This window comes from Salmo salar, chromosome 14 (assembly GCF_965601325.2).
Source record: "Salmo salar chromosome 14, fSalSal1, whole genome shotgun sequence".
Taxonomy (NCBI): domain Eukaryota; kingdom Metazoa; phylum Chordata; class Actinopteri; order Salmoniformes; family Salmonidae; genus Salmo; species Salmo salar.
In genome coordinates, this window is record NC_138304.1 from 85,820,690 (window position 1) to 85,892,778 (window position 72,089).

Here is a 72,089-nt window from a genome sequence, read left to right on the forward strand (position 1 = left end):
CAAAAGTATCTATATCCACAGTAAAACAAGTCCTATATTGACATTACCTGAAAGCCTGCTCTCAAGGAAGAAGCCACTGCTCCAAAACCTCCATAAAAAAGCCAGAATACGGTTTGCAACTGCACATGGGGACAAAGATTGTACTTTTTGGAGAAATGTCCTCTAGTCTGATGAAACAAATATATCACTTTTTGGCCATAATGACCATCGTTATGTTTGGAGTAAAAAGGGGGAGGCTTGCAAGCCGAAGAACACCATACCAACCGTGAAGCACGGGGGTGGCAGCATCATGTTGTGGGGGTGCTTTGCTACAGGAGGGACTGGTGCACTTCCCCAAATAGATGGCATCACGAGTATGGAAAATTATGTGGATATATTGAAGCAACATCTCAAGACATCAGTCAGGAAGTTAAAGCTTGGTCGCAAATGGGTCTTCCAAATTGACAATGACCCCAAGCATACTTCCAAAGTTGTGTCAAAATGGCTTAAGGACAACAAAGTCAAGGTATTGGAGTGGCCATCACAAAGCTCTGACCTCAATCCTATAGAAAATGTGTGGGCAGAACTGAAAAAGCGTGTGCGAGCAAGGAGGCCTACAAACCTGACTCAGTTACACCAGCTCTGTCAGGAGGAATGGGCCAAAATTCACCCAACTTATTGTGGGAAGCATTTGACCCAAGTTAAACAATGTAATGGCAATGATACCAAATACTAATTGAGTATATGTAAACTTCTGACCCACTGGGAATGTGACGAAAGAAATAAAAGCTGAAACAAATCATTCTCTCTACTATTATTCTGACATTTCACATTCTTAAAATAAAGTGGTGATCCTAACTGACCTAAGACAGGGAATTTTTACTAGGATTAAATGTCAGGAATTGTGAAAAACTGAGTTTAAATGTATTTGGCTAAGGTGTATGTAAATTTCCGACTTTAACTGTAGGTTATGGGAGTGGTGCGGAAGGCTACAACACTGGGCTCCCGGGGCACCTTGCAGCATACGCTCTTAGATGATATTTTTTTTTGTTGCTATCTTGAGTTTAAAAGGGTTCTTCAGCTTTTCCCTTAGGAGAACCCTTTAATAAACCTTTTTGGTTCCAGGTAGAACCCTTTTGGTTCCAGGTAGAACCCTTTTGGGTTCCATGTAGAACCCTTTACACAGAGGGTTCTACCTGGAACAAAAAGGGTTCTCCTATGGGGACAGCTGAAGAACCCTTTTGGAACCCTTTTTTCTAAGAGTGTATGCCTCCAAGATGCCCCCTGTTACATCACACTGTTATACTGAGAATACTGTATATGTTAAGCCACTGGAGAGATGGAGGAACAATAGCTACAGGAGTTGTAAGTAGAGCAATGCCAATATACATATGCATGAATGAGGCTCCCTCATACGGTGGACTGGCTTGTTATGCAACCATATTGATAAGGTGCTTTCTTCATCATATACTGTAGGTCAGGGTTCACAAACTGGCACCCGTGGAATTAATTTGGCCTGTGGGTGGTTTTATTTGGCCCATCAAATATTCTGACCATGAAAGAAAAACTTATATTTTTTCATGGTCGGACATAAGACACCAGGAAATCCGCTCCAAGTTATTTTAATTTTGGAAATTTGTTCCCAGGTATTCCTGCACATAATAAAGACACGTGGTTGTATACAAATGTAAGCAAGGTTTGAAATGTTTGGCCTTCTTGCTGTCAATTTGCAGTCTACAAATTATTTTGAATTTTTTTCTGGACCCCCGACCATCCGATTGAGAAAAAATTGGCCCACGGCTGAATCTAGTTGATGATCCCTGCTGTAATTCCAGCTCTGCAGGCTCTGGAATTCGAGTATGAAGAGTACACCAGAAGAGAAGCCAGAAATAGATACACACCAACAACTCAGTGGGCACACCACGTCATTTCAACGTGGAAAATTGGGTAATATTTGGTTGAGAAATTGATCAATGAGATTATAACCTGTATTCACCCACACAAAAAGACAGGCAAAACTTAGTGGAATTTCCAAAGTGTTATCACTATGCTTTCAACCATCTAAAAGCACAACCAAATTCCAATGGAAAAACAAATGTCAGATTTTTGGTTTAGTTGTCACCCAAATGTCTATCCCTGTGCTCTCAACCATTTAAAAGCACAGCAAAGTTCAAATGGTCATGGATGTGTTACTCATTTTATTAAGGTTGAATGTTACATTAGTTTGTAAAATAGCCTTAGCTTTGGCCTATCTACTGAATTACAAAAGTAATATTGAATTGTGTTTGTTTGACAACGCAACCAAATATCAACATTTCAAGGAGATGTATCTACTGTCTTGTGTCTTTCCTGTCCCGTGTAGATTAGTTGGTAGAGCATGGCACTTGCATTGCCAGGGTTGTGAATTTGATTCCCATGCTGGACCAGCATGAAAAAGATATGCATTCACTACTGTAAGTTGTTCTGGATAAGACCGTCTGCTAAATGACTCAAATGTACTGCTTCGGTAGTTCCATCTAAACCTCTGGCTTAATCCGCCCGACAAGTTTATAGGCTATTTATTGTATTATCAACGCAACCAAATATCAACATTTAAAGGAGATTTATTTTCTACTTGGATAGTTCCATCTGTGCCACTGATGTCGTCTGGCTTTAATTCCAGTTTGTCTACAAATTAATAATTTAATGTCTCCATCTCAACTAAAAATCAAAGTTAAAGAATAGGACTAAATCAAGTCAAACTATGAATGCACTTTAAATATCATTTTAATTTCATTTAGTACTATTCTTTAACCTTGGTTTTTGGTTGAGATGGAGACGTCAATCCAACATATCAATGATTTTTTTTGTAGACAAAAGGTAATTAAAGCCAGTGGCACAGATGGAACTATTCAAGCAGAATACAAATGTCTTTCAAATGTTGATATTTGGTTGCATTGACAACCAAACACAATTCAATATCACTAAAGCCTAGGCCAATTGCATTACCAGACAGATTACCAGGACATGGTCAGCGCATGCTCGCAGTACAACTGGCAAGTGTCTTCATTGACATTTTCAACCTGTCCCTGACTGAGTCTGTAATACCAACATGTTTCAAGCAGATCACCATAGTCCCTGTGCCCAAGAACACTAAGTTAACCTGCCTAAATGACTACTGACCCATAGCACTCACGTCTGTAGCCATGAAGTGCTTTGAAAGGCTGGTCATGGCTGACATCAACACCATTATTCCAGAAACCATAGATCCACTCCAATTTGCATACCGCCCCAACAGATTCACAAATTATGCAATCTCTATTGCACTCCACACTGCCCTATCACACCTGGACAATAAGAACACCTATGTGAGAATGCTATTCAGTGACTACAGCTCAGCGTTCAACACCATAGTGCCCTCAAAGATCATCACTAAGCTAAGGACCCTGGGACTAAACACCTCTCTCTGCGACTGGATCCTATAGTTCCTGATGGGCCACCCCCAGGTGGTAAGGGCAGGTAACAGCGCATTTGCCACGCTGATCCTCAACACGGGGGCCCCTCAGGGGTGCGTGCTCAGTCCCCTCCTGTACTCCTTGTTCACTCATGACTGCAAGGCCAGGCACGACTCCAACACCATCATTAAGTTTGCAGACGACACAACAGTGGTAGGCCTGATCACCGACAATGACGAGACAGCCTATAGGGAGGAGGTCAGTGACCTGGCCGTGTGGTGCCAGGATAACAACCTCTCCCTCAATGTGATCAAGACAAAGGAGATGATTGTGGACTACAGGAAAAGGAGGACCGAGCACTCCCCCATTCTCATCATCGGGGCTGTAGTGGAGCAGGTTGAGAGCTTCAAGTTTCTTGGTGTCCACATCACCAACAAACTACAGTATCATGGTCAAAACACACCAAGACAGTTGTGAAGAGGGCACGACAAAGCCTATTCCCCCTCAGGAGACTGAAAAGATTTGGCATCGGTCCTCACATCCTCAAAAAGTTCTACAGCTGCACCATCGGGAGCATCCTGACTGGTTAAATCACTGCCTGGTATGGCAACTGCTTGGCCTCCGACTGCAAGGCACTACAGAGGGTAGTGTGTACGGCCCAGTACATCACAAGGGCCAAGCTTCCTGCCATCCAGGACCTCTATACCAGGTAGTATAAGAGGAAGGCCCTAGAAACTGTCAAAGACTCCCTAGCCATGGACAGTTCTCTCTGCTACCACACGGTAAGGAGCTCCAAGTCTAGGTCCAAAAGGCTTCTTAACAGCTTCTACCCCCAAGCCATAAGACTCCTGAATAGCTTCCCAGACTTTTTGCGATGTCAAATCCCTCCTTTACGCTGCTGCTACTCTGTTTATTATCTATGCATAGTCACTTTAACTCTACCTACATGTACATATTACCTCAATTATCTCGACTAACCTGTGCCCCAGCACATTGACTCTGTACCGGTTCCCCTGTATATAACCTCGCTACTGTTATTTTTATGCTGCTCTTTAATGATTTGTCATTTACATTTTTTACAGTTATTTTTCCTTAAACTGCATTGTTGGTTAAGATCTTGTAAGTAAGCATTTCACTTTAAGGTGAAATGCTGTTGTATTTGGCACACGTGACAAATACAATTTGATTTGATTTGATTGTATTGTCGATATTTTTTTTTGAATTCTGGGTTAAATTGAAACAATAGCTGTCGGTGACTTTGCAAATGCTATGTAGGCCTAAATAGCATCATTGATGATATGTGAGGATAATGTATGGTCACATTTAATTTGCTCTGTTAAACCTTTGGAATGATTTCAATAGCAACAGTGAATCTATTTAGCTTTTAAGTGGAGACCTCTCAACAATAAGTATCACGATAGCACATTGGTAATAGTCAGTGACAAATACACTACATGACCAAAAGGATGTGGACACCTGCTCGTCGAACATCTCATTCCAAAATCATGGACATTAATATGGAGATGGTCCCCCCTTTGCTGCTATAACAGTCTCCACTCTCCTGGGAAGACTTTCCACTAGATTTTGGAACTTTGCTGCGGGGACTTGCTTCGATTCAGCCACAAGAGCATTATTGAGGTCGGGCACTGATGTTGGGCGATTAGGCCTGGCTCGCAGTCAGCATTTCATGCCAAATGTGTTCCATCGGGTTGAGGTCAGGGCTCTGTGCAGGCCAATCAAGTTCTTCCACACCGATCACAACAACCCATTTCTGTATGGACCTCACTTTGTGCAAGGGGGCACTGTCATGCTGAAACTGGAAAGGGCCTTTCCCAAACTGTTGCCACAAAGTTGGAAGCACAGAATAATCTAGAATGTCATTACATGCTATAGGATTTCCCTACACCGGAACTAAGGGGGCTAGCCCGAAACATGAAAAACAGCCCCAGACCATTATTCCTCCTCCGCCCAACTTTACAGTTGGCACTATGCATTCAGGCAGGTAGCGTTCTCCTGGCATCCGCCAAATCCAGATTTGTCTATCGGACTGCCAGATGGTAAGGCGTGATTCATCACTCCAGAGGACGTGTTTCCACTGCTCTAGAGTCCAATGGTGGCGAGCTTTACACCACTCCAGCTGACGCTTGGCATTGCGCATGGTGATCTTAGGCTTGTGTATGGCTGCTCAGCCATGGAAACCCATTTCATGAAGCTCCCGGCAAACATTGTTGTGCTGACGTTGCTTCCATAGGCAGTTTGGAATTCGGTAGCGAGTGTTGTGAACGAGGACAGATGATTTTTATGCGCTACGTGCTTCAGCACTCGGCGATCCCGTTCTGTGAGCTTGCGTGGCCCACCAGTTCGTGGCTGAGCCGTTGTTGCTCTTAGACGTTTCCACTTCACAAGAACAGCACTTACAGTTGACCGGGGCAGCTCTAGCAGGGCAGAAAGTTGACATACGGACTATTCTCCAGTATGAGATGCTGCCCAGCCTAAAAGTTCTTCTTTTTATGTACAAGGTTTGTCTATGTTCAAATTTGGTTATGATGACATAATCCTGTGGTTGAAATTTCACCCTCAAAACAACAGTTGATTACTTTTTTCAAATCCGGTGTATTTTCCATGTAGATTCCACGCCATAATACGTTGACAAAGTACACTGAAACAATGTTGATGCAAAAAGTGTGTGCCCAGTGGGAAGGCCATCAACATAAATATAATTTAACTTTCTCAAGGGTTGTTTCCCAGACATGGATTAAGCCTAGTCCTGGACTAAAAAATACTTTCAATAGAGATTCTACATTTAGAATGCTTTTTAGTCCAGGACTACCTACTAAACTGAATCTGTGTCCTGGAAACCGGCCTTAAGAGTGTAAACTGAATAGACCCTATTGGTTAAAATGGAGGCAGCACAGCCATATAGCTCTGTGAGTCCATTCATGTAAGCCCCCCTCCATGAGTTATTAGATGGCTGCTGGCGATTGTGGGCATTTGAGGCTGAGATGAGACATGGATTCATCATGACTTCCTCTGTGGTGATGACTGACTGAATGATGGAAGAGTGTTGTGTTGTGTCACTCACTTCCTGCTGTTGTTGTTATGAGGACCGACCTGCTGTCACACTATTCTGTTGTGTTGTGATGAGGACAGACAGACAGACAGACAGAAAATAAAAGCCAGAGAGAAAGTGATGACAGGCAGCTCATATTTCCCAAAGAAGGTTATATAATAATCACACATTACAACAACAATCTAATAAAACAGTTCTCAAGTCATGAAGGCCTGCTTATGGGTTATTATGCTGTAGAAACAGGAAAAAAAAAGTCTCCCTATTATCTAGGTTGTTATGCTAAAAATGTGTTTTGAGAAACTGAATTGATGTATGAATTAGGGAAGTATGTCAGTCCAGATGAAAGTTGGTCTACACTTTACATTTGAGCAGACGGTCTTATCCAGAGCAACATACAGTAGTGAGTGCATACATTGTTGTACTTCCAAAGTGGTCCCCTGTAGGAATCAAATCCACAACCAATACATTGCAAGCAACATGCTCTGCCAACTGATCCACATGGGACCATCCAAAGCAAATAAATAATATAACAAATATAACAAAAAAAGGCACCAGTTCCTTATTTGATTCAACGCCTCTATGTTTGGCAGGATTCTGCCTAAGATTTTCAACCATTTATGACCTGCCTCAAACATCCATTATTGACAATTCCCCTACTCTGTTTCCCTTTTTGTGTCATCAATAAGTCTGTGTGAAAGAGATCACACAGCGCAGAACACAATCATGCCCCTGCAGTTAGTTCATCATCCACAAATACACTGTAGACTACATGACCAGCCACTTTCTAGCATCAACTTACAGTACGGATGCAGGAAAACAACATCAAAGCATCACAAGCATAGGGAAAAGTCTCCTATTGGCATAGACCAATCTTTGTTGTTTTATGCCCCTAGTCTAGTTGATCACAGTGAGCTTGCTGATTGGCCGTGCAGCTGTATAGGAGGTTGTGTTCTAAATGGCACCCTATTCCCTGTACAGTATAATGCACTACATTTAAGTAGTGCATTATACAGGGAATAGGGTGTCATTTGGGACCTAGCTGGGGAGATCTCCTCATTCACTACCCCCTCCCCTCCTTCCTCCACCCTGGAGGAACAGCTGCAGGGATGCCTGACCTCCCCAGAACAGCTGACCGAGACTGGCTACTAGCAGCTATGAAAGAGGCCCTGTTGGACCCAGCTCGGTGGCCAACACCACTACACAGATTGGAGGGAGAAAACAGCGGCTACATCCGAAATGGCACCCTATTCCCTAAATAGTGCACTACTTTTGACCAGGGCCCAATAGGGCGATTCTATGTGAGTGTGGACTTAAAATATTTTTGATATCTCAGATTGTTCTGGCAATTCTCATATAGAAACTTCAACGGGAGGATGAATGTTTGACATTCTTTTTACATTTGTATCACTTTTTAGAAAATCAAATCAATTGTTATGTCACATGCGCCGAATCCAACAGGTGTAGACTAACAATGCAGTTTTAAGAAAATCCCCTCAAAAAGTAAGAAATAAAAGTAACAAATAATTAAAGAGCAGCTGTAAAATAACAATGGCGAGGCTATATACAAGGGGTACCGGTACAGAGTCAATGTGGGGGGGCACCGGTTAGTCAAAGTAATTCAGGTAAAATGCACATGTAGGTAGAGTTAATAAAGTGACTATGTAAAGATAATAAACAGAAAGTAGCAGCAGCGTAGAAGAGGGGGTGGGCAATGCAAATAGTCTGGGTAGCGATTTGATTATGTCACGACTTCCGCCGAAGTTGGTCCCTCTCCTTGTTCGGGCAGCGTTCGGCGGTCGACGTCACCGACCTTCTAGCCATCGCCGATCCACTTTTCTTTTTCCATTGGTTTTGTCTTGTCTTGTCATCCATCACACCTGGTTCCAATTCCGTCAATTACATAATTGTTTGTTGTAGTGCTTGTGCACGGTATGCTGGTATTTACTGGGTTTTGTTTGACCCATTTATTGTATTGTTCTGTTAATGGTGGTTTATGGTTATTATACACAACCGTTGTCAATCAGTTTCCGCTGTCCTGCACCTGACTTATCTTCCGCCAGTAGCATCGCATTACAGATGAGCTGTTCGGGAGTCTTATGGCTTCAGGGTAGAAGCTGTTTAGAAGCCTCTTGGACCTAGACTTGGAGCTCCGGTACCGCTTGCCATGCGGTAGCAGAGAGAACAGTCTATGACTAGGGTGGCTGGAGTCATTGACAATTTTTAGGGCTTCCTCTGATACTGTCTGGTATGGAGGTCCTGGATGGCAGGAAGCTTTGCCCCAGTGATGTACTGGGCCGTACGCACTACCCTCTGTAGTGCCTTGCAGTCGGAGGCCAAGCAGTTGCCATACCAGGCAGTGAAGCAACCAGTCAGGATGCTCTCGATGGTGCAGCTGTAGAACCTGGATCTGAGGACCCATGCCGAATCTTTTCAGTCTCCTGAGGGGAAATAGGTTTTGTCGTACCCTCTTCACGACTGTCCTTAGAGTGCTTGTACCATGTTAGTTTGTTGTTGATGTGAACGCCAAGGAAATTGAAGCTCACAACCTGCTCCGCTATAGCCCCATCGATGAGAATGGGGGCATGCTCAGTCCTCCTTTTCCTGTAGTCCACAATAAACTCCTTTGTCTTGATCACATTGAGGGAGAGGTTGTTGTCCTTGTATCACACGGCCAGGTCTCTGACCTCCTCCCTACAGGCTGTCTCGTCATTGTCGGAAATCAGGCCTACCACTATTGTGTCATCTGCTAACTTAACGATGGTGTTGGAGTCGTGCCTGGAGGTGCTGTCATGAGTGCGACAGGGAGTACAGGAGGGGACTGGGCACGCACCCCTGAGGGGCCTCCGTGTTGAAGATCAGTGTGGCAGATATGTTGTTACCTGCCCTTACCACCTGGGTGTGGCCCATCAGGAAGTCCAGGATCCAGTTGCAGAGGGAGGTGTTTAGTCTCAGGGTCTTTAGCTTATTGATGAGCTTTGAGGGCACTATGGTGTTGAACGCTGAGCTGTAGTCAATGAATAGCATTCTCACATAGGTGTTCCTTTTGTCCAGGTGTGAAAGGGCAGTGTGGAGTGCAATATAATTACATCATCTGTGGATCTGTTTGGGCGGTATGCAAATTGGAGTGTGTCTAGGGTTTCTTGTATAATGGTGTTGATGTGAGCCATGACCAGCCTTTCAAAGCACAGTGCTACGGGTCAGTAGTCATTTAGGCAGGTTACCTTAGTGTTCTTGGACACAGGGACTATGGTGGTTTGCTCGAAACATGTTGGTATTACAGACTGGGAGAGGTTGAATATGTCAGTAAGGACACTTGCCAATTGGTCAGCGCATGCTCAGAGAACACGTCCTGGTAGTCCGTCTGGCCCTTGGGCCTTGTGAATGTTGACCTGTTTAAAGGTCTTACATCGGCTGCGGAGAGCGTGATCCGGAACAGCTGATGCTCTCATGCATGTTTCAGTGTTACTTGCCTCGAAGCGAGCATAGAGCATATTTAGCTCGTCTGGTAGGCTCGTGTCACTGGGCAGCTCTCAGACTAGGGCAAAGGTACACCTTCCAACAGGACAACAACCCTAAGCCCACAGCCAAGACAATGCCCGGACTTGAACCCGATCAAACATCTCTGGAGAGACCTGAAAATAGCTGTGCAGCAATGCTCCCCATCCAACCTGACAGAGCTTGAGAGGATCTGCAGAGAACAACGGGAGAAACTCTTCAAATACAGGTGTGCCAAGCTGGTAGCGCCATACCCAAGAAAACTTAAGGGTGTAATCACTGCCAAAGTACTGAGTAAAGGGTCAGAATGCTTATGAAATGTCATATTTATTTATTATAATTTTGAAAACCTGTTTTTGCTTTGTCATTTAATCCATTTTAGAATAAGGCTGTAACGTAACCAAAATATGGAAAAAGTCAAAGGGTCTGTTTATGATCAGTTACAAGATGACATGGTGTCCTACTCTGGGTGGAATGAGCCTATGTTTGTTTGTTGTGAACGAAAGTCGCTTTGGCATACACACCTAGATGACTTCCTTGAATACGCTCCAAATTACGATCTGTTTCTCTGAATTACCTTGTGAAAGCCTAACACTGTACAGTTTTATTTTATAACTTAGCTAGTCATGTTGGCAATAGAACAAGCTTTCAAATCATATCCACCGGACCCAGATTGCGATTTATGGAATGTTTTTAGGGATTGTGTCAAAAACTACAGTAATTGTGTGATGGCTGGGATTCAGTGATGTGTTGCAACCAAAACAACTACAATTGTGCTTGCTCTAGTTCCTCACCAGCACAGCTAGGAGAGCTCAAAAAACACCTTATAGTTGAAGACTCTTATTTGTGTCATAAAAGTGCATTGAAATGGCCACACACTTTGTAAAGCTGTATGGCCACTTGGAGACACCAGTTAGTCCTCTCACTCAAACCCTTGTCATTTTGTTTTTTTATTTCATGTTGCACCTACCCCACATTTTTTCAGGAATAGTCTTATCACGTTTCTGAATGTATTCAGAGTATTTTCAGATTCCGTTATCAACAAATGCGACAAAAAGTGCACATAAAATCAACAGTGTAATGTTTGGTTTCAGTCCTGTCAGGTGAACTGTTGTGCAATCACCTTTGGTCTAATCATTTTCCCATTATCTCCAAACTGTTCTCTTTCAATTGCTACCATGGTTATGCATATGCTTTTCATATTTCTTATGTAAGAAACATTTAAATGTAGCCCTATCCATATCGGCCAATTCCCATTAGTGTAATGGGTTAACCAACCACAGCCCTCCTTTGGGATTGTACATTCAGCAAATCACTAGCAGAGGAAGTTCCCTTTGAACCCATTTTTCCATTCACTGTGTTGGTGGTGCTCATAGAATTGATCATAACTTCTAAATTAGTAGAGAGCCCACTCATGGAATGTGATGTACTTGTGGAGTATATTGTTCCAAACACATAAATAAGCCAAATCAGAAAGGGTTGTTTTGAGATATGAATTATAATATTTGTAATCTTGAATAAATTAATGTGAAAAATTGTATTTCAGAATCTAGAAATAATCCATTTAGAGCACTGTAAGGATTATAATAACACCAGGATGTTGTCTGGACCATGTGCTGTTCACGGATCATAGAGTCTTACAGGAGACATGTAAAGGTCTCTGTTGGGGCTAGGGGGCAGTATTTTCACAGCCAGATGAAAAACGTACCCAATTTAAACAGGTTACTACTCCGGCCCAGAAAATAGAAAACACTCTGAAGTTTCTAAAACTGTTTGAATGGTGTCTCTAAGTATAACAGAACTCATATGGCAGGCAAAAACCTGAGAAAAAATACAAGCAGGAAATGAAAATCTTGTGGCTGTACTATTTTCAAGTCATTGCCAATAAAACACAGTGACAAAAGATTCATTTTTCACTGTCAACAATCTTTATAAAGTTGTTTGAAGCGTCTATGATGAACAGAGACCGGATGAGAAGTTGATGTCCCTGGGATGTCGTCACTTCATTATTGCGCGCTCATGCGCATTCATGTGAGGTGAGACCTTTTTCAAGACACAGGAGAGGTCCGGTTGAAATTTTAGATGTTTCACGTTAAAAATGGCCCAAAAGATTTATGCTAAACAACGTTTGAACGAACGTAAATAGATTTTTTTTTAAACTTTTAGTCGTGACTTTTCCCTCCCGCGCCCTACATTTTGAGTAGCCTACCAAACGCGCTAACAACATGGAGTTATTTGGACATAAATTATGAACTTCATCGAAAAAAACTACATTTGTTGTGGACCTGGGATTCCTGGAAGTGCCTTCTGATGAAGATTATTAAAGGTAAGGGAATATTTCTAATGTTATTTATGATTTTAGATGATTCCAACATGGCAGCTATCTGTATTGCGTAGTGTATTTTTCTGACCAGAGTATTCAGATTATTGCAAAGTGTGCTTTCCCAGTAAAGTTATTTTGAAATCTGTCAATGCGGTTGCATTCAGGAGATGTTAATCTATAATTCTTTGAATAACAGTTTAATACTTTAACCACGTTTTATAATGAGTATTTTTTGTAAATTCACTGGCAGTTTTGGGGGAGACACATTTTCTCAAATACGCGCGCCGATGTAAAATGCTGTTTTTGGATATAAATATGAACTTGATATAACAAAAAATGCATGTATTGTCTAACATAATGTCCTAGGAGTGTCATCTGATGAAGATTGTCAAAGGTTAGTGCATAAATTTAGCTGGTTTTCTGCTTTTGGTGACGCCTGTCCTTAATGAAAATGGATGTGTGTACTTTTTTGGCTATGTACTCTCCTAACATAATCTAACTTTATGCTTTCGCCGTAAAGCCTCTTTGAAAATCGGACAATGTGGTTCGATTAAGGAGATGTTTATCTTTTAAATGGTGTAAAATAGTTGATTGTTTGAGAAATTGAAGTTTAGATTTTTGATGTTTTGAATTTCCCGCCATGCTAGCAATCCCGTCAGTGGGATTCTATCCCCAAGAGTTGTTCACTTTCATCAAGATTTTCCAAACAATTGCTTGGGATAAAAATGTAAAGAGCATGTCAATCATCCTTCCTGCCAATGACGTTTCGTTGTGAAAATTGCCAGAACAACCTGAGATACCAAAAAGATTTTTGTAATCTTGAATAAATGAATGTGAAAAATTGTATTTCAGAATCTAGATATAGTTCAGTTAGAGGACCATAAGCATTATAATAACACCAGGACGTTGTCTGGACCATTTGCTGTTCACAGATCATAGAGTCTTACAGGAGACATGTATAGGTCTAACAGGTGCCTTCTGTCCACACTCACATGGAATCTCTTCATAGGGGTCTGGTCTAAAGTAGTAAACTATGTAGGGAATAGGGTGCCATTTGAGATACAACAGGGCCATGGGATACAGACAGGCCCATGACTTGCCCTGAGATCTGTGATGGCTTCTCCTGTAGCATATCCCTATCTCAAACCTCGTACCCCTATCTCAAAATCGTCAATCAGGTGTGCTCGTTCAGGACTACAACAAAATTGTGAAATGTCTGGGGGTCTATGAGGAGAGGTTTGAGAAGCACTACTCTAGGCCTACACCTGGGGTTATAGTCTTAGCACTTGGCACAGATAGCGTCCACAGAATTCAGACATTTTGTCTTTCGTAAGCCTAATGAGTGTAATTTGATCAATATTAGGAGTTGAGAAATAAAGTTGACATCATTAGAAATATATTTTCTACTGTACGTATGCCATTTAAAAAGTGTTTATTCTGTTGCAAACAATATTCATAAAAACATTTATATAAAACATATTTGTATTTAAGTTGCTCCATTTTCAAGGTGTCCTGGTTTCATTGTGTAATAGTATTTCTTCATTGCCGTCTGTCTATGACATTCTGCTGTAAGAGAGAAGGTTGGCACAGTATAAGACAGAACATGTGTTTTATCCTCCAGAGCTACTCCACTCAGTGCTGTTTGCACTTTGCTAGCTACCTTTATATAAAAACAGGACAGTGTCCCCGGCAGCAGTGTCTCATCACATGCTTTCATCCTGTTCCAGCCATGTTCTGGCTCTGTCTTGTCTATTAGTCACATTCCCACTTTGTAATAAGTACTGTAGGGCTACAGTATGTCCCAATTTTCTCTCCTTCCTCCCAAAGTGTGCACTTGTTCAATTCCCTTCAATTATTTGAAAGGAAATGACTGGTATGAGAAATATGGTGGAAACACCCTATATCCCATGCAGTCACCAATCCAATGCTTTTAGATTTGTGAGAATTAGTGAACGAATGTAGAAGAAAAGAGATATCATTGGGAAGCACCCTGCGAATATACTGTAATAGAACCATTTCTCATCCAGACCAGCAGGTGGTTACTGGTCCTGTGTGGCTAGCTACTGTACATACGTTACTGTAGGCTACTAAGGTGAAGTTTCCCCTAGGTACCGATCTAAGATCACCTTCCCTTTTCCCAATCCTAACCTTAACCATTAGTTGAAAAATGCTAAACTGACCCACAATTAGGGTCTAGGGGCAACTTCACCATACTCCACATACAGAACCAGTCAAAAGTTTGGACACACCTACTCATTCAAGGGTTTCTTTAATTTTTACTATTTTCTACATTGTAGAATAATAGTGAAGACATCAAAACTATGAAATAACACATATGGAATCATGTAGTAACCAAAAAGTTGTTAAACAAATTAAAATATAATTCATATTTGAGATTCTTCAAATTAGCCTTGACGACAGCTTTGCACACTCTTGGCCTTCTCTAAACCAGCTTTCTGAGGTAGTCACATGGAATGCATTTCAATTAACAGGTGTGCCTTGTTAAAAGTTTATTTGTGGAATTTCTTTCCTTCTTAATGCATTTGAGCCAATCAGTTATGTTGTGACAAGGTAGGGTTGGTATACAGAAGATAGCCCTATACGGTAAAAGACCAAGTCCATTTTATGGCAAGAACAACTCAAATAAGCAAAGAGAAATGACAGTCCATCATTACTTTAAGAAATAAAGGTTAGTCAATCCGGAAAATTTCAAGAACTTTGAAAGTTTCTTCAAGTGCAGTCGTAAAAACCATCAAGTGCTATGATGCAACTTGTTCTCATGAGGACCGCCACAGGAAAGGAAGACCCAGAGTTACCTCTGCTGTAAAAGATGAGTTCATTAGAGTTAACTGCTCCTCAGATTGCAGCCCAAATAAATGCTTCACAGAATTCAAGTAACAGACACCACAACATCAACTGTTCAAGGAGACTGTAAATCAGGCCTTCACGGTCAAATCGCTGCAAAGACACCACTACTAAAGGACACCAATAAGAAGAAGGGTCTTGCTTGGGCCAAGAAACACAAGCAATGGACATTAGACTGGTGGAAATCTGTCCTTTGGTCTGATGAGTCCAAATAGGAGATTTTTAGTTCCAACCGCCATGTCTTTCTGAGACGCAAACAACAATGAAAAACAGCAAACAACAATGCAAGAAAAAAAACTAAGGACATCAAGGACAACTAAAATCATAACAGCAATGCCAACTGTATATGTTTGAGTGCATGTCTGGCACTATTACATATGTGTGTGTCCATGTCTGTGTGTATTTGAATGAGAGTGTGTGTATATGCATGTGTACAAACACCTGCACAGCATCAGCCTCAGGCAAATTGGCATTAGCTGTAAAAACTGCCCCTCAGTGTCATTCAAACTTACTTTTTATTATGTTTTATTTTGACTTTTATCATCATTCTATCTCCCACACAGCAACTCCACTCCCACTCGTCTCCAATTCCACATCCCAACCCTCAGCCCATCCCACCCGTCTCTGCTAGCCACCCTCTTCGGAATTCTACGCAACATATATCTTTCAACTATGCTGTGATGTTTAACGTACAAGTTCAAATCTATCTAATCGAATGGAATCCACAGATTGCGAGTTGAAGATAAATACTTTTACTATCGCCCCATAGCACTCACTCCTGTCATCATGAAGTGCTTTGAGAGACTAGTCAAGGATCATATCCCCTCCACCTTACCTGACACCCTAGACCCACTCCAATTTGCTTACCGCCCCAATAGGTCCACAGACGACGCAATCACACTGCCCTAACCCATCTGGACAAGAGGAATACCTATGTAAGAATGCTGTTCATCGATTACAGCTCAGTATTTAACACCATAGTACCCTCCAAACTCGTCATTAAGCTCGAGACCCTGGGCATCAACCCCACCCTGTGCAACTGGGTTCTGGACTTTCTGACAGGCCGCCCCCAGGTGGTGAGGGTAGGAAACAACATCTCCACCCCGCTGATCCTCAACACTGGGGCCACACAAGGGTGCGTTCTCAGCCCTCTCCTCTACTCCCTGTTCACCCATGATTGCGTGGCCATGCACGCCTCCAACTCAATCATCAAGTTTGCAGACGACACTACAGTAGTGGGCTTGATTACCAACAACGACGAGACGGCCTACAGGGAGGAGGTGAGGGCCCTTGGAGTGTGGTGTCAGGAAAATAATCTCACACTCAACGTCAACAAAACAAAAGGAGATGATTGTGGACTTCAGGAAACAGCAGAGGGAGCACCCCCCTAACCACATCAACGGGACTGTAGTGGAGAAGGTGGAAAGTTTTAAGTTCCTTGGCGTACACATCACGGACAAACTGAAAGGGTCCACCCACACAGACAGCGTGGTGAAGAAGGCGCAACAGCGCCTCTTCAAACTCAGGTGGCTGAAGAAATAAGGCTTGTCACCGAAAACACTCACAAACTTTTACAGATGCACAATCGAGAGCATCCTGTCGGGCTGTATCACCGCCTGGTACGGCAACTGCTCCGCCCACAACTGTAAGGCTCTTCAGAGGGTAATGAGGTCTGCACAACGCATCACCGGGGGCAAACTACCTACCCTCCAGGACACCTACACCATCCGATGTCACAGGAAGGCCAAAAAGATCAAGGACAAAAACCACTCGAGCCACTGCCTGTTCACCCCACTATCATCCACAAGGCGAGGTAAATACAGGTGCATCAAAGCTGGGACCGAGAGACTGAAAAACAGCTTCTATCTCAAGGCCATCAGACTCTTAAACAGCCATCACTAACATTGAGTGGCTGCTGCCAACATACTGACTCAATCTCTAGCCACTTTAATAATTAAAAATTTAATGTAATAAATGTATTACTAGTCCCTTTAAACAATGCCACTTTATATAATGTTTACATACCCTACACTACTCATCGTATATACTGTACTCTATACCATCTACTGCATCTTGCCTATGCCACACGGCCATCGCTCATCCATATATTTATATGTACATATTCTTATTCATTCCTTTACACTTGTGTGTATAAGGTAGTTGTTGTGAAATTGTTAGATATTACTGCACGGTCAGAACTAGAAGCACAAGCATTTCGCTACACTTGCATTAACATCTGCTGACCATGTGTATGTGACCAATAACATTTTATTTGATAAGAGTATTAGTAATTGACTGACCTGGTCTCTCCAGATCAATGCTATGCATTTTCATCCATTCCTGAACCTGAGACCAGAAACAGGCTACCTGAGGGCAATACCAAAATAAAATGGTCTATTGATTCTGTATCCTCACAACAAAATCTGCAGAGCTTCGATGATATTATGCCCCAAATATTCAACAGGTTGGTGGCAAGAATTCTATATAATAATTTTAGCTGAAAAGTACGAAGTCTTGAATCTTGCGTCATTTTATATATCAACTCATACACCCTGTACCATGGAATCGGTACATCAAAAATCTCTTCCCAACTATTTTAAAATCTGTATGGCACAGTTGTCAACATCCTGGTCCTCAAACGAAACCCTTATCAAACATATTTCCCATAAATACAGGTATTTTATCAATCAGCACATTTGAGTTCAGCCAGAATATTTGTTCTATCTTCTCAGGGGGATGAAATTGAAATTGTAGCCAGCTCTGCAATGCTTGTTTGAAAAAGAGAGATACAGTACTTTGAACAGAGTATCATTTTCAATTAATCGAAAATGAGACATGCAATCTCCTCAAAAGCAAAAAGGCAATTTTTAAACAATGGATTAGCTTATTTTAGTAATCTACTTGAGAACCATGTAGGGTTCAAGTAAATATTTGGAATAAGTGAAGCTTTTAGAGAGAGGTTTAGTGCCTTTATATTTAATAATCTCAACCCACCGAATTCATCCCAGATAAAGCAAAATATTTTTTGCTCATATGATTCCTAAAACGACTAAATCAGGAGTAGGCAGCGCTATAAGTAAAGTGAGTAAACTGAGATATGACAAAGGAGTTAATCAGGGCAATTTTTCCATAAATTAGACAGGTATTTACCTTTTCATGGTTGCATGATCTTGTCTATTTTACAAGTCCTCTCTCGAAATTCATTGTGCTTATTTATATGTTTTGTAATATGAAACCAAGTATGTCTACTTCACCATCAGCCCATTTTATAGATTACCCTGCAGTTTATGTAAAAGTTGTATTTTTTAAAGAGCCAATAAGTAATATTACACATTTATAATAATTAGGATTTAGTCCAGAGAGTACAGAAAAGTTCTCGATCTTCAATAAGACATTGCAGGGATCTAGCATGGGGACTTAATATACTTTTCAAAAAAATAAAGGGAACACTTAAACAACACAATGTAACCCCAAGTCAATCACACTTCTGTGAAATCAAACTGTCCACGTAGGAAGCAACACTGATTGACAATACATTTCACATGCTGTTGTGCAAATGGAATAGACAACAGGTGGAAAATATAGGCAATAAGCAAGACACCCCCAATAAAGGAGTGGTTCTGCAGGTGGAGACCACAGACCACTTCTCAGTTCCTATGCTTCCTGGCTGATGTTTTGGTCACTTTTGAATGCTGGCGGTGCTTTCACTCTAGTGGTAGCATGAGACGGAGGCTACAACCCACACAAGTGGCTCAGGTAGTGCAGCTCATCCAGGATGGCACATCAATGCGAGCTGTGGCAAGAAGGTTTGCTGTGTCTGTCAGCGTAGTGTCCATTGCATGAGGCGCTACCAGGAGACAGGCCAGTACATCAGGAGATGTGGAGGAGGCCGTAGCAGGGCAACAACCCAGCAGCAGGACCGCTACCTCCGCCTTTGTGCAAGGAGGAGCAGAAGGAGCACTGCCAGAGCCCTGCAAAATGACCTCCAGCAGGCCACAAATGTGCATGTGTCTGCTCAAACGGTCAGAAACAGACTCCATGAGGGTGGTATGAGGGCCCAACGTCCACAGGAGGGGGTTGTGCTTACAGCCCAACACCGTGCAGAACGTTTGGCATTTGCCAGAGAACACCAACATTGGCAATTCGCCACTGGCGCCCTGTGCTCTTCACAGATGAAAGCAGGTTCAGACTGAGCACGTGACAGAGTCTGGAGACACCGTGGAGAACGTTCTGCTGCCTGCAACATCCTCCAGCATGACCGGTTTGGCGGTGGGTCAGTCATGGGGTGGGGTGGCATTTCTTTGGGGGGCCGCACAGCCCTCCATGTGCTCGCCAGAGGTAGCCTGACTGCCATTAGCTACCGAGATGAGATCCTCAGACCCCTTGTGAGACCATATGCTGGTGCGGTTGGCCATGGGTTCCTCCTAATGCAAGACAATGCTAGACATCATGTGGCTGGAGTGTGTCAGCAGTTCCTGCAAGAGGAAGGCATTGATGCTATGGACTGGCCCGCCCGTTCCCCAGACCTGAATCCAATTGAGCACATCTGGGACATCATGTCTTGCTCCATCCACCAACGCCACGTTGCACCACAGACTGTCCAGGAGTTTGCGAATGCTTTAGTCCAGGTCTAGGAGGAGATCCCTCAGGAGACCATCCACCACCTCATCAGGAGCATGCCCAGGCATTGTAGGGAGGTCATACAGGCACGTGGAGGCCACACACACTACTGAGCCTCATTTTGACTTGTTTTAAGGACATTACATCAAAGTTGGATCAGCCTGTAGTGCGGTTTTCCACTTTAATTTTGAGTGTGACTCCAAATCCAGACCTCCATGGGTTGATAAATTGGATTTCCATTGATTATTTTTGTGTGATTTTGTTGTCAGCACATTCAACTATGTAAAGAAAAAATAATTTAATAAGATTATTTCTTTCATTCAGATCTAGGATGTGTTGTTTAAGTGTTCATTTTTTTGAGCAGTGTATAAAACTTGAGTCGTTGACATACATGACACGTTTTTAAGCCTTGGATTTCTAATCCTCCAATGTTGTTATTGATTTTAACAGCTAGCATTTCGATGGCCATAACGAATAGATATGTCACAGCGGACACCCGTGTTTAACTCCTCGACAGTTCAAAACTCTGAGAAGTAGCCCTTATTTACTATTTTACACCTGGGGTTGCAATACATTATTTTTACCCATTTTATAAGAGAATCACCAAAATTGAAAAAAATTCAGGCATTTATAAATAAAATTCATTCTTACTTTATCAAATGCCTTTTCAAAATCCGCTATAAATACCAGGTCTGGCTTCTTAGATGTTTCATGATGTTCTAGTATTTCTAGTAGTTGTCGTATATTATCTCCAATGTATCACCCATGTAAATCAAATGTATTTATATAGCCCTTCTTACATCAGCTGATATATCAAAGTGCTGTACAGAAACCCAGTCTAAAACTCCAAACAGCAAGCAATGCAGGTGTAGAAGCACGGTGGCTAGGAAAAACTCCCTAGAAAGGCCAAAACCTAGGAAGAAACCTAGAGAGGAACCAGGCTAGTGTAGGGAGGCTAGCACTGGAGTAATATGATCACATATTTTGGTTCTAGTCAGGATTCTAGCAGCCGTATTTAGCACTAACTGAAGTTTATTTAGTGCTTTATCCGGGTAGCCGGAAAGTAGAGCATTGCAGTAGTCTAACCTAGAAGTAACAAAAGTATGGATTCATTTTTCTGCATAATTTTTGGACAGAAAATGTCAGATTTTTGCAATGTTACATAAATGGAAAAAAGCTGTCCTTGAAACAGGCTTGATATGTTCGTCAAAAGAGAGATCAGGGTCCAGAGTAACGCCGAGGTCCTTCACAGTTTTATTTGAGACGGCTGTACAACCATCAAGATTAATTGTCAGATTCAACAGAAGATCTCTTTGTTTCTTGGGACCTAGAACAAGCATTTCTGTTTTGTCCGAGTTTAAAAGTAGAAAGTTTGCAGCCATCCACTTCTTTATGTCTGAAACACAGGCTTCCAGCGAGGGCAATTTTGGGGCTTCACCATGTTTCATCAAAATGTACAGCTGTGTGTTATCCGCATAGCAGTGAAAGTTAAAATTGTTTTTTCGAATGACATCCCCAAGAGATAAAATATATAGTGAAAACGATAGTGGTCCTAAAACTGAACCTTGAGGAATACCGAAATTTACAGTTGATTTGTCAGAGGACAAACCATTCACAGAGACAAACTGATATCTTTCCGAAAGATAAGATCTAAACCAGGCCAGAACTTGTCCGTGTAGACCAATTTGGGTTTCCAATCTCTCCAAAAGAATGTGGTGATCGATGGTATCAAAAGTAGCACTAAGGTCTAGGAGCACGAGAACAGATGCAGAGCCTCGGTCTGACGCCATTAAAAGGTCATCTACCACCTTCACAAGTGCAGTCTCAGTACTATGATGGGGTATAAAACCAGACTGAAGCATTTCGTATACCTTGTTTGTCTTCAGGAAGGCAGTGAGTTACTGTGCAACAGCTTTTGAATTTTTTTATTGTTGAGAGGAATGGGAGATTCGATATAGGCCGATAGTGTTTGATATTTTCTGGCTCAAGGTTTGGTTTTTTCAAGAGAGGCTTTATTACTGCCACTTTTAGTGAGTTTGGTACTCATCCGGTGGATAGAGAGCCGTTTATTATGTTCAACATAGGAGGGCCAAGCACAGGAAGCAGCTCTTTCAGTAGTTTAGTTGGAATAGGGTCCAGTATGCAGCTTGAAGGTTTAGAGGCCATGATTATTTTCATCATTGTGTCAAGCGATATAATACTAAAACACTTTAGTGTCTCCCTTGATCCTAGGTCCTGGCAGAGTTGTGCAGACTCAGGACAACTGAGCTTTGGAGGAATACGCAGATTTAAAGAGTAAGTAATTTGCTTTCTAATGATCATGATCTTTTCCTCAAAGAAGTTCATGAATTTATTACTGCTGAAGTGAAAGCCATCCTCTCTTGGGGAATGCTGCTTTTTAGTTAGCTTTGCGACAGTATCAAAAAGACATTTCGGATTTTTCTTATTTTCCTCAATTAAGTTGGAAAAAAATAAAAATAAAAATAGGATGATCGAGCAGCAGTGAGGGCTCTTCGATACTGCACGGTACTGTCTTTCCAAGCTAGTTGGAAGACTTCCAGTTTGGTGTGGCGCCATTTCCGTTCCAATTTTCTGGAAGCTTGCTTCAGGGCTCTGGTATTTTCTGTATACCAGGGAGCTAGTTTCTTATGACAAATGTTTTTAGTTTTTAAGGGTGCAACTGCATCTAGGGTATTGCGCAAGGTTAAATTGAGTTCATCAGTTAGGTGGTTAACTGATTTTTGTCCTCTGACTTCCTTGGGTAGGCAGAGGGAGTCTGGAAGGGCATCAAGGAATCTTTGGGTTGTCTGAGATTTTATAGCACAACTTTTGATGCTCCTTGGTTGGGGTCTGAGCAGATTATTTGTTGCGATTGCAAACGTAATAAAATGGTGGTCCAATAGTCCAGGATTATGAGGAAAAACATTCAGATCCACAATATTTAGTCCATGGGACAAAACTAGGTCCAGAGTATGACTGTGGCAGTGAGTAGGTCTGGAGACATGTTGGACAAAACCCACTGAGTCGATGATGGCTCCGAAAGCCTTTAGGAGTGGGTCTGTGGACTTTTCCATGTGAATATTAAAGTCACCAAAAATTTGAATATTATCTGCTATGATTACAAGGTCCGATAGGAATTCAGGGAACTCAGTGAGGAACGCTGTGTATGGCCCAGGAGGCCTGTAAACAGTAGCTATAAAAAGTGATTGAGTAGGCTGCATAGATTTCATGACTAGAAGCTCAAAAGACAAAAACGTCTGGGTTTTTTTGTAAATTGAAATTTGCTATCGTAAATGTTAGCAACACCTCCGCCTTTGCTGGATGCGCGGGGTATATGGTCACTAGAGTAACCAGGTGGTGAGGCCTCATTTAACACATTAAATTCATCATGCTTAAGCCATGTTGTTGTCAGGCCAATCACATCAAGATTATGATCAGTGATGAGTTCATTAACTATAACTGCCTTGGAAGTGAGGGGTCTAACATTAAGTTGCCCTATTTTGAGATGTGAGGTATCACGATCCCTTTCAATAATGGCAGGAATGGAGGTCTTTATTCTAGTGAGATTGCTAAGGCAAACACCGCCATGTTTAGTGTTGCCCAACCTAGGTCGAGGCACTGACACGGTCTCAATGGGGATAGCTGAGCCGACTACACTGACTGTACTAGTGGCAGACTCCACTAAGCTGTCAGGCTGGCTAACAGCCTGCTGCCTGGCCTGCACCCCATTTCATTGTCGAGCTAGGGGAGTTAGAGCCCTGTCTCTGTTCGTAGATAAAATGAGAGCACCCCTCCAGCTAGGATGGAGTTCGTCACTCCTCAACAGGCCAGGCTTGGTCCTGTTTGTGGGTGAGTCCCAGAAAGAGGGCCAATTATTTACAAATTCTATCTTTTGTGAGACTGTTGTAGAGCTCATCACTCCCCCTAACTGGGAGGGGGCCAGAGACAATTACTCGATGCCGACATCTTTCTAGCTTATTTACACGCTGAAGCTATGTTGCGCTTGGTGACCTTTGACTGTTTCATCCTTACATTGTTGGTGCCAACGTGGATAACAATATCCCTATACTCTCTACACTCGGCAGTTTTAGCTTTATCCAGCACCATCTTCAGATTAGCCTTAACGTCGGTAGCCCTGCTCCCTGGTAAACAGTGTATGATCGTTGGATGATTCGTTTCAAGTCTAATACTGCGGGTAATGGAGGTAATGGACTTGATCAGGATGAACAATAACCGGTAAAACATTTTTAATTCTGAGTGCTATGCATTTCGCTAGTATTTTTGCATCACAACATTGAAGTGTAAGGGCCTCCAGTTTTTTAGACTGGATCTTTATATTTGCCATCTGTGTCTTGTTTTAATAATATTAGGAAGATCTGATTTTCTCTGAGTACCTGAAAGACTACCATTTCTATAGGAGAAGTAAAAAAAAAAAAATCTTACAATGGAGCTTTTTGTATATCAAAAAAGGCTTGATATACCTTTACCGGTATGCCATCCAGCCCTGGGGTTTTTCCAGACCGAAAAGATTTAATAGCCTCAAAAAGTTATTCCTCAGTAATTTGGCCTTCGCACTGATCTTTTTGTACATTTGTTAGTTTTCCATTTTTTTATATTATTTGGAAAGAATTCCTTACCGTAATCTCATTCAGTGGGAGAGGATGAGATGGAAAAGAGAATCTGCCTAAAATATTTAGCTTCCTCTTTTAAAATATAATTCGGAGAATCATAGATGACTCCGTCTCCAGTAACGAGTTTCTGCAAATTCTTTTTGTTAGCGTTCCTGTATTGGAGACTCAGGAATACGTTTGTGCATTTTTCTCCATATTCTAATCAAATCAAATTTTATTAGTCACATGCGCCGAATACAACCTTACAGTGAAATGCTTACTTACGAGCCCCTAACCGACAATGCAGTTTAAAAAAATACGGATAAGTATAAGAGAATAAAGTAACAAGTAATTAAAGAGGAGCAGTAAAAAATAACAATATATACAGGGGGGTGCCGATACAGAGTAAATGTGCGGGGGCACCGGTTCGTTGAGGTAGTATGTACATGTAGGTAGAGTTAATTAAAGTGACTATGCATAGATGACAACAGAGAGTGGCAGCAGTGTGGAGAGGGGAGGGGGGGGCAATGTAAATAATCTGGGTAGCCATTTGACTAGATGTTCGGGAGTCTTATGGCTTGGGGGTAGAAGCTGTTAAGAAGCCTCTTGGACCTAGACTTGGCGCTCCGGTACCACTTGCCGTGTGGAAGCAGAGAGAACAGTCTATGACTAGGGTGGCTGTAGTCTGACAATTTTCAGGGCCTTCCTCCGACACCGTCTGGTATAGAGGTCCTTGATGGCAGGAAGCTTGGCCCCAGTGATGTACTGGGCCGTTCGCACTACCCTCTGTAGTGCCTTGCGGTCGGAAGCCGAGCAGTTGCCATACCAGGCAGTGATTCAACCAGTCAGGATGCTCTCGATGGTGCAGCTATAGAACCTTTTGAGGATCTGAGGACCCATGCCAAATCTTTTCAGTCTCCTGAGGGGGAATAGGTTTTGTCGTGCCCTCTTCACAACTGTCACAGTGTGCTTGGACCATGTTAGTTTGTTGGTGATGTGGACACCAAGGAACTTCTAGCTCTCAACCTGCTCCACTGCAGCACCGTCTATGAGAATGGGGGCATGCTCGGTCCTCTTTTTCCTGTAGTACACAAACATCTCTTTTGTCTTGATCACGTTGAAGGAGAGGTTGTTGTCCTTGTACCAAATGGCCAGGTCTCTGACCTCCTCCCTACAGGCTGTCTCGTTGGAATTGGTGATCTGTTGTTTCATCTGCAAATTGAATGATGGTGTTGGAGTCGTGCCTGGCCATGCAGTCATGAGTGAACAGGGAGTACAGGAGGGGGCTGAGCACACACCCCTGAGGTGCCCCTGTGTTGAGGATCAGCGTGGCGGATGTGTTGTTGCCTACTCTTACCACCTGGGGGCGGCCGGTCAGGAAGTCCAGGATCCAGTTGCAGAGGGAGGTGTTTAGTCCCAGGGTCCTTAGCTTATTGATGAGCTTTGAGGGCACTATGGTGTCAAACGCTGAGCTGTAGTCAATGAATAGCATTCTCACATAGGTGTTCTTATTGTCCAGGTGGGAAAGGGCAGTGTGGAGTGCAATAGAGACTGCATCATCTGTGGATCAGTTGGGGCGGTATGCAAATAGAAGTGGTTCTAGGGTTTCTGGCATGATGGTGTTGATGTGAGCCATGACCAGCCTTTCAAAGCACTTCATGGCTACAGACGTGTGTGCTACGGGTCGGTAGTCATTTAGGCAGGTTACCTTAGTGTTCTTGGGCACAGGCACTACGGTGGTCTGCTTAAAACATGTTGGCACTACAGACTCAGACATGGAGAGGTTGAAAATGTCAGTGAAGACACCTGCTAGTTGGTCAGTGCATGCTCTCAGTACACGTCCTGGTAATCCGTCTGGCCCTGCAGCCTTGTGAACGTTGACCTGTCTAAAGGTCTTACATCGGCTGCGGAGAGCTTGCTCACACAGTCTTTCGGTTCAGCTGGTGCTCTCATGCATGTTTCAGTGTTATTTGCCTCGAAGCAAGCATACTAGTAGTTTAGCTCGTCCGGTAGGCTCGTGTCACTGGGAAGCACTCAGCTGTGCTTCCCTTTGTAGTCTTATGGTTTGCAGGCCTTGCCACATCCGACGAGCGTCAGAGCCGGTGTAGTAAGACTCGATCTTAGTCCTGTATTGACGCTTTGCCTTTTTGGTAGTTCATTGGAGGGCAGAGCTGGATTTCCTATAAGCTTCCGGGTTAGAGTCCCACTCCATGAAAGCGGCAACTCTAGCCTTTAGCTCAGTGCGGATGCTGCATGCAATCCATGGTTTTTGGTTGGGGTATGTAAGTACGGTGACTGTGGGGACGATGTCATTGATGCACTTATTGATGAAGCCAATGACAGATGTGATGTACTCCTCAATGCCATTGGAGGAATCCCGGAACATATTCCAGTCTGTGCTAGTAAAACAGTCCTGTAGCTTAGCATCTGCTTCACCTGACCACTTTTTTAATTGATCTAGTCACTGGTGCTTCCTGTTTTAAATTTTGTTCGTAAACTGGAATTAGGAGGATAGAATTATTGTCAGATTTACCAAATGGAGGGCGAGGGAGAGCTTTATATGATTCTCTGTGTGTGGAGTATAGTTGGTTCAGAGTTCCTTTCCCTCTGGTTGCACATTTGACATGTTGATAGAAATGAAGGTAAAACTGATTTAAGTTTCCCTGCATTAAAGTCACCGGCTACTAGGTGCGTCGCCTCTGGGCTTTTTCTTGTTTGCTTAGGGCAGAATACAGCTCATTCAATGCTATCTTGGTTCCAGCCTCTGACTGTGGGGGTATGTAAACAGCTACAAAGAATATAGATGAGAACTCTCTCGGTAGTGGTCTGCAGCTTATCATGAGAAACTCTACCTTAGGCGAGCAACTTCCTTAGATATCGTGCACCAGCTGTTTACAAAAATACATTAGGCCCACACCCCTTCTCTTACCAGACGCCGCTGTTCTATCCTGCCGGTACATCGTTTAACCAGACATAAGACGTTACAGTTGGTAGTTTAATCTTCCCAATAACTCGTCCATTTTATTGTCCAAAGATTACATGTTTGCGAGCAGAATTGAGGGGAGTGGGGGTTTATTCGATCGCCGCCTATTCCTCAGAAGGCAGCCCGCCCTCCGGCCTCTCTTTCTCCGCTTCTTCTTCACATAGATCACTGGGGTCAGGGCCTGTTCCCGAGGGAGCCGTATATCCTCTGCCTTAGGCTTGGCAGAGTCGTTAAAGAAGAAAAAGGATTCTGCTTGTCCGTGGTGAGTAATCGCAGTCCTGATGTCTAGAAGTTATTTTTGGTCATAGACGGTAGCGGCAACATTATGTACAAAAATAATAATAAGTAAGTTAAAAACAACGCAGATAAACAAACATAGTCATAAAACGTCTGCCTTCTGTTCTGGCACTATTTGTATACATTCCATCCAGTTTGCTTTATTTTTGTAATAGATTTCATTAGATCATTCTTGAATAAGTTCCTCAAGTTCTTTTTGTTATTCCTGTAACTTATTTTGTATCATTGTGGTATCGTTTTTATTGCCATCTACCTGTACTATTAGTTCATGTATTTCCCTTGTTAGTCTGGTCTCTTTAGCCAGAAACTGCTTTTCTATTATTGATGAATATTGAATGACCTCTGAAAGTACATTTAAAAAAGGTATCCAAAACAATAAGGGGATTTGTTGAACATTTATTATACTGGAAAGATAGTAATACAAAATAAGGTTGTCCTCCAGTAAACTTTAAATTTCCAATATCCCCATCCAAGTGGAAATTCAATAAGAGTTATGTGAAGGCCAATTAGAATGCGATCGGATCATCATCTATCTCCTATTAAAACTTTTTTAACCTTTGGCGCAAGAGAGAAATAAAGTAGTCAAGACGACTAGCTTAATAAAGTCTCCTCTATGCATATCTCACTAGCTCGGGGTTTTTTAGTCAACAAATATCCACTATTTCTAATGTGTCCATAATATTTGTGATTTCCTTGAGGGCACGGTGATGATAGTTTGTAGAGTGATTACCTTTACGGTCCATTGAGGTAGTTAACACTGTTATAGTCTCCCACCATAATGATTTGATCATTTGTTGCCAGTAAGTTCAATAAATTGGTATAAATATTTTCAAAGAAGTATGGATCATCCTGATTTGGACCATATAGATTAATGAGCCAAATCTCTTTTTCGTCCACTTTCATATTCAAAAAGATCCACCTTCCTTGCGAATCATTCCTGACTATTTGCACATTCAGATCAACATTTTTGTTAATTAATATCATTACACCTTTTGAGTTCCTTTTTCCATGACAGAAAATTATTTCACCACCCCATTCCTTTTTCCACGCAACTTCATCTAAGGATGTAGAGTGAGTTTCCTGTAAACAGTATATGTTATATTCCCTAACTTTCAGCCACATAAAGACATCTTTTTTTACAATCTACTAGACCATTACAATTATAACTGGCTATACTCATTTCACTCCTTACCATAACTAGATACTATTTTCAGTCTAAATTGACCATAATTAGTGCTTGAAAAGTTAGCCATCAGAGGTATGACAGCCAAAATTAGAGCTTTCAAATGTCTGATTTTTAGAATTCAAGAAATAGGTTCTAGCAATATTTGTTTTAGTCCCTTGCCTGTTTGACTGAGCCAATGCCACAGATGTTGGAAACATTGATACAAGATATTATGTGTGTAGTAAATCTGAGTAGGTTGATGTGTATGATATTGGATGTGATTTAGTGAGAGTATGTACGATGTCTGAATAAGACTTAGACTATAACGTATGCTGTACAAATAAATAATAACGCCGCCAATTTGCATGGTTGAGTGTCTGTGTGTGTGTAACATGTAGTGCGTATAGCCTTGATATTCATGATGATAATTGTAATCCATATCACCATCACAGTTGCATCATAATTACCTTTAACCTGTTAGGGCTAGGGGGCAGTATTGACACGGCCGGATAAAAAACGTACCCGATTTAATCTGGTTCCTACTCCTGCCCAGTAACTAGAATATGCATTTAATTATTGGCTTTGGATAGAAAACACCCTAAAGTTTCTAAAACGGTTTGAATGGTGTCTCTGTGAGTATAACAGAACTCAAATGGCAGGCCAAAACCTGAGAAGATTCCATGCAAGAAGTGGCCTGTCTGACAAGTTGTGTTTCATCTTGGCTCTTTTTATTGAAGACTGAGGATCTTTGCTCTAACGTGACACTTCCTACGGCTCCCATAGGCTCTCAGAGCCCGGGAAAAAGCTGAACGATATCGAGGCAGCCTCTGGCTGAAACACTTTATCGCTTTTGGCAAGTGGCCGATCAGAGTACTATGGGCTTAGGCGCGTGCCCGAGTCGACCCCATGCTTTATTTTCTTTCGTCTGTTTACCTAAACACAGATTCCCGGTCAGAATATTATCGCTTTTTTATGAGAAAAATGGCATAAAAATAGATTTTAAACAGCGGTTGACATGCTTCAAAGTACGGTAATGGAATATTTAGAAATTTTTGGTCACGAATTGCGCCATGCTGGTCACCCTTATTTACCCTTTCGGATAGTGTCTTGAACGCACGAACAATACGCCGCTGTTTGGATATAACTATGGATTATTTTGAACCAAACCAACATTTGTTATTGAAGTAGAAGTCCTGGGAGTGCATTCTGACGAAGACAGCAAAGGTAATAACATTTTTCTTATAGTAAATGTGACTTTTCTGAGTGCTAAACTTGCTGGTTGTCTAAATAGCTAGCCCATCTACTGAGAATATTGCAAAATGTGCTTTCACCGAAAAGCCATTTTAAAAATCGGACATCGAGTGCATAGAGGAGTTCTGTATCTATAATTCTTAAAATAATTGTTATGCTTTTTGTGAACATTTATCGTGAGTAATTTAGTAAATTCACCGGCAGTGTTCGGTGGGAATGCTAGTCACATGCTAATGTAAAAAGATGGTTTTTGATATAAATATGAACTTGATTGAACAAAACATGCATGTATTGTATAACATAATGTCCTAGGGTTGTCATCTGATGAAGATCAAAGGTTAGTGCTGCATTTAGCTGTGGTTTGGGTTTATGTGACATTATATGCTAGCTTGAAAAATGGGTGTCTGATTATTTCTGGCTGGGTACTCTGCTGACATAATCTAATGTTTTTCTTTCGTTGTAAAGCCTTTTTGAAATCGGACAGTGTGGTTAGATTAACGAGAGTCTTGTCTTTAAATAGCTGTAAAATAGTCATATGTTTGAGAAATTGAAGTAATAGGATTTAAGGCATTTGAAAATCGCGCCACTGGATTACACTGGCTGTTACGTAGGTGGGACGATTACGTCCCGCCTAGCCCATAGACGTTAAACAATTTCCTGGGGAAGCAGACAACTGTACAGGAATTGGGGTTGGCCAGATTGAAGTACTTGCCAAACCAAATAGGTTCACCTTAACTCCTGATGAGCACCAGTGTTATAGATACAAGAATGGCACCGAGAACTAAGATGATTTTAATGGCTGGAAAGGTAATCGTTAATGTGACTGACTTAGGTTTGAAAGCACAGGAGAAAATGTGTAACCTACAACTGATGAAGGGTGGGCTAGTACCAGCAAAGGACGCATACGACAGAAAATACCACAAAGGGTGGTTAGGAGCATGCGCCCTGGGGTTATTGGTCCAACCAGTTCGAATTAGTGATCAGAGACCAGTTATAGGAGGCTAAAGTAAGCACAGGAGGAGTTTTGACCAGGATGGAAATAGCTTTGAATAGATGGATGCTATTGGCATCCTCAGGGAGGTTCCAGATGAATACAAAGTAATGAATCAAATATGTTAAGGCTTTAACACTTCATTATTTTGGTAGTTGACAATAAATAATAATGTGGATTGAATTAATGTCATCTTTTATAATCAACAGAGATTCATGAATGAAACAGGGGATGCAGTAAAGAGGTTCTCTGACCAATTATCCGCCACCTCCCTCATGACCTGGTAAAATAGACTGACTCTCGATAGGTTACGGGCAAAGAGGATGGTGTAGGTAGAATGATTAGGTTCATTACTGTACATACATTTCTGATAACACAGCTCATGTTTGGGAAATGGAAAAGTGTTGTAGGAACTGTATTATGGGCTGTTTTCACCTGTATGAGTGTGTTTGGGTTGTGTGGTTGTTGTTTGGTCCCGTGTGCGAGAGGTTTAATCACCAGAACTCTAGAGAGATGGATAACGGAGCAGATGGTGAGCTACGGACCGAGTCAAAGTTCAGACCAATGAGAAGACAAGTACCTACCGCCGAGCAAGGTGGAGGATTCATTCAAATATGAGGAGCACATGTTAGATGAGACCATCTATTGGGATGCATGAATTAGTTTGAATTTCTGAAATTTCTGAATCCAATAAAAATAGATGTGTTATAATGTATGTGAAATATCTAGCAAAACGGGTGGATTGTAATGGAAATGATATGATTTTAAGCCCTATTGAGACTTGACAAGCTATCTGCTGAGATGAGGGGTGAAGCAGGGGTAGACGAGGGAAATTAGATGAATTTCTTTTTTGGCAAGTACACATCTATGGTGGCTACTGGAATTCTGACCCTAGTACTGGTGTTCCTATTATTGATATGTTGTACTGCCTGTATAATCCCTTGCTTAAGAAAGTATCTTACAGAAGTTGTCAGAGCAACCAGAATGATGCCTTTGATGGAATTGTCCCCGGAGAACACTAAATCCAGCTCTGGGCCTAAGATGGATCTGTCAGAGGACGATCCTTGTTTTACTGTTGAGGAAGTGGTTGAATAAAGCGTATGCACAATAAATTCATATGTATTGAATGTAGTGGCAGGTGGATGAGAGTTTTAAGTTCTGGGACAAAGAGTCGGTCCCACACATGTTAGGTGTAGCCACTGTCGCAAAAATATTTTTTATACGTGTTGAATAATATGATATGAATTTATTCTGTATACTATTTGTCTTTCCTGATGTGAAGGTTTGAAGTTCCTGGATGACTGATAGTCAACCTAGTACAAGTGAGGTGTAGCCGGAAGGATGTGAGGGTTTATAAGGAAATGTATAATCATTGAAATGGAGATATACAAATTGTATATCCCAAGGGGTGTGAAAAGGGGGATTGTTAGGGTTGAACTGGCTATTTGTATGCATAACTTATATAATATACCGGGGAAGCTATGCTACAATATTAAGTATATAAACTACGAGTAAATCAACTGTTGAAGACAAGAAGAACTACAACCGGCAACAGGAAGTGCGTCACGACGCTGGGATCAGCCTGCACACCGACGACAGGAGGAGCAAGTTTAAACCACGCTCCTCCTCCCTCTGACAGGCCAGCATTGAGCGGGAACTAACTCTGTCAGAGAATAAAAGAGAGAACAAAGGAGGTGTCACCCTCTTCTCTGTTTTGCCCTGCAAGGTAAAACAGCGAGACCGTATATATGAACAACCCATTTACCACACACGTGTTTGCATTAATTAAAGTACAGCTAAATCAGAAGTCACTATGCGCTGACTATTTTGTTCTGTTACCAGAAACGAACTGTCGCAACTTTAACAATATGAAGTTGATTGAACAAAACATGCATGTATTGTATAACAATGTCCTAGGAGTGTCATCTGATGAAGATCAAAGGTTAGTGCTTCATTTAGCTGCGTTTTGGGTTTTTGTGACATATGCTTGCTTGGAAAATGGCTGTGTGATTATTTTTGGCTATGTACTCTCCTAACATAATCTAATGTTTTGCTTTTGCTGTAAAGCCTTTTTGAAATTGGACAATGTGGTTAGATATAGAGAGTCTTATCTTTAAAATGGTGTAAAATAGTCGTATGTTTGAAAAATGTAAATGATTGAATGAGGTTTTGCATTTCGCGCCACGCTGTTCCACTGGCTGTTGAATAGCCCAGAGAGGTTACCAGCGTGGCTATACACCATACCATCTGGTTCACACTTAGTGGGACTATCATTTGTTGTGCAAGGGCTGTGCAAGGGCTATTTGACCAAGGAGAGTGACGGAGTGCTGCATCAGATGACCTGGCCTCTTCAATAACCCTACTTCAACCCAAATGAGATGGTTTGGGATGAGTTGGACCGCAGAGTGAGCTAATGACAGCTCAGCATGTGGGAACTCCAAGAGTTTTGGAAAAGCATTCCTCATGAAGCTGTTTGAGAGAATGCCAAGATTGTGCAAAGCTGTCATCAAGGCAAAGGGTGGCTACTTTGAATCCAGGGCAGACTTGAACCATCTGCTTCACATGTTTGCATCTGGGTCTCACCCTGAGTTCTGATCGTATGAACTGGCCATGACTGACCCAGCAGACGTGGAACAGCTCTGCAACACTGTCTCCTCACAAGGAGCCACCATTGGAAGACACGAGAAGTTACTACATAACCTTATGGAAGGATTCCACACCTTGGCGGAACACCATGACCATGCCGTCAGTGCATTTTTGGAACAATTCCAGACTATCTATTAGGCAGCAAGCCACAACGGAAGCCTCCCAGACTCTCAGTAACCCCGCTACCTGGGGTGCTTCTCCCCAGCCTACCCCGACTTCCAGAAAACCCCGCTTACCTCCTCCAGAACACTATACTGGGGATCCCAGAACCTGCTGGGTGAGTCTCTCAGTGCTCCCTAATTTTTCAAGCTGCAGCCCTCCATTTCCTTCGGACCATTAAAAGATAGCGCATCTTATAATGCTGAGGTCACTCGCATGGGCTGCTGCAGTGTGGGAGAAACAATCCACTGTTTGCCTTAGTCTGGAGGATTTTGTGGCGGAAGTAAGGAAGGTGTTCGACTCTGTTGTTTGGGAGAGAAGCGGCTCGGAAGCGACTTCAACTGTGTTAAGGCTCCCGTAGTGTGGCAGACTATGCGGTCGACTTTTGCACTTTAGCTGCCGAGAGTGCCTGGAACCCGGAATCCCTGTTCGACACATTTCTTCATGGATTATTTGAGGGAATTAAATATGAGCTTGCAGCCCGGGAGTTGCTATTGGACCTCGACTCCCTCATAGCCCTGACCATAAGGATCGATGGGCGACTACGGGAATGCAGTAGGGAGAGAAGGTCTATCCCTGGGCACGCGCCCGCCCACAGTTTTCCCCTCGCCTCCGAAGAACTTGGCCCTGTCCGGGGGTATCATCGGATGGGGCCACAGTGTCTTCTGATCCCTCCTGTCTCAGCCTCCAGTATTTATGCTGCAGTAGTTTATGTGTCGGGGGGCTAGGGTCAGTCTGTTACATCTGGAGTATTTCTCGTCTTATCCGGTGTGAATTTAAATATGCTCTCTTTCTTTCTCTCGGAGGACCTGAGCCCTAGGACCATGCCTCAGGACTACCTGGCATGATGACTCCTTGCTGGCCCCAGTCCACCTGGCCGTGCTGCTGCTCCAGTTTCAACTGTTCTGCCGGCGGCTATGGAACCCTGACCTGTTCACCGGACGTGCTTGTTGCACCCTCGACAACTACTATGATTATTATTATTTGACCATGCTGGTCATTTATGAACATTTTAACATCTTGACCATGTTCTGTTATAATACCCACCCAGCACAGCCAGAAGAGGACTGGCCACCCCTCATAGCCTGGTTCCCCTCTAGGTTTCTTCCTAGGTTTTTGGCCTTTCTAGGGAGTTTTTCCTAGCCACCATGCTTCTTTCACATGCATTGCTTGCTGTTTGGGGTTTTAGGCTGGGTTTCTGTACAGCACTGAGATATGCTTGCTCACCTGTTCCTGTTGGCGATGACCAGGTGACTTCCTATTGAGACGAAGTGATCTCGACTCTGAGTCCAGTTCATTGGACCAGTAGAGAAGTAGCATTTCCCCCCATGAAATACCCATCCTGCACAGGCTTTACAACCTTGCACCTTTGATTGACAAAAAGAGAGTAGTTAAAGCAAGTACATTTCTCTACTACTTATATTTTGAGATTACTACTACTTGTTATTATGTTTGTTGACTTGCAGCTTTTCAAATATTTGCTCAGTTTCAATGACTACAAAAATAATTAAATGAGAAAAAAAATTACATTATTTTCTGAAATACGAGCCAAAGTTTTGTATGTGGTTTTAAATGACACCGGACACTAATCTTTTAAACTCGGTATGCACTTCCCCAGCAAACTCACCACTTAGGCTTGCTGAGATGTTGCTGTGGTGTGCCTTCAGTGAATCAAACTGGTTGCTTTAACTGACATCTATAAGAGAACAAAATTAATGCACTCATGTCATTGTTTTATTATATGCAATATATCGCTCATAGTGTCATCAATAGATAAAACTGTAATACAAAAACAAACTAAGTGCAGAGATACTCACAGGGGCCCGCCACAACACCCAGAGCAGGGTGAGACATAAAAACAGCCATTCGAAAACAACAAAGCTGCCACCCTGCCTCATTTTATATTTATTTTCCTTGAGTGTTTTTGGTACTGTATAACCAACAGTTGGATTGTTGTAAAACTATGGGATGAGTTGGACCACAGAGTGAAGGAAAAGCAGCCAACAAGTGCTCAGCATATGTGGGAACACCTTCAAGACTGTTGGATAAAAATTCCAGGTGAAGCTGGTTGAGAAAATGCGCAAAGCTGTCATCAAGGAAAAGGGTGGCTACTTTTGAGATTCTTCAATATATTTTTACTTGTTTAACACTTTTTTTGGTTACTACATGATTCCATATGTGTCATTTCATAGTTTGTCTTCACTATTATTCTACAATGTAGAAAATAGTAAAAATAAAGAAAAACCTTGAGTAGGTGTGTCCAAACTTTTGACTAGTACTGTGCGTGTGTATTCACACTAACGGTTTTGACTTGAGGTTATTGTTTATAGGGGTGCCAGGTAGGTTGTGCCTACCAGAGAAAATATTGGTTGTCTCCTTTTGGTTTGGGAGGGAATGAGTCCCATCTGGTCCGTCAAGTCAACACCAATACAAAGGACTCATGTAAAAGTCAGGATGGACATACACTTTTCATAAACCCTTAAAACATTGGAAAGAACTTCAAAAACAACTATTCTTTTGCATGGGTTGTATTGCCAACATAAATGATCACACACACAACAATATAACAAATAATGAGCTCTGGTTCCTCCAGAAATGTCCTGTACCTCGGGCCTAAATAGAGTCCAGCCCGGTAAAGAAGTTCAGGGAACTCAAGTGACCTTAGTCACGCAATGTTTGTTCATACCAGTGTAGCATAAACCCATTATCAATCAAAATAAAATATTTTACCACAACTATAAAGCGTATCAAATCTTAATACGTCCTCACTTACAACTAACTACATAAATCATCACGGTATACATCACACCAAAACAAATGAAATACCGTATGCAAAAAGATTGTAGTCGGTCAGTCAGACAAGCCAATCCGCCAACTGATCTCCAGGGAGAAAGGCCACGAAGAACAACGGAGGTGTAGTCCACGGACGCAAAGAGTGGATCCGATCCTGGGTAAACTTGCTATTAGGCTACAATGCACACTTTTAAAGGCAACAAAACAAACGGACGCGAACCGCTTCAGATTTGAGGGTTGACCACATCCTCATTGACGTCTCCATCACAACCCCACTTTTGAGTAGCTGATGCTGGCTATTTAATTGGGAATTAAAGGGGAAGCTCACTATTGGAAGGAGAAGCACTATTTAATTGAGAATTAAAGGGAAAGCGCCCTATTGGAAGGAGAAGCACTGAGACGGTTCAGAAAAATTCAGGGCCGTCACAACACACACACATATATATATTTATTATATATACACATTTGAAGTTGGAAGTTTACATACACTTAGTTTGGAGTCATTAAAACTCGTTTTTCAACCACTCCACAAATTTCTTGTTAACATACTATAGTTTTGGCAAGTCGGTTAGGACATATACTTTGTGCATGACAAGTAATTTTCTGACAATTGTTAACAGACAGATTATTTCACTTATAATTCACTATATCACAATTCCAGTGGGTCAGAAGTTACATACACTAAGTTGACCGTGCCTTTAAACAGCTTGGAAAATTCCAGAAAATGATGTCATGGCTTTAGAAGCTTCTGATAGGCTAATTTACATAATTTGAGTGAATTGGAGGTGTACCTGTGGATGTATTTCAAGGCCTACCTTCAAACTCAGTGCCTCTTTGCTTGACATCATGGGAAAGTCAAAAGAAATCAGCCAAGACCTTAGAAAAACAAATGTAGGCCGCCACAAGTCTGGTTCACCCTTGGGAGCAATTTCCAAATGCCTGAAGGTACCACGTTCATCTGTACAAACAATAGTACGCAAGTATAAACACCATGGGACCACGCAACCGTCATACCGTTCAGGAAGGAGACATGTTCTGTCTCCTAGAGATGAACGTACTTTGGTGCGAAAAGTGCAAATCAATCCCAGAACAACAGCAAAGGACCCTGAGAAGATGCTGGAGGAAACAGGTACAAAAGTGTCTTTATCCACAGTAAAACGAGTCCTATATCGACATAACCTGAAATGCCACTCAGCAAGGAAGAAGCCACCACTCCAAAACCGCCATAAATAGGTCAGACTACGGTTTGGAACTGCATATGGGGACAAATATCGCACTTTTTGGAGAAATGTCCTCTGGTCTGATGAAACAAAAACAGAACTGTTTGGCCATAATGACCATCGCTATGTTTGGAGGAAAAAGGGGGAAGCTTGCAAGCCGAAGAACACTATCCCAACCGTGAAGCACGGGGGTGGCAGAATCATGTTCTGAGGGTGCTCTGCTGCAGGAGGGACTGCTGCACTTCACATAATTTTCCTCTCTCATGATGTCGGCTATTATGTGGATATTTGAAGCAACATCTCAAAACATCAGTCAGGAAGTTAAAGCTTGGTCACAAATGGGTCTTCCAAATGGACAATGACCCCAAGCATACTTCCAAAGTTGTGGACAAATGGCTTAAGGACAACAAAGTCAAGTTACTGGAGTAGCCATCACAAAGCCCTGACCTCAACCCTATAGAAAACATGTGGGCAGAACTGAAAAAAGTGTGTGCGAGCAAGGAGGCCTACAAACCTGACTCAGTTACTCCAGCACTGTCAGGAGGAATGGGCCAAAATTCACCCAACTTATTGTGGGAAGCTTGTGGAAGGCTACCTGAAATGTTTGACCCAAGTTAAACAATTTAAAGGCAATGCTACCAAATACTAATTGAGTGAATGTAAACTTCTGACCCACTGGGAATGTGATGAAAGAAATAAAAGCTGAAATAAATCATTCTCTCAACTACTATTCTGACATTTCACATTCTTAAATTAAAGTGGTGATCCTAACTGCCCTAAGACAGGATATTTCTACTAGGATTAAATGTCAGGAATTGTGAAAACTGAGTTGGCTAAGTTGTATTTAAACTTCTGACTTCAACTGTATATTTTGTTATGTTGAAAATATACATTATTGATCACAAATAAAAGTCTCACCCTTTGTGGAATTGCCTCTGCTTCCACTCTTTCTTGAAAAAAGTATAAAATCGTCATATGCGTTGATGTTCTCTTCCATCATTCTGTGAAGCTCAGTTATGTCTACACTCTACACTTTTCTGAGAGTATAAGACTTATGAGGAAGTTCCTAGTAAGCGGGTGGTTCCACGAAATGGGTGCCTTCGACATCCCTTTGACATTTTCTGTAGAAATGATACAGCAATGTTGAATTTTAAAGCCTGTTATATTAAATCACTAGCGCTTTAATGTAGACCACATGGAGAATTCAATAAATCAACTTTTCATATGAATAAAGGCTTGCTAAAGTGCCACAATTCAGCATTCTGACATGTCCCTCCATCAACCCTTTGTCAAGATTTCAACCCACTTAATAATCCCCCAAATTATCTAAGTTTCACAATCATTGTAAAGGCCTAGGTGTTTTGCTGCTTTGACAGTCATTTCTGAAGTTTATTATTGATATTCATGCGATTAGTGATGCAAGAATTATGAGTTTTGGTGAGAAGAGCACCGGAACAATATCAGTCTTTCGGCGCACGAGGGAGAGGGCTAGCGCTTACTAATTTTCCTTTCCTATTGAACATACTACTTTCCGTATGAAATATTATAGTTTATTTACATTTTAGAGTACCTGAGGATTGGATAGAAACGTTGTTTGACTTGTTTAGACGAAGTTTAGCGGTAGCTTTTCTGACTCCTTTGTCTGCACGTTGAACGAGTGGATTGCTGAAATCGATGGCGCCAACTAAACAGACTTTTTGGGATATAAAGAAGGATTTTATCTAACAAAACAACCATTCATGTTGTAGCCGGGACCCTTGGGATTGCAAACAGAGGAAGATCTTCAAAAGTAAGTGAGTTATTTAATCACTATTTGTGATTTTTTGAAGCCTGTGCTGGTTGAAAAATATGTTGATGTGGGGCGCGGTCCTCAGACAATCGCATGGTATGCTTTCGCCGTAAAGCCTATTGTAAATCAGACAACGCAGTTAGATTAACAAGAATTTAAGCTTTTAAATATTTAAGATACTTGTATGTTCATGAATGTTTAATATTACGATTATTTATTTGAATTGCGCGCCCTTCAATTTCACCGGATGTTGTCGGCTTGTGTCCCGCTAGCTGGACGCCTATCCCTATGCCTGAGATGGGAAAATGTATTTCTCCATAGGCTAAACATACCCTCTGTCACGACACCGACGGATGGTGGCGCCCCTCCTCGACCGGGCGGCGCTCGACGGTCGTCGTCGCCACCGGCCTACTAGCTGCCATCGATCCTTTTTTGTTTCACTTTCTGTTGGTTAGGTCTAGGTAGGCACGCACCTGTTTTGGGTTAGTTATTAGTAGGGGGGGTTATTTAGTTTAGCGAGGTATGTCTGTGTTTGTGCGTGATTATGTTCCTTGTCAGCTTTTGGGGTATCTTGAGGAACGTGTGTTTTTTCCCTCTGCCTGTGGTTGTTTTTGTGTTTTATCACCGCACAGGTATTTATGGGCTGCGTCCCATTTTCTGACGTCAATAAGGGTTTTTGAGCGCGGTACTGTTTGGCGCCCTGCCCTGCCGTGTTTGGACTGTCTTTATTCTTTTTGCATACGGATTAAAGTGTGTTCAAGACTTAATTGTGTCCTGCGCTTGACTCTACCTCTCCTGCTTCCTTGAGCCAGCCTTGACACCCTCCATGCATTTGAATGTTGAAAGAAGGTATATTTGAAAGTTAATTTATTAAAGGATTGCGTGTTCCAAAGGCACGCACAAACAGAAAACTTCACCCTAGTTCCTCTTGGCCATACCTTTCAACATAATGCAGAAGCACATGGCTGAAGAGTGTTGAAATACTGTAGATGCTCAACCCCAAAAATACTTTACATGATTATATTAAAGTCATATTGCTGTCAACCTTGGTGCTGCTGTCTGTAAGAGTTAATGTTCAATAAAACATCTAACTGACATTAAGGGCTGGCTTTTGCCCCATGTACAAGATTTTTACTATTACTGTCAGTCAGTCAATGCCAACCTACAGTCATTACAGTAAAATGAGTCGCCGTTTTGCCAAGGGACAGCACAACAAAGATAAGAATGGTTGTATTCCCTTTGCGAGTATTATATTTATTGGCAACTTAAAATGTGCCCCAGTTTTGCCTGGGATGCTTGTGGTAGTGGATGGTTAAAAGGGTGGTTCTAGTAATCAAATTTTCTGTGGATAGTAAAGCATTGCAGCCAAAAGGTGTACAAGCCTACTAATGGCCATATGTCTTTATTTGAATATCTTAAAATTCCTCAGGTTCATCACATTTATTTTATTCAATGAGCACAATAACTTTATTATAAGACTGTCCATAGGATGTTATTTGATGTACAGAGAGGGTGAACAGTGCTTTCTAACTTCAACAGAATAGTTCTACTGCTCTCTAGTGGCCAATATCAGTCCATGAACCAGAGGTTACTAAACCATGTGGGATTATTTTAGGATTGATTTATGATTGAATTCACTCTCTACCTAGCATCTAATCTGCTTTATTCAGATTGCTCTGACCAAAGAGGTTGGTTAAATAATCAGTAATGCCTGAGGGGGTGTGTGTATGGCCGGTATAGGCCTATACCAAGACTAAGGGCTGTTCACTCTCTATGGCTACGTTGACAGGCAGCATAATTCTGTTATTTTTTCCACAACTTGGTCTTTTGACCAATCACATCAGATCTTTTCATGTCAGATCTTTTTCAGAGCTGATCTTATTAGTCAAAAGACCAATTAGAGAAAAAACAAAAGAATTGGGCTGCCTGTGTAAACACAGCCTTGGGTAAGGGGAGATTCTATATCAAGAACAACGAAGTGATACAGTACTTAATAACCTCTACAGGATCAGTGTCCCGACTTCGAGAAGGTTGAGCTAACGTAGGCTAATGCGATTAAAATGTTGTAAGTAACAAGAACATTTCCCAGGACATAGACAAGCGGATAAGGGGCAATCCGTAATTTCGATTTAAGACATTAATGAGTGAGCTAGGATGGACGTATTGAATTTAACTATTTGTTTAGCACTTTTGAAATGTACAGCGACAGAATACAGAACATGGGTCGTTCTTAGTGTTCTCCCTGTACAAAGTCAGAACTGAAGGATAAATAAAGGGGGCATATAAGCAGACAATGAAAGCACTTACAAAATTCAATGATTTCATTTATCTAAAACAGTTTATAGACTACATGTGCACACTTTGTATTACTTTCTTAGCTACAGTATACATATCTCCCTGGCATATTACAGAATTTAAGCAGCAGCATACAAAACATTTTTGGACATTGTTGTGCAGTGCTCACTAGAACAGGAAGGTGGCAAGGCGGTTCTTTGTGGGCAAATTTTGTCATCAAAGTCTGGCATTCTCTGGATTTAATGTGCTTTCAAGACCACTGGGAACTCATTGATCTTCAGGTCGTAGCTCTAGAAAGAGGCCCGAGTCCATGACTTAAAATTAGGAGTTAGACAACCATTCAAAACGTATTTCCCAGTTGGAGCTAGTTTTTTTCCAGAAATCTTGAACTCACTGAAGTGAAGTTTTCGCAGTTCCGAGTTAACAGTTGTTTTGAGCGTGGCACAAATCATGCTTCATTGACAGCATGGCCAATGTTGAATGTTTATCATTTTCAATTTGGAAAAGAGACACTTAATCCCAGATTTGGGGCCACACAGCCACTCCACTGAATAGCAGGCAAGTGATTGCTTTACAATGCTTGCAGTTAGCCACTGTCACTGATTCCTTCCAAACCACTCATTGTCGAATTTGTGATTTCCAACTTGTTGTGTGATGTTTGTCCAATGGCTGATGTGCACCGATACGTTTTATCTATAATTTCTCTTCATTATTTCTCTTCATATGACAAGGATTAAAAAGGATTTGCCACTAGATTGTTGACTTGATTCATGATGATGACTGCTAGCTAAGATTTGAAAGTATGATGTTGACATCAGTCCAATCAAAGCTACTGTAGTTACAACGTGATTTGACATAAAATTATCTGTGGCCAATGACCTTGAGCCTTCTTGGATGGGCACTTCTAATGTAACTCTATGGCAGCACCCAAGGGGCTTGAATGTTCGAGGTCTACCCTTAGACTTGGTGGTGATGCACTGTCCACACGAGTGACAGAACACTGAGCTAATCACGGCACAACTAGAGAACATTACCAACACCTACGCTCCGTATTTTCTGCTGGCTGCCCCACCACCACAGAAAGCACTGAGCTAAGCAGAATCACCTGTATATTGGACCTGCCTTTCTCAAGAAAGCAAAAAAGAGACAATTTGTGTATGTGGCTTTATTAACTCAAAGATTATATATATATATATATATATATATTTTACATTGTTTTGAAACTGATATGTAACATGTATTAATGCCAAAATAACATGCAAAACAGGTAAGCACCCCCCCAATTTAAAAAAAAATGTTTATCATTTAAAAAAATGTGGAGCTGAAAACAGTGAATGACTGGTCGCCACTGGCGTTAGCTAACATGACCAAAAGCTAACCAAACAAAAACATCATTACTTTTACGATACGTGTTTGTGCCGTCATGTGCATTAGTAGCACAATTTCTAACTTATTTACATTCGTTTTTACTTACACTTGTATGTTGACTTCTCCATATTGATGTTGGTTTTAAGTTTTGACTGACTTCTTAGCAGATGTACAATCATCGCAAACTGAATTATGGGGGTGTTTCAGGCCCCGGAGTGAACAGAATTGTATACTCGCACACTCGATAACAAACAAGGGCTGAGAGGCTTACGTTGCCAACTTCCCTTGCTTTGCTAACTGCTTGGACCTATGGCAAAGATGGTTGCCTTGGATTCCCCCAAGGGCATAAGGCGAGGGTAAGTGGATGGGGGTAAGTGGAATTGTCATTTACGTGTTTGAAATGCAGCCTTGGATTTGTACATTAATAATATGCAGTATTGTAAAGTGCTTAATTAAAAGTACTACTTAAGTCGTTTTTTGGGGTATCTATACTTTACTATTTATATTTGACAACTTTTACTCCACTACATTCCTAAAGAAAAGAATGCACTTTTTACTTCATACATGTTCCCTGATACCCAAAAACACCTGTTACATTTTGAATGCTTAGCAGGACAGGAAAATGGTCCAATTCACACATGTGCTCTTTGTGACAGAATGTTAAAATTCGGTGAAATAAAGTTGTTTTTGACAAAATTACACTACCAAAAATGCACTCTATTCATTGAATGACACATTAGCAATCTTAACTAGCACTAAGTGTCTCACAGACAAATCTTATCACATATCTACAAAAACCATCAAACCACATTTTGCCCCATTGCTTAGACAGTCCAGCATAGTGCTCCCCTGAAGGGTCATCCCCAGTCCAGTTATTAGGCTTATTACTCCCTTTGGTGTGTGTGAACCAGAATCTGTTGATTAAGTGAAAACATGAACATGAAAAGCACACAAGGCCTCTCTTTCCCTTCGTCTGCTGGTCTAGTGAACCAGAATTTAGTGAGGAAATAGGATCACATGCAACCATTAGGCTTACATTGTAATTATTTTATATTTGCAGTTTTACAAGCCTTTAAGTAACATCAAATCAAATATGGATTAGATGAAGTTGATTTGGCCAGTACATTTTGACAGTTTCCCCAATTCACTTCCATTAATTGTTAGCTAGTGGTGGCTAAAGTTAGCTGTTGTCATGAAGTGGCCCTTTGTTGGTGTAGATCGTGGGGTCGACTAGGATATACATATAATTGGTAGAATTGGATAGAAAACCCTTTGAAGTTTCTAAAACTGTTAGAATAATGTCTGTGAGTATAACAGAACTGATATGGCAGGCGAAAACCCGTGGAAAATCTATCCGGAATTCTTTTTTAGGGGGGAGGTCACAGGCCTTTTCAATGCAAGCCTATGGGATATACAAAAGAATAGCTCCCAGATTGCAGTTCCTATGGCTTCCACTTCATGTCAACAGTCTTTAGAGGGTTTGAGGCTTGTTTCTTGAAAAACAAACAAGTAGTTGTAGTTTATCCATGGTGTTCTCATCAGGAAAGGTAGGCTTTTGGCGCGTGTGAATGACGGCGCACTCTTCGTGATTTTCCTTTTCTATTGAACACTGTTCTTCCCGTCTGAAATATTATTGTTTATTTACATTTTAGGGTACCTGAGGATCGATTAGAAACATTGTCTGGATGAAGTTTACCGGTAGCTTTTTGGATTCCTTTGTATGCATGTTGAAGGAGTGGATTACTGAAATCAAAAACTGACTTTTTTGGATATAAAGGACTTTATCGAGAAAAAAAATGAACATTCATTGTGTAGCTGCGACTCTTGGGATTGCAATCCGAGGAAGATCCTCAAAGGTAAGTGATTTATTTTATCGCTATTTGTGATTTTTGTGAAGCCAGTGCTGGTTGAAAAAGTATTTTGATGTGGGGCTCTGTCCTCAGATAATCGCATGGTATGCTTTCACCGTAAAGCCTTTTTGAAATCTGACAAAGTGGTTGGATTAACAAGAAGTTAAGCTTTTAAATGATGTAAGACACTTGTATGTTCATGAATGTTTAATATTACAATTTTGTAATTTGAATTTGGTGCGCTCCAACTTCACCGGATGTTGTCGATTTTGATCCTGCTAGCGGGATCCGAGCCCTAAGAGGTTTTAAGAGAATAAACTACAACTCTACCAAAATATAAGACTATACCATGTGGAGCATTGGCTTCACGGCTGGAAATTATTAAACTCTGAGACGATCAATCCCTACAGAATAAGAGCAAATCTTAGATACTAATTACTAGTCTGCAGCTAGAAATGACGTAAAACTAGGACGAGAATACAGACAACCACCGAAACATCTATTCTATGAAAACATTTTTTGTTGTTCTTGTGCTCACCGTCGGTTTAGAAACAACATGCTCTTGAATACAAGGGTGTAATTTCAATGATAGAAATATAATTCATGATTGACCTATTCCATCAGAATTTTTCACAAAATTATTAAATTGTTTGACAACCAGGTTTGTAAGCTTTTAAATGGCATCAAACTCAACAATTTATCCTTTACAGATATGGATGTCTCATGATATGGTGGGGTATGCAAAATGGGTCAAACTCCAGAATGTTTTGACATTCAGGTCCAAAAAGTAATTTTATGACTACTTCTTCCATGGGCAAACGTGTATGGTAAGTTTTGTTTAATGCTAAAGGGATGCAGTCAAAAAGTTATTGAATTCGAATGGATTTACTCAGCTTGAAAGCCGTGCTTTTAGTTTATGGTTGCCGCAGCTTGTTTGCCGTTAGTCAATCGGTGTTTCTCAGCGAGTTCAAAGCATATGAATGCATCCAACTTGTATTACGAATTCACAACTGGTAACTACCACCTTCCCACTTATGAATGCTGCGATATTTCTTGAATATTGTTAAAGATACTTTTGGCCATGTAGTGTATGTGAACACATGCTCGTCAAACATTTCATTCCAAAATCATCGGCATTAATATGGAGTTTGTCCCCCGTTGCTTGTATAACAGCCTCCACTCTTCTGGGAAGGTTTTCCACTAGATGTTGCAACATTGCTGTGGGGACTTTCTTCCAATTAGCCACAAGAGGATTAGTGAGGTCGGGCACTGATGTTGGGCGATTAGGCCTGGCTCGCAGTCGGTGTTCCAATTCATCCCAAAGGTGTTCGATGGGGTTTAGGTCAGGGCTCTGTGCAGCCCAGTAATGTTCTTCCACACTGATCTCGACAAGCCATTTCTGTATGGACCTCACTTTGTGCATGAGGACATTGTCATGCTGAAACAGGAAAGGGCCTTCCCCAAACTGTTGCCACAAAGTTGGAAGCACAGAATCGTCTAGAACAGGTGTTCCCAAACTGGGGTACTCAATGCCGTCAGGGGTATGCCAAATAAAAATGTAATTCACTTTTTTTTTCTCACATTTTCATTTTTTTTCCCAACGGGGCTATACACCTGGGTGAGTTTTTTTTCACCTCGCCTGAGTAGCCTCGTTTCACTGTCAAAAATAAAATTAAACCATCTAGTGTTCAGCGAAATAACACAATGTCAAATACAGGTAGCATAGTCAAATAATTAACATCCAATCACATTAACTGTTACTCCCTCGCTGGAATTCCACTAACGGTCCGTATGTAGCCAAATGTAGCTGCTGCTCATTTTGGTGTCTGTACTGATGGCGCAAAAGCCATGACAGGGAGACCTAGTGGAGTGGTAACGTGCGTGCAAGCAGTTGCTCTCGAGGCCACATGCGTACCCTGCAGCATACACCGAGAGGCTCTTGCTGCCAAGGGAATGCCCGTTTTGGACACTACAGTGAAAATGGTGAACTTTGTTAAAGCAAGGCCCCTGAACCCTCGTGTATTTTCTGCACTATGCAATGATATGGGCAGCGACCATCTAACCCTTTTACAACATATAGAAGTGCGCTGGTTATCAAGGGGCAAAGTATTGACATGTTTTTTTTAAATTGAGACACAAGCTTAAAGTTCTCTTTACTGACCATCATTTTCACTTGTCTGACCGCTTGCATGATGACGAGTTTCTCACAAGACTGGCCTATCTGGGTGATGTTTTTTCTCGCCTGAATGATCTGAATCTAGGATTACAGGGACTATCCCCAACTATATTCAATGTGCGGGACAAAATTGAGGCTATGATTAAGAAGTTGGAACTCTTCTCTGTCTGCGTTAACAAGGACAACACACAGGTCTTAACATCATTGTATGATTTTTGTGTGCAATTGAACTCAAGTTTACGGACAATGTCAAATGTGATATAACGAAGCACCCGAGTGAGTTGGGAGTGCAAATACGCAGGTAATTTCCCGAAACGGATGACACAAACAACTGGATTCGTTATTCCTTTCATGCCCTGCCTCCTGTCCACTTTCTGAACAAGAGAGCCTCATCAAAATTGCAACAACATTTTATTTAATCAGAAGCCACTGCCAGATTTCTGGATTGGGCTGCGCTCAGAGTATCCTGTCTTGGCAAATCGCGCTGTTAAGACACTGATGCCCTTTGCAACCACTGTTCTAGAATGTCATTGTATTCTGTAGCGTTAAGATTTCCCTTCACTGGAACTAAATAAAGGTTAAATAAAATGTTTTATAAAAAAATAGGGGGCCTAGCGCGAACCATGAAAAACAGCATCAGACCATTATTCCTTCTCCAGCAAACATTACAGTTGGCACTATGCATTCTGGCAGGTAGCGTTCTCCTGGCATCCGCCAAACGCAGATTCGTCCGTCGCACTGCCAGATGGTGAAGTGTGATGCATCACTTTCCACTGGTCCAGAGTCCGAGATTTACACTACTCCAGCCGACGCTTGGCATTGTGCATGGTGATCTTGGGCTTGTATGCGGCTGCTTGGCCATGGAAAACCATTTCATGAAGCTCCCGACAAAAAGATATTGTGCTGACATTGCTTCCAGAGGCAATTTGGAACTCGGTAGTGAGTGTTGCAACTGAGGACAGACGATTTTTCCACGCTACACGCTTCAGCACTCGGCGTTCCTGTTCTGTGAGCTTGTGTGGCCTACCACTTCGTGGCTGAGCCGTTGTTGCTCCTAGACATTTCCACTTCACAATAACAGCACTAACAGTTGCCCGGGGAAGATCTATTTATACATTTGATGAACTGACTTGTTGGAATGGTGGCATCCTATGACTGTGCCACGTTGAAAGTCACTGAGCTCTTCAGTACGGGCCATTCTACTGCCTATGTTTGTCTATGGAGATTACATAGCTGTGTGCTAGATTTTATACACTGGTCAGCAACGGGTTTAGCTGAAATAGCGAATCCACTAATTTGAAAGGGTGTCCACATACTTTTGGCCATGTAGTGTATTTTCACATTCACTTAGGTTTGTTATGTACCCAGAGCCACCGTCCTTCAGTCTCCAAATCATTCAGTCCGATCCAGTGACGCATATCTTCACCAATGGTTGACAGCAAAAAAATTGTGGGGAAAACAAAAAAGTTAACAAAAGCTGTTTTTAGACACAGCTGACTTTTTACCTCTGTCTGTTTAGTTTGACTTGCTTATCTTTTCCTATAACAAACATAAATACAAAACACTACACTGAAGAATACATAAGGTTGGTTTAAAAAGCTCTCCCTAGTCTCTAACTTCTCTCCCCTTCTTCTTACTCACCTGTTCCTCTTGGCTGTTGACGATTCATTGGACCAGTAGAGAAGTAGCATTTCCCCCCCATGAAACACCCAGCTTTCATCGCAGGCTTTACAGCCTTGCACCTCTGATTGACAAAAATAAAATAGTAACACTTCACTTGAAGGGGTTATATCTTTAGATTTGGTTCTCTTCTCCAAATGATAATTACACATCCTGTTACCAAGGTAGGATTTTAGAATTTGCGTGTTTTTCTTATAGGCTACTTGACTTGCAGTTCCACTAACATTTGCATATTCAAACCTCAATAATTGCATATTTGAACATATTCAAAAAGTGACTTTAACCTGTTGGGGATAGGGGGCAGTATTTGCACGGCCGGATAAAAAACGTACCCGATTTAATCTGGTTACTACTCCTGCCCAGTAACTAGAATATGCATGTAATTATTGGCTTTGGATAGAAAACACCCTAAAGTTTCTAAAACTGTTTGAATGGTGTCTGTGAGTATAACAGAACTCATATGGCAGGCAAAAACCTGAGAAGATTCCTTACAGGAAGTGGCCTGTCTGACAAGTTCTTGTTCTTCTTGGCTCTGTTTATTGAAAACTGAGGATCTTTGCTGTAACGTGACACTTCCTACGGCTCCCATAGGCTCTCAGAACCCGGGAAAAAGCTGAATGATGTAATTCCAGCCCCTGACTGAAAAACATTAGCACGTTTGGATAGTGGCCGGTCAGAGGACCATCAGACTGAGGCTCGTGCACGAGGGGATCCCATGTTTTTATTTTCTCTCTCTTTGAACGTAAACACGCTTTCCCGGTCGGAATATTATCGCTTTTTTACGAGAAAAATGGCATAAAAATTGATTTTAAACAGCGGTTGACATGCTTCGAAGTACGGTAATGGAATATTTAGAATTTTTTTGTCACGAAATGCGTCGTGCGCGTCACCCTTCTTTACCATTCGGATAGTGTCTTGAACACACGAACAACACAGAGGATATTTGGATATAACTATGGATTATTTTGAACCAAACCAACATTTGTTATTGAAGTAGAAGTCGTGGGAGTGCATTCTGACGAAGAACAGCAAAGGTAATAACATTTTTCTTATAGTAAATCTGACTTTGGTGAGGGCTAAACTTGGTGGGTGTCTAAATAGCTAGCCCTGTGATGCCGGGCTATCTACTTAGAATATTGCAAAATGTGCTTTCACCGAAAGCCGGACATAGCGAGTGCATAGAGGAGTTCTTTATCTATAATTCTTAAAATAATTGTTATGTTTTTTGTGAACGTTTATCGTGAGTAATTTAGTAAATTCACCGGAAGTTTGCAGGGGGTATGCTAGTTCTCAACGTCACATGCTAATGTAAAAAGCTGTTTTTTTATATAAATATGAACTTGATTGAACAAAACATGCATGTATTGTATAACATAATGTCCTAGGGTTGTCATCTGATGAAGATCATCAAAGGTTAGTGCTGCATTTAGCTGTGGTTTGGGTTTGTGTGACATTATATGCTAGCTTGAAAAATGGGTGTCTGATTATTTCTGGCTGGGTACTCTGCTGACATAATCTAATGTTTTGCTTTTGTTGTAAAGCCTTTTTGAAATCGGACAGTGTGGTTAGATTAACGAGAGTCTTGTCTTTAAAATGGTGTAAAATAGTCATATGTTTGAGAAATTGAAGTAATAGCATTTCTAAGGTATTTGAATAACGCGCCACGGGATTCAACTGGCTGTTGAGTAGGTGGGACGATTTTGTCCCGCCGACCCTAGAGAGGTTAACATTCATGACAGTGTCAGATAGTGACAGTGACAATGGTAGTCCCAACTCACCTGTTAGGTTGGCTGACGGGGTGCTGTGCTGTGGTTGGTGGAGTGCTATGCAGTGCTGTGGCTAACAATTTGCTGTGCTGTGTCTCCAGTGAATCAAACTGGTTGCTCTTACTCACATCTATTGAAGGAGTCACATACTTATGTAATGTGGGAAATGGTTGGTGGGACTTAAACAATAATCATATGAAATCAGTTGTTATGCGATAAGCGTTAAGGATGGTATAACTAAATAACTGTATCTCTGAAAGTGTACGCATTCAAGGGGTCAGGTTTACATCTAAATGTTGTACAACTTATATGATTAAATATGAAACTATTTGTGAGAAGATTAAATGGGAATTTAGCATTCTAAATGAGATGATGGTTTTTCATATAGACCTTTGCCAAGTCAGTAACCACGCCCACGTGAGCACAGACATTGTAGCAACGTGATGGAACCGCCCTCCAAGGCGAGAGCTTAATAAAAACTCTTTAAAGTTTAGTCGGGAGATAGTAACTCATTAAATAACTTTTCCCGTGGTGCCCCAAGATTACTAATAAGTTAATTGTTACATGATTAATTAAATTATCGTAATAATTAAAGATTTTGTTCCATTTTTGGGAAACCTGTTTCCACAGTAGGTGGCGGAAGCACATTAATTTGTGCGATCGCCAACATACCATAGAAGAAGAAGATAATTAACACAGAGCACAACTCATTTCAAGCTAATCAAGCCCTGTGGAGAAGAAGGCAATCACTGAAGAGGTAAGACACAATCATTTTGTCACCTATAAATGCAAATGGGACTTAGTTTGATTGTTTTTGGACTAATGCAATCATCTGATAGTGTTTGAAGCAGGATCTTCTAAAACTGCAATAAAGGGTGGCATACATTGCCTTCAGAGCACCCCTGCTGTGGTTGTTTTCATTCACCAAAGATGCCATATTTACACATACAGTGTATTAGGAAAGTATTCAGACCCCTTGACTTTTTCACATTTTGTTATGTTACAGCCTTTTTCTAAAATGTATTAAATACATCTACACACAATAACCCATAATGACAAAGTGTAAACAGATTTTTAGAAATGTTTGCAAAAAACTGAAATAGCTTATTTACATAACTATTAAGACCCTTTGCTATGAGACTCGAAATGGAGCTCAGGTGCATCCTGTTTCAAATGATCATCCTTGAGATGTTTCTACAACTTGATTGGAGTTCACCTGTGGTAAATTAACCTTTTACGGCTAGGGGTTCCGCTAGCGGAACGTTTCGACAACATCCGGTGAAATGGCAGAGCGCGAAATTCCCCCAAAATTATTACAAATATTTAACTTTCATACATTCACAAGTACAATACACCAAATTAAAGCTTAACTTCTTGTTAATCTAGCCACCATGTCAGATTTCAAAAAGGCTTTACGGCGAAAGCAAACCATGCTACTATCTGAGGACAAAAGCACACCATCAAACAAACACATGCAATCATAATTCAACCCGCCAGGCACAACACAAAACAATATAATTCATGCCTTACCTTTGAAGATCGTCTTCTGTTGGCACTCCAATATGTCTCATAAACATCATAAATGGTCCTTTTGTTCGATAAATTCCATCATTATATCTCCAAAATGTCCATTTATTTGGCGCGTTTGGATCAGAAAAACACTGGTTCCAACTCGCGCAAACGACTACAAATGATCTAATAAGTTACCTGTAATCTTGGTCCAATCTTGGTCGCGCGCCCCAACCACAACAGTAGACTAGACTCGACCCTCGTTCTGAACAGCCATACTTCTTCATTACTCAAAAGAAAAACATCAACCAATTTCTAAAGACTGTTGACATCCAGTGGAAGCGATAGGAACTGCAAGCAAGTGCCTTAGATCCACATGGAGACCCATTGAAAACACTGTCACCTCAAAAATAAAAATAAATCCTGGATGGTTTGTCCTCGGGGTTTCGCCTGCCAAATAAGTTCTGTTATACTCACAGACATTGTTGTAACAGTTTTCGAAACTTTAGAGTGTCTTCTATCCAAATCTACCAATTGTATGCATATCCTAGCTTCTGGGCCTGAGTAGCAGGCAGTTTACTTTGGGCACGCTATTCATCCAAAATTCCGAATGTTGCCCCCTATCCTAAAAAAGTCAAATTGATTGGACATCATTTGGAAAGGTATACATGTGTCTATATATGGTCCCACAGTTGACAGTGCATGTCAGAGCAAAAACATTTTTTTACATTTTTACATTTTAGTCATTTAGCAGACGCTCTTATCCAGGGCGACTTACAGTAGTGAATGCATCCATTTCATGCATTTTTTTGTTTTACTGGCCCCCCGTGGGAATCGAACCCACAACCAAGCCATAAGGTCGAAGGATTTATCCGGAGAGCTCCGAGACAGGATTGTGTTGAGGCACAGATCTGGGGAAGGGTACCAAAAAATATCTGCAGCATTGAAGGTCCCCAAGAACACAGTGGCTTCCATCATTCTTAAATGGAAGAAGTTTGGAACCACCAAGACTCTTCCTAGACCTGGCCGCCCGGCCAAACTGAGCTATAGAGGGAGAAGGGCCTTGGTCAGGGAGGTGACCAAGAACCTGATGGTAACTCTGACAGAGCTCTAGAATTCCTCTGTGGAGATGGGAGAACAATCCAGAAGGACAACCATCTCTGCAGCACTCCACCAATCAGGTCATTATGGTAGAGTGGCCAGACGGAAGCCACTCCTCAGTAAAAGGCACATGACAGACCTCTTGGAGTTTGCCAAAAGGCACCTAAAGACTCTTAGACCATGACAAACAACATTCTCTGGTCTGATGATACCAAGATTGAACTCTTTGGCCTGAATGCCAAGCGTCAGCTCTGGAGGAAACCTGGCACCATCCCTACGGTGAAAAATGGTGGTGGCAGCATCATGCTGTGGGGATGTTTTCAGCGGCAGGGACTGGAAGACTGGTCAGGATCAAGGCAAGATGAATGGAGCAAAGTACAGAGAGATCCTTGATGAAAACCTGCTCCAGAGTGCTCAGGACCTCAATTGGGGGTGAAGGTTCACCTTCCAACAGGACAACGACCCTAAGAACACAGTCAAGACAATGCAGGAGTGGCTTCGGGACAAGTCTCTGAATGTCCTTGAGTGGCCCAGCCAGAGCCCGGACTTGAACCCGATCTAACATTTCTGGAGAAACCTGAAAATAGCTGTGCAGGGATGCTCCCCATCCAACCTGACAGAGCTTGAGAGGATCTGCAGAGAGGAATGGGTGAAACTCCCCAAATACAGGTCTGCCCAGCTTGTAGGGCCATACCCAAAAAGAATCTGAGCTGTAATCACTGCCAAAGGTGCTACAACAAAGTACTGAGTACAGGCTCTGAATCCTTACGTACATGTGATATTTCAGTTATCTATTTTTAATACATTTGCAAAAAAAACATGTTTTTGCTTTGTCATTATGAGGTATTTTGTGTAGATTGATGAGGGAAAAAAGCTATTTAATACATTTTAGAATAAGGCTGTGACGTAACAAAAGGTGGTAAAAGTCAAAGGCTCTGAATACTTTCCTAATACACTGTTTGTGTGAAGATGGCATCTTGGTGAATGAAAACAACCACAGCAGGGGTGCAGCTGTCACGCCGTGATCTGTTTCACCTGTCCTTGTCCTTGTCTCCACCCCCTCCAGGTGTCACCTATCTTCCCCACTTATCCTCTGGGTATTTATACCTGTGTGTTCTGTCTGTCTGGTCCAGTTCGGATTGTTTGTTCAAGCCTACCAGTGTCTTGTGTCAGCTCCTGCTTTTTCCAGTCTCTCTTTTCTCACCCTCCTGGTTTTGACCTCTGCCTGTCCTGACCTTGAGCCTGCCTGCCGTCCTGTATATTTGCTCCACTTCTGGATTACTGAACTCTGGCTGTCCCTGACCCTGAGCCTGCCTGCCGTCCTGTACCTTTGCTCCTACTCTGGATTATCGACCACTGCCTGCCTTGACCTGTCATTTGCCTGACCCTGTTGTTACAATAAACATTGTTACTTCACATTGTCTGCACTTGGGTCTTACCTTGATACCTGATAGCAGTAAGTAGTTTATTGGTAATTCTCAGAGAAGAGGGACTTAGTATAACCCTATTGAGAAATGTGAGGGTTACTATGCCTATTTTGTTGTTGACCAGTGTATAGTGAAGCCTCTGGTTGAGCATCCAGATTTAATTGAGGATTCAATAGATTTGAAAATCAACTTTGGTGTTCCTCCAGCTTTGGCCTATTTTATTCAGCTTTAATTATTTCCATCCATGTGTTGTTGCCTTATTCCCTGGAAAGGCTAAGCCAGTGCCTGTGGATGATTAACTGAGTGATGTCCTGTCTGAGTTGAAGGTGCTCCTGTTCTCCGGTGTCAATCTGACAAATCATCATTACCATGTCATAATAAAAGCTTGTCTTTTTGAGGAACCAGTGGGAGTGAGCTGCAATCACAATATCGGGCATAGATGTCAAGTCAAGGAAAACAACTTTGCCCAAAACATGCTCAAGGGCAATTATAACTGTGTTGACAGGGGTTTCCAATAGTGGCACAAAATGAAAGCATGTACCATGTGTTACAGTATCTTGCAGTAAAGAAAAACCTGAACTTTCAAATTCGCTAATAAGTCGCTATTTGCCACCTGATTCCTCAGAGGTAAAGAATAATTCAATCTGTCCATACCTTATTTGTGCTACATAAGAAAAAAAAGTGAAATTGTTCCTAATTTTTCCTTTGCCATAATGCCTTGATGTGAGATGAGTTCTCTTAACTTGTGCACTGTGAAATGCCTTCACTGGATGTGGTGAATTAATGTGGTGACCAGCATGCTTTTCTATTGCAGAGAGGGGCCTTGTCTCCAGTTGAAGTTCAGTTGATGCTCCAATTACGTTTGTTCTCGAATTATCACTGTTTTCATCACAAAAACAATGGTCATTGGTCATCCGTGCATAAAAGTTAGCTATGGCATTAGCCAACTTTATGATTCGTGAAATAACAGGGATAGACTGCACTAGTTTGACTGCATGGACCATTTTCATGGGTATATTTTGAGTACCATGTGTGAGCCTTAACAAATAGCCATTTTTGTCTTTAAAATCGAAACATGAATGAGTCCATAATGGTTCAAGGGCTCTGACGCTGTCTGCTAGGTGCAAAAGAAGGTGAATATTTGCAGTTTGGTAACGCTCACTAATTTGAGAGCAAAAGTTCCATCGCAGTTTCTTTGCATGATCGATCTGTTGTATTGATATGGAATCCATCAGAAGAATGAAAATAGAAGTGATTGTAGTAAAGAATTCCAAGAACACCACGAAAAACAACAGGTCCAAAAAAGGTTAAAAGAGCCCAATATTCTTACGCCTTAAAAAACATCCTGTGAGATGCTACTGATCAAGGATATTGTGTCAAGGATGGTGGTTGGATATCTTGCAATCGCTTGTCTATTTCTTTAGTTTCTTTTGACATGCTGAAGGGCTGATGAGAAAACTCAGTGGAAAACCATAGAAGCATCAGAAGGCGCATCACTCATAACAGAGCTGAGTGCATGGAGTCTATGCCAGTGCTACGGATTAGCTCATAATCTTTAAATTGGCTAAGCCAACAGGGACCCTTCACATATTTCACAGTGGTTTTTGTCTCATAGGCCATTTTATCATCATCAGCAAACTTTTGATGCATGCAAGGTGGCCATTTTGGATCCATTTCTTGGAATGGAAATGCATGAACATGTCCCCTTTGCCCTGTCTTCACAGTCTTTCCAGGCTGGTCACATTTCAAACATCCAAAGTTCCCATTGAACTGCACTGTATTTATTACTGTTACTTTGGCAGGCTAGTCACATGTGCCAGCAATGGTGAGCACTTTGCACAAAAACGTTTCAGAGCCCTTTGCAGGTTGCACATGAATTCCATCCTCTTGAAGTTTACCCATTGTGTTACTTAGTGGTCTAAGAAATGTAACCATAGATGGTTTTGAATCCCCATACCAAAGCCCGGGGAAAATCTAAATTAATATTTTTGTGCGTTCAATAAAGCTCAATTCATTAATGATACAATAAAAAGGCCACACTGAAAATGTCTATGATTTAAATATACTGTAGGTACCACATCTGTTTTCCATGTAAGTGAGATGTTTCTAGGATCACTAAGAGGACCATCCCTATCTGCATGCTGTCTGTAGACTTCTGCATCATATATATCTTCTATGTCATTAGGATCTTTCTTCTTCCTACAAAATCTAAAGTTAAGCTTTTCCTTAAAACCAGTCTTGACTAACAATGTTCTTATTTGAGCATCAATTTGAACATCCATGAAGGATGATGCTGATCCTTCTTCTGACATGCTGGTCCCACAGGTCAGACATTGTTCACTCTCTACTGATGCAATACTTATGCATCACAATAGGGGAAGATGCAGAGTGGGAAAAAGTCTCTGAACTTCTGTACACTGCACAAGCAGTCTGTGTTCAGACTATGTACAAAGCAATGTTGTTCATTTAAGGAAATCACTAAGGGCCTTACCAGTTACTTCATGACAGTTTGCGTAAGCCATGATTACCAAAAGGCACTCTCCAACGGTTATGGATACATTGTCATATAATGGTTTGCCTGTTTTGTTGTGTAGTTGGATGTTGACTGTGCACCCTCCTCACTAGACAACTTTTCAAATCCCTCACTGAAGATAAAGTTATCATCATAGGGCCAATCCATGAAATCAGGCAACACTTCCTCGAAAGATTCAGATGGATCATACTGATCAGTATTGTCACATACAGTTGTTAAGACAACAGGGGTATCTCTGCTGGCTGATCTGAAGTTGGTAGTTGGCTCTTCGCTTTCAATGGTAAAGTCAATGGTTGAAACATTCTCTTGTGCTGGTAACAGAAAATAATAAAACAACAGTGTAATAGTATGTTTAGACAACATTTATTAATGGTAAAACATCGTGTTGCACCATCACTATGAGTGTTCACATGGGTCTCAAAGAAACTTGGCAAAATAACATACACAGGCGTGATAAAAGCAAATTAGATGTTTATGCAAATATGTTTCTAGTACAAGAGGGTGCTACTATAAAACATAGGAAGTGGAATAAGAATGTATAACTTACTTAAATATTGTTCATCCGTCGTGCTCTCCTGATGGGGCGGGTTTGTTCTGTCCTGATGGGGCGGGTGCGTTCTGTCCTGATGGGGCGGGTTTGTTCTGTCCTCATGGGGCGGGTGCGTTCTGTCCTGATGGGGCGGGTGCGTTCTGTCCTGATGGGGCGGGTGTGTTCTGTCCTGATGGGGCGGGTGTGTTCTGTCCTGATGGGGCGGGTGCGTTCTGTCCTGATGGGGCGGGTGTGTTCTGTCCTGATGGGGCGGGTGCGTTCTGTCCTGATGGGGCGGGTGCGTTCTGTCCTGATGCGGCTGGTGTGTCGATCCGTCCTGATGGGGTGGTTGCGTTCCATTCATGCAGGCAGGCTGCAGGGAGTAAAATAAAATGTTTTATTAAAATTGTGTCTGCTACAGTATGTTAAAATATGGCAGAACAATGCCACGCCACTCACCAAATGTGCAGTCCTTCCTGGTCGTTTAAGTGGCCCAGCATTGTCTTTATTCAACTTTCTTCTCCATCGGCTTCCAGGCTCTGGTCTTGTCATTTTGAGTCTCCAATATGATTCAATAGAGATACAACTAATTACGGCTAGCCCAATGTGCTACAATGTGTTTACTCACTCAGTTACCATCAAGCTACATTGGCCTAACACATCTTATAAAGATTCAAGATGCAATACTAATGTGCATTACCAAATAAAATTGTTAGGAATTCTGTCCCTTATAAACAGTACACACATATGCTGAAATACTAGGGGTGTTGTTGTGCATAAACACATGCATATCAAAAACAAAATAATAAGGCTACCAGCTAGGCTAACGTTATATTGGAATGGAATATGCATGGGGGTCCTGACTGAAGTATATTATGTGATAAACTTGCATTACTAACACAAACAGATAAAGCTATTTTACTTAGTTAGCTCTTACAAACACTGACGCAACTTTTCTCCGTGTGTCACGACTTCCACCGAAGTCGGCTCCTCTCCTTGTTCGGGCGGCGTTCGGCGGTCGACGTCACCGGCTTTCTAGCCATCGCCAATCCATTTTTCATTTATCCATTTGTTTTGTCTTGTTCCCTGCACACCTGGTTTTCATTCCCCAATCACACTACATGTATTTATTCCTCTGTTCCCCCTCATGTCTTTGTGTGTGATTGTTTCATGTTACGTGTCATTTTTGACGCTCTATTTCTGGTGTGCGTTTGTTCCGTGTTTGATATTTCACAAGGTATGTTTATTTGTTTGTACTTTATTATTGTGACTGTTTGCGCGTTTTTGCACTTTGGCATATTGGATGGAGGTTTCGACGCAGTGGCGTCCGTCTGTTGGTTTCTCCTGCCTAAATAAAGTGTGCGCCTGTTCACAACTCTCTGCTCTCCTGCACCTGATTCCGCTCCCAGTACGCACACCATTGATAGAATCACACACCCACCATGGAGTCAGCAGGAGTTGGTACCCCGGTCAGAGGAGCCGAGGAGCGCGTCCAGGAACACTCAGCAATGCTGCATCATCTCGGTGCCATGATGGATCGCGTTGTCCAGACCACGGACCGCTGGGAGAGACAGGAAGTCTCTCCAGCGCCTCGACCAGTGCAACCGGGGTTACCTCTACCCATCCCGTCCGGATCTTGTTCCAGTGGGATGCGTCTCTCCCTTCCCAGGGAGTATGACGGGATGGCAGCACAGTGCCAGGGGTTCCTCCTACAACTGGACGTTTACCTGGCCACCGTTCACCCAGCTCCCTCGGGAAGGGAGACAGTGTCCGCCCTCGTCTCATGCCTCTCGGGGAGAGCTCTGGAGTGGGCAAACGTCGTATGGGGAGAAGGAGATGTGGCGTTGGACCACTTCGAGGAACGGCTCTTCCATTTGAGGCAGGGGACGAGGAGTGCACAGGAGTTCGCACTGGAATAGCTGATGCTCTCATGCATGTTTCAGTGTTACTTGCCTCGAAGTGAGAGAAGTTATTTAGCTCGTCTGGTAGACTCATGTCACTGGGCAGCTATCAGCTGTGCTTCCTTTTGTAGTCTGTAATAGTTTGCAAGCCCTGCCACATCCGACGAGCGTCGTACGATTCGTACGATTCGATCTTAGTCCTGTATTGACGATTTGCCTGTTTGATGGTTCGTCGAAGGGTATCACAGGATTTCTTATAAGCTTCCGGGTTAGGGTCCCGCTCCTTGAAAGCGGCAGCTCTACCCTTTAGCTCAGTGCGAATGTTGCCTGTAATCCATGGCTTCTGGTTGGGGTATGTACGTACAGTGACTGTGGGGACGATGTCCTCGATGCACTTATTGATGAAGCCAGTGACTGATGTCAGATCCTCAATGCCATCGGAGGAATCCTGGGACATGTTCCAGTCTGTGCTAGAAAAACAATTCTGCAGTTTAACATCTGCTTCATCTGACTACTTTTTCATAGACCGAGTCACTGATGCTTCCTGCTTTAATTTTTCCTTGTAAGCAGGAATCAGGAGGATAGAGTTATGGTCAGATTTGCCAATGGAGGGCGAGGGAGAGCTTTGTATGTGTCTCTGTGTGTGGAGTAAAGGTGGTATATAATTTTTTGCCCTTTGGTTGCACATTTAACATGCTGAAAAAATGTGTTAAAACTGATTTATGTTTCCCTCCATTAAAGTCACCGGCCGCTAGGAGCGCCGCCTCTGGATGAGCGTTTGACCCAATAATTTGAATCTGCTTGCTAAATTAACTGAATTTAGATAAAGCTATGATTGTAGTTATCATTATATCATGTGTGATTGATCGGTTTGAATATGTATTTATATCAATTGGTCTAAGCAGGCAAGTTACAATTGAAATCGCAAATTCACTTGAAAACAAACATATATCTTTTTTTTATTTAACCTTTATTTATACTGGGTTTTTCTCATTGAGATAACATCTCTTTTCCAAGAGACACCTGGTCCAATAATATTGAAATTTCTATTCACTGAATAGACATGCCAAAGCCTAAGAAGAATTGTCCTCCAAAGAGACAAAGGTTTCCCATAAAGAATATGCAGGATATGTCTCTAGAATTGGACCCAAATGAGCATTCTGGTAAGTACTGTGCTAATCTGAAATCACATCAATGTTTGCTACCCGTAGGATAAGCACCATGCAGGAGAATATGATGATGTGCAAACATGTGTCTCTTTTTGCGTGTCTCAACCAGTGATCTTTTGACTAACATACGGCAGACCACCTTTAACATTTTCTCTCACTCTTCTCAATTTCTCTCTCAGGACATTTTGCTTTTGTGAGGTTTGAGGATAGATACACTGCAAAAATCTTCCAAACCTGAAGAGGACGTTCCTATCAGACATTTGCAAGATCTTAGGTCAGGAGTATCCATTCTAGCCAAGTGGTCAGACGGCAAATTTTATAGGGCCACTGTTGAATACATTGGGCAGCCAGACCAGATTTTAAAAAAGGTTTGAAAGAAAAACAATGACAGATTGTTAGATATGGACAAGCAAGAGAAGGGCCGCCCACGTCAACCAACAGTACGTCAGTCACCCACAACTGAACATTTAAGCTCACCGTGTTCAAGTGACAGTGTAATAATTGAGAGGAGCCCACTGTCTGAACACAGCTAAGATGGCAGATCAATACCCCCTCTCTGCAGACAAAACACAGCCAGTCCATTTCTCTATGGTGGCAACGCACCTGCCCTGGTGAGACAGCATCCACCAACCCCAGTTGGACAGCATCCCCCAGCCCCCATGAGACAGCACACACCCACCCTGGTGAAACAGCATCCAACAGCAGTGAGACAGCATCTACTAGCAGTGGGACAGCATCCACCAGCAGTGGGACAGCTTCCCCTAACCCCCGTGGGACAGCATGCACCTGCCCCCACTGGATGGAACGCAGCAGTCACAGTGGGACAGAACGCACCAGCCTCCACTGGATGGAACGCAGCAGTCCCAGTGGGACAGAACGCACCAGCCCCCACTGGATGGAACGCACCAGTCTCAGTGGGACAGCATGCACCTGCCCCCACTGGATGGAACGCAGCAGTCACAGTGGGACAGCATGCACCAGCCTCCACTGGATGGAACGCAGCAGTCTCAGTGGGACAGAACGCACCAGCCTCCACTGGATGGAACACACCAGTCCCAGTGGGACAGAACGCACCAGCCCCCACTGGATGGAACGCAGCAGTCTCAGTGGGACAGCACGCACCTGCCCCCACTGGATGGAACGCACCAGTCTCAGTGTGACAGCACGCACCAGCCCCCACTGAATGGAACGCAGCAGTCTCAGTGGGACAGAACGCACCAGCCCCCACTGGATGGAACACACCAGTCTCAGTGGGACAGAACGCACCAGCCCCCACTGGATGGAACGCAGCAGTCTAAGTGGGACAGAACGCACCAGCCCCCACTGGATGGAACGCAGCAGTCTCAGTGGGACAGCATGCACCAGCCTCCACTGGATGGAACGCAGCAGTCTCAGTGGGACAGCATGCACCAGCCTCCGCTGGATGGAACACACCAGTTCCAGTGGGACAGAACGCACCAGCCCCCACTGGATGGAACGCAGCAGTCTCAGTGGGACAGAACGCACCAGCCTCCACTGGATGGAACACACCAGTCCCAGTGGGACAGAACGCACCAGCCCCCACTGGATGGAACGCAGCAGTCTCAGTGGGACAGAACGCACCAGCCTCCACTGGATGGAACACACCAGTCTCAGTGGGACAGAACGCACCAGCCTCCACTGGATGGAACGCACCAGCCTCAGTGGGACAGAACGCACCAGCCTCCACTGGATGGAACGCAGCAGTCTCAGTGGGACAGAACGCACCAGCCTCCACTGGATGGAACGCACCAGTCTCAGTGGGACAGAACGCACCAGCCTCCACTGGATGGAACGCAGCATCCTCAGTGGGACAGCATGCACCAGCCCCCACTGGATGGAACGCAGCAGTCTCAGTGGGACAGAACGCACCAGCCTCCACTGGATGGAACGCACCAGTCTCAGTGGGACAGAACGCACCAGCCTCCACTGGATGGAACGCAGAAGTCTCAGTGGGACAGCATGCACCAGCCTCCACTGGATGGAACGCAGCAGTCTCAGTGGGACAGCATGCACCAGCCTCCACTGGATGGAACGCAGCAGTCTCAGTGGGACAGCATGCACCAGCCTCCACTGGATGGAACGCAGCAGTCTCAGTGGGACAGAACGCACCAGCCTCCACTGGATGGAACGCAGCAGTCTCAGTGGGACAGCATGCACCAGCCTCCACTGGATGGAACGCAGCAGTCTCAGTGGGACAGCATGCACCAGCCTCCACTGGATGGAACGCAGCAGTCTCAGTGGGACAGCATGCACCAGCCTCCACTGGATGGAACGCAGCAGTCTCAGTGGGACAGAACGCACCAGCCCCCACTGGATGGAACGCAGCAGTCTCAGTGGGACAGCAAGCACCAGCCTCCACTGGATGGAACGCAGCAGTCTCAGTGGGACAGAACGCACCAGCCTCCGCTGGATGGAACGCACCAGTCTCAGTGGGACAGAACGCACCAGCCCCCACTGGATGGAACGCACCAGTCCCAGTGGGACAGCACGCACCAGCCCCAGTGGGGCAGCACGCACCAGCCCCAGTGGGACAGCACGCACCAGCCCTCACTGGATGGAACATACTGTACCAGTCCCAGTGGGACAGCAAGCACCCGCCCCAATGGGACAGCAGGCACAAGCCCTCACTGGATGGAACGCACCAGTTCCAGTGGGACAACACGCACCAGCCGCATGGCAGCCATGTGATGGTTGCAGGGACGAGGTCGAAAAAATCCTTTGTGACAAGGTAAGGATGGAGGAAGTAATTTTGAGAATAGTTAAGTAATTAATATCATGTCACCTATCAAACTTTATTTTGTGAAGTTGAATTGTAAATCATTTTGAAAAACTTCTCCAACCCCATTTCTGTTGTGTTTTTTTGTTTACCCTTGGAAGAGTGATTGGGCCTTGAACACAAATAATGAATGTACTGTATGTGCTATTGTCTCCTCTCAGACCCAGTCCAGATCCGACAGCTGCACTCTCTCATTGACATCGTTGGAGAGAAACACTGTGAGCTACAGGAGAGAAGGCCATCGGTGCCGTCCGGCGAGCAAGAGTTGTTTCCTGACAGTGGCATATCCCTCTCATCATTCCGCCTTGCTGCCATCCATCAGTGTCAATTCAGTTACTTTGGACGCCATGGCAAAATTCCAGAGGGGAAGCGAGTCCTCGACCGGAAGGAGGTCAGCGGAATTCTAAGTATTTTCTCAAAGCGAGGTTACTTTGTTACTTAAAAACTGCCTTCAGTAAATTAGGATTGATTCTTGATGAAAAGGATTTACGTATGTTATTTTCTAATTCATCACTGCAATCAACTCAAATCAAGTTTCTGAAAACTGTATCTTAAATATCTCTCAAACAAATCAAAATCCCCAATGTCCTATTAAGACGTTTGTGTTTTAAGACTTGTGTTTTGCAGACTGTGAGTCCTTGAGTAGAATTGTAATGGGTTATTTATGTGTTATTTGTCACAGTTTTCATAAAATGTCTTATATGCTTTATTCCAGCCTAAGTCTTACGATGTGCTACCTTGGATGGTTGGACCGGAATCGATGAGGCCAAACTGAAGAAAGCATTCATTGTCACAGTATCCACAGAAAATGGTGCCCCTCCTCGGCCGGGCGGCACTCGGCGGTCGTCGTCGCCGGTCTACTAGCTGCCGCCGATCTGTGTTTCTGTGTTCATTGTGTTTTGTCTGTCTAGGTCCGCACCTGTTTTCATTTCTGTCATTAGTGGGGGGGTATTTAGTTTGTTCCTTTGGGGTTGTGTGTTATGCGGGATTGTTGGTTTGTCAGCGGGTTTACGCTGTGGCCATGTCTTCGCTATCGTTTCTATATTGGAGGATTTATTTTCTCGCCGGGCTGCGCCCCGTACGTGATTTTCCCTTTGTGGATTACCTGTTTCCCTTTTGGGTATTGTGCACTCCCAGTGCCTTTTGATCAGCTAGTGTTTGGGTGTGAATAAATTTCGAGCTACTGGACGATATTTCCTGCATTTGACTCTACTCCTTCCTCCTGCCCTAAGTACCCGTGACATTCATCAACAACTGTAGGACCAGAGCAGGACATACAGAAAAGTGACCGTACTAAAATATTTTTGTTTGTGTCACATGTAGGTTAGACTTTTTGTTCACTACATCTGGTGGGTGACAACTGCCTATTTTCATCTCAACAATATTATTTTGGGGTTTACCTTATGTTTCAAATCAGGTACAAGATCATATGATGTATATTCATTTTATTTACGTTCTTACAGTTAATGGAACCCAATCTGTGCTGGGACTGAAAAGTGAGATGCTTTGTTAATATAATGAGCACAGTTGAATAAAGTAGTTGAACTGTATCAGTTTTCATTCTTGTTTTTAACAGGTAATCATAATTAATACTGCAAATGAATGCTAACAACTGTAATTCTCAATTGTGTCTCATATCTCATTAATCAAGCTCATGTTTAGCTTCTGTAGTAATTTTATGAGAAATAAATGAGACATGGAGGATATGTTGCACATACAATATAGAGATCTCCTTTATGGCTCATAGTTCTTAGATATTTCTGAAATGATCACCTCAGACTAAGATCATTGGTCTAATATAAGTCTCAAACTTTTTCTCAGGATGTCACGTCCTGACCATAGAATGATGTTATTTTCTATGTTAGAGTAGGTCAGGGCGTAACAGTTTTTTTCTATGTTTTCTATTTCTATGTTGTCAGGGTCTAGTTTTGTATTTCTATGTTGGGGTTTTGTTTGGGATGATCTCCAATTAGAGGCAGCTGGTCCTCATTGTCTCTAATTGGAGATCATACTTAAGTAGGTTTTTTTTTTCCACCTGGGTTTGTGGGAGATTGTTTATTGAGTAGTGTATGTTTCAACTCTGCATCACGGTTTGTTGTTTTGTTCTTTAGTTTATGTTTATGTATCGCATAGTTTAAATAAAATGTGGAACCACACACACGCTGCACTTTGGTCCGCTTCTCCTTACGACAACCGTGATACAGGAACGTATCGTTATTGCTCCTTTAAAATAACAGAGGCAAGAATGAGCTCAATGGTATACAATGATCTGCTGATCATACTTCTCGAATACTGCTAAAACGATAATCTCAATTCAACTTCATGTGTCCTATATATGTTTCATAGAAGTCTCTAACTTCATCTCAATATTTCTTCTAAGGGGCCTTTAGGAGCAATAACTCAGACACAAATGGTCACAGAATGATTCAAAATTGAGAAGCTCTAGGTAGTCTCAAAAGATCTGGGGGAAGGGCCTCCTGAGTGGCACAATGGTCTAGGCACTGCATCGCAATGCTAGCTGTGCCACGAGAGATCCTGGTTTGAGTCCAGGCTCTGTCACAGCCAGCCGCGACTGGGAGACCCATGGGGCGGCACACAATTGTCCCAGCGTTATCTGGGTTATGGGGAGGGTTTGGCCAGCAGGGATGTCCTTGTCCCATCATGGCATACATTGGCAATATTATATTTATTGGCATCCTAAAATGTGCTCCAGTTTTGCTCCGGATGCTTATGGTGGTAAGGATGGTTAAAGGGGTGGTTAGAGTGATCACATAAAAATAACATAGTTTCCATGTTCTCAGAATATAGTGCATTCTGAAAGCTTTCAGACCCCTTGACTTTCTCCACATTTTGTTACGTTACATCATTATTCTAAAATGGATTAAATATTTTTTTCCCCTCATCAATCTACACACAAATGTTTTTTTATTTTTTATTTAACCTTTATTTAACTAGGCAACTCAGTTAAGAATGTTTTTTTATTTACAATGACGGCCTGGGATTAAAAAAAAAAAACTATAAAATAAAAATATAGGACATAACACACATCAAGACAAGAGAGACACTGCAACACTACATAAAGAGAGTCCTAAGACAACAACATAGCATGGCAGCAACACATGACAACACAGCATGGCAGCAACACAACATGACAACAACATAGTAGCAACACAACATGGTAGCAGCACAAAACATGGTACAAGCATTATTGCGCACAGACAACAGCACATAGGGCAAGAAGGTAGAGACAACAATACATCACGCAGAGCAGCCACAACTGTCAGTAAGTGTCCATGATTGAGTCTTTGAATGAAGAAATTGAGATAAAACTGTCCAGTTTGAGTGTTCAGTTCGCTGCAGTTGCTAGATGCAGCGAACTGAAAATATGAATAACCCAGGGATGTGTGTGCTTTGGGGACCTTTAACAGAATGTGATAGCAGAACGGGTGCTGTATGTGGAGGATGAGGGCTGCAGTAGATATCTCAGATTGGGGGCAGTGAGGCCTAAGAAGGTTTTATAAATAAGCATCAACCAGTGGGTCTTGCGACGGGTAGAGATGCAGAGATGCCCAGTTTACAGAAGAGTATACAGTGCAGTGATGTGTCCTATTAGGAGCATTGGTGGCAAATCTGATGGCTGAATGGTAAAGAACATCTTGCCGCTCAAGAGCGCCCTTACATGCCAATCTACAAATTATGTCTCCATAATCTAGCAGAGAAGGACAGTGTACCGTCTAACCATACTCCCAAGTACTTGTATGAGGTGACTACCTCAAGCTCTAAACCCTCAGAGGTAGTAATCACACCTGTGGGGAGAGGGGCATTCTTATAACATTACCTTTCTTTTGGAGGTGTTCAGAACAAGGTGCCTATGCTACCCTCCAGTCCCTCGACTTCTTGGCGCTGACGGAAACATGGATTACCACAGATAACACTGCTACTCCTACTGCTCTCTCCTCGTCTGCCCACGTGTTCTCGCACACCCCGAGAGCTTCTGGTCAGCAGGGTGGTGGCACTGGGATCCTCATCTCTCCCAAGTGGACATTCTCTCTTTCTCCCCTGACCCATCTATCTATCGCCTCCTTTGAATTCCATGCTGTCACAGTTACCAGCCCTTTCAAGCTTAACATCCTTATCATTTATCGCCCTCCAGGTTCCCTTGGAGAGTTCATCAATGAGCTTGACGCCTTGATAAGTTCCTTTCCTGAGGATGGCTCACCTCTCACAGTTCTGGGTGACTTTAACCTCCCCACGTCTACCTTTGACTCATTCCTCTCTGCCTCCTTCTTTCCACTCCTCTCCTCTTTTGACCTCACCCTCTCACCTTCCCCCCCTACTCACAAGGCAGGCAATACGCTTGACCTCATCTTTACTAGATGCTGTTCTTCCACTAATCTCATTGCAACTCCCCTCCAAGTCTCCGACCACTACCTTGTATCCTTTTCCCTCTCGCTCTCATCCAACACTTCTCACTCTGCCCCTACTCGGATGGTATTGCGCCATCCCAACCTTCGCGCTCTCTCTCCCGCTACTCTCTCCTCTTCCATCCTATCATCTCTTCCCTATCATCTCTTCCCACCTTCTCCAACCTATCTCCTGATTCTGCCTCCTCAACCCTCCTCTCCTCCCTTTCTGCATCCTTTGACTCTCTATGTCCCCTATCCTCCAGGCCGGCTCGGTCCTCCCCTCCTGCTCCGTGGCTCGACGACTCATTGCGAGCTCACAGAACAGGGCTCCGGGCAGCCGAGCAGAAATGGAGGAAAACTCGCCTCCCTGCGGACCTGGCATCCTTTCACTCCCTCCTCTCTACATTTTCCTATTCTGTCTCTGCTGCTAAAGCCACTTTCTACCACTCTAATACCAAGCATCTGCCTCTAACCCTAGGAAGCTCTTTGCCACCTCCTCCCTCCTGAATCCTCCTCCCCCTCCCCCCCCCTCCTCCCTCTCTGCGGATGACTTCGTCAACCATTTTGAAATGAAGGTCGACGACATCCGATCCTCGTTTGCTAAGTCAAACGACACCGCTGGTCCTGCTCACACTGCCCTACCCTGTGCTTTGATCTCTTTCTCCCCTCTCTCCCCAGATGAAATCTCGCGTCTTGTGACGGCCGGCCGCCCAACAACCTGCCCGCTTGACCTCCTCTCTTCTCCAGACCATTTCCGGAGACCTTCTCCCTTACCTCACCTCGCTCATCAACTCATCCTTGACCGCTGGCTACGTCCCTTCCGTCTTCAAGAGAGTGAGAGTTGCACCCCTTCTGAAAAAACCTACACTCGATCCCTCCAATGTCAACAACTACAGACCAGTATCCCTTCTTTCTTTTCTCTCCAAAACTCTTGCTCGTGCCGTCCTTGGCCAGCTCTCCTGCTATCTCTCTCAGAATGACCTTCTTGATCCAAATTAGTCAGGTTTCAAGACTGGTCATTCAACTGAGACTGCTCTTCTCTGCGTCACAGAGGCTCTCCGCACTGCTAAAGCTAACTCTCTCTCCTCTGCTCTCATCCTTCTAGACCTATCTGCTGCCTTTGATACTGTGAACCATCAGATCCTCCTCTCCACCCACTCCGAGTTGGGCATCTCCGGCACGGCCCACGCTTGGATTGCGTCCTACCTGACAGGTCGCTCCTACCAGGTGGCGTGGCGAGAATCTGTCTCCGCACCACGTGCTCTCACCACTGGTGTCCCCCAGGGCTCTGTTCTAGGCCCTCTCCTATTCTCGCTATACACCAAGTCACTTGGCTCTGTCATATCCTCACATGGTCTCTCCTATCATTGCTATGCAGACGACACACAATTAATCTTTTCCTTTCCCCCTTCTGATAACCAGGTGGCGAATCGCATCTCTGCATGTCTGGCAGACATATCAGTGTGGATGACGGATCACCACCTCAAGCTGAACCTCAGCAAGACGGAGCTGCTCTTCCTCCCGGGGAAGGACTGCCCGTTCCATGATCTCGCCATCACGGTTGACAACTCCATTGTGTCCTCCTCCCAGAGTGCTAAGAACCTTGGCGTGACCCTGGACAACACCCTGCCGTTCTCCACTAACATCAAGGCGGTGACCCGATCCTGTAGGGTCATGCTCTACAACATTCGGAGAGTACGACCCTGCCTCACACAGGAAGCGGCGCAGGTCCTAATCCAGGCACTTGTCATCTCCCGTCTGGATTACTGCAACTCGCTGTTGGCTGGGCTCCCTGCCTGTGCCATTAAACCCCTACAACTCATCCAGAACGCCGCAGCCCGTCTGGTGTTCAACCTTCCCAAGTTCTCTCACCCCGCTCCTCCGCTCTCTCCACTGGCTTCCAGTTGAAGCTCGCATCCGCTACAAGACCATGGTGCTTGCCTACGGAGCTGTGAGGGGAACGGCACCTCCGTACCTTCAGGCTCTGATCAGGCCCTACACCCAAACAAGGGCACTGCGTTCATCCACCTCTGGCCTGCTCGCTTCCCTACCTCTGAGGAAGCACAGTCCCGCTCAGCCCAGTCAAAACTGTTCGCTGCTCTGGCACCCCAATGGTGGAACAAGCTCCCTCACGACGCCAGGACAGCGGAGTCAATCACCACCTTCCGGAGACACCTGAAACCCCACCTCTTCAAGGAATACCTAGGATAGCATAAAGTAATCCTTCTAACCCCCCCCCCCCCCCCTTTTAAAAGATTTAGATGCACTATTGTAAAGTGGTTGTTCCACTGGATATCATAAGGTGAATGCACCAATTTGTAAGTCGCTCTGGATAAGAGCGTCTGCTAAATGACTTAAATGTAAATGTAAATGTAAGGTTAAGAGCAGAGAAAGCTTGTTAGACACTAATAAAACTTTGTTTGTAGAGCGTTTAAGACAAAATCCAGGGAGGGACCAGCTGAGTATAAGACTGTATCATCTGCATATAAATGGATGAGAGAGCTTCCTATTGCAATATACAGTAATGACCCAATAATGATAAAACAAAAACTGTTTTTTAGAATTTTTTGCAAATATGTGACTGACCAAAATTTGAACATTTGAAATTATGTTTTTTACTTTGGATAAAAGTAGAGACTCAGAGCTAGAAATGTATATATCATACACAACAGTTGAGGAACAATGGGAAAGTAATTCTGCTTTGAAAGTTGATAAACTTGTGCCCTCACTTTTGAGAAAATAGCCGTTCAATGTTTTGGTACACCTACTGGAGAGCTCTTCTTTGTCTACACCCATTCAGCATCGTCCACACCCTCTTAAGTTTTAGCCCCACCCATCTCTTTAAGGGTTGATCCGAGTGTTCTGTGCTAACAACAGCAGTCTAGCACCCAAGCTAACTGGCTAACATTGGCTAGCTTGCTAGCTGCTTCTAGATACAAATGAGAGAACAGCTCACTCTGACCATTTTCCTCTCCCTAGCAGAGCTGGTTAGGCTGTTCTTATGTTATCCAGAGCGTTGGTGACTGAATCTGTCAGTTATTCTCAGACGAGAGTGCTCTGAAATTGGATTAGATAGCCAGAGCGAATTTACCAGCTATGTCTATCAACAGCTGTTGCAGTAATATCATGAACATTCTATTCAAATGGATACTTGCATAGTGGAGTTTTTTCTTAAGACATGTAGCTAGCTAGCTAAACAATTAACCATAATCCCAACTCATGACGTTACTACCCTGCATTAATCTGCAGGTAGCTAACCAACCAGGTTCAATGTTAGCTAGCTAACATTAAGCTATAACTAGCAGAGCAAATGGCTCTGAGACACAAATAATATTACTACACAAATCATACATGTAACGTTAGTTAGCAAGCCAGCCAGCTAACGTTAGCTAGCTAGCTAACAGTACACTTTAACTTGAAATGAAAAATACTTGCTGACTAAATTAGAAACGTGGAATATCTGAAAATGTAGCTAGCTAGACTATCTTACCCGTATACATGTCACGGGTGCCATGTTTGCCCTTAGTTTGAAGATGTAATCCAGAGACAGGTGTTTTCTCCATCTCCTTAGCTATCATACTCTAATACCAGTGATTTTAAAACTCAGTCCTCCAGAAAGTGGAGAGCAACACTTATCCAGTTCTACTACGCAATAAATATGTATTTTTAAAAACGCGTTAGACAGGATTACCTACACATACTGACCAGCTCCCATAGACAGAAGCGTGCTACATGGCAGACCAATCCGAACTCATCTCTTGGCATGTCCAGCCCACTCATTATCTCAGCCAATCATGGCTAGCAGGAAGGTTGCCGGCTTTTTCTGTGACTAAACCAACTAGGCTAGTCATTTTTTGTTGTTGTTGTGTGTTTACAGATGGCATTCAAGTTT

The 72,089-nt window shown here is 42.8% G+C and overlaps 1 long non-coding RNA gene across 1 annotated transcript; it reads right to left on the reverse strand.

Annotated features, from left to right (window-relative positions):
* Positions 1 to 13,722: 13,722 nt before the first annotated feature.
* Positions 13,723 to 36,950, reverse strand: LOC145860307 (uncharacterized). Its single transcript, XR_014380278.1, has 4 exons — positions 36,715 to 36,950; positions 35,516 to 35,584; positions 35,116 to 35,255; positions 13,723 to 13,867 (listed from the first exon to the last, which is right to left on the reverse strand). It is a non-coding gene; the product is annotated as an uncharacterized LOC145860307 (long non-coding RNA).
* Between the last annotated feature and the right edge of the window lie 35,139 nt (positions 36,951 to 72,089).